Below are 72089 nucleotides of genomic sequence, written 5' to 3' on the forward strand. Positions count from 1 at the left end.
CATCTGAGCACTTCCTTCCCTGAAGTTTCAGCAAACACACCTAGGAGACTGGACAAGAACAACCAAGAAGTAAGAGCTTCACACTCCATGTCTGCATCAAGCTGCCAGCCCTAGTGCTGCCCATGCCCACACCTCTCTCTACTTCAGGCCAACACAAGAAGCTGGAAAAGCTAAAGTTGTCAGATATCTTCTCCATAAGATCTCAGAGGACTTCCATTCCTCTCCCGTTGGCTCCACTTCCAGTCACGTCCCCCTTCAGCAGTCAACACTCCAAGGAATGAGAATCAGAGCCACTGTCTGGAGCTGAGCACCATCTCAAGAGATCTACAAGCCCACTTGCAGGTTTTAATGTCAATGAGATGGCATTATTCTATGGGATTCCCTGCCCCTCACGTGCTTTCATTTGCCCACAAGTAAAACAACAAACAGAAGATCAATGATTATTCTCAAAGCAGAGAGGAAAATGTATTTTTCAAAGGAGTTGATGGTTGACTTGACTTGAAAAAAACTGTTCCTGATTAGTTTATCTTGAAATTCTTAAATTTAAATTGAGCATTAATGGATTGGGGGTAGAGAATAGATTTATTTATTTATATTCTATAACCAAATTACTAAATTAAAAATTAATATCTTTACCCAAAAAAGGTTCAAACTTTTAGAGAAACATTTTCCCCTTGAGATAAATCCTTTTGTGTATTCAAGGGCATCTTGCTAACTCTACATGCATAAAAAAAAAAAGTTTGTATGTGAATATTATCAGTTATTTAAACATCGCCTTCAAATATTTCAAAGCATTGATACCGTGCCTTTAACCAAATACACATTAACAGAGCCATAATAATAAATCATGATTTATTTTAAAAATTTAAAGAGAAAAGCTATAAGGATTACTCAAAAACGAATGAAGTAGAGAAATAGCAATTGCATATTTTCTAATTATGCAATTGCATATAGATAAAATACTGAGATAACAAAATATTTGACTTCCATCGAAATGTTATCATCTTCCAATATTCTTTTCACCTTCCTGTTCTGGGTAGCAAGACAGGAACTCCCTAATTTACTTCTCTTTGGTTTTTCTGTGAGCTCTGCAACAATGCATTATCTCCAAATTTTCTCCCATCTCCCACTCCTCACTGTATTTTTCTCCAAATAAACATGGTACTATCTGAAATCTTCCCCCATGAAAAAGTATATCATAATTTAAATAGGTAGAGGAGGGGGGGTGAAAAGAACTCACAAACAGATGCTGTACCACTAGGTGTCTCCACAAGATGGAAATAAGAATTTTTCCCCTAATTTTCGTGTGATGGAAAAAGTCTTCATTTACACCCTCAGAGAACACATTGAACTATGGCTTGCATATTGTATTTTACAAAACTGTTTCAATATGCTATTAGTTGCATGTTATATCATGTTTTGTTAAGTACAATAAATATTCTATCTGGGAAATCAGGACATTCAATAGGCACATTAGGAAGACCTAACCCCTCCTCATATGTCTATTTGCCTTTTTCCTTGTTGCTACATGTATATGTCTATTCATTCCTCTAGTGCACATTCTGTTTCCCATTTGCAATGAAAATTATTTCTTGAGTATTTCTTGGATTCCTAACCTTATTCTGACACAGAGAAGATGGGGGAAAAATGAGGAAAAAAGAATAGCATCTCAGGAATCTGTTAGATAATGTCAAGTAGTAGAACACGCATGTAATTAGAGTCCCAGAAAGAGGAGAGAGAGAAAATTGGGGAGAAACTGTTTGAAGAAGTGATGACCAAACATTTTCCAAGTTTGATGAAATACATGAACTTACAGATTCAGCCTGCTCTATGAACATCAAGAAGGATAGCCAAACATCAGAGCCAGACTCAAAAGTCAGAAGGCAGAATCAGAAGCCAAGTATAATGAGTAAATCTGGAAAGCAGAAAAAGAAAAAGAAAAATGACACATCTTATACAGGGGAACAGCAATTCAATTGTTGGCTGACTTCTCATTAGAAACTATGGATGCCAGAAGAGAGTAGAACAACATTTTTAAAGTGATGACAGAAAAAAACATCAATCTAGAATTCTATATCTGGCAAAAAAAATCTTTCAATAACAAAAACAAAACAATGATATTTTCAGTTTAAAAAAAAACTAACAGCATTTATCACTAGGAAGCTCATACTGCAAGGAATTCTAAAGAAAGCTCTTCAGGCTGAGTGGAAAAAGTACCAAACAGAAATTAAATGCTCAAAAAGGCATAAAGAGCCAATGGAAATGAGGGGTAAATATTTAAATCAAAAATTATAAGGGACATTGATTTCAGGCCATGATAAGCAAACTTGTATCAAATCAACTTTCCCTATCAAAAATACATAACTAAAACGTACAAACTACCAGAAACAAACAAAAAACCTTAAGAAAGGAAACACAGAAGGTAAGACTGATTTTTGGTGCCATATTTTCCCTCAAGGCATTTGCTCATTCTGAAATGATGGCTGAAAATATGAGAACTTGAGCAGAGCTTTCAGAACTCTCACAGGGCTAGAGGGACAAAACTGGAGTTCAAGGTTGTACTAGGTTGAATAGTGTCCCCTAAAAATTCATGTCCACCTGGAACCTCAGAATGTAAATTTATTTGGAAATAGGGTCTTCCCTGATATAATTAGTTAAGATGAGGTCCTGTTGGAGTAGGGTGGTCACTAAATCCAACATGACTGGTGTCTCTATAGGAAAAGGGAAGAGATATGAAGACACAGACACACATGGGAGCAGGCCAAGTGACAACAGAGACAGAGATTGGAATGATGAAGCTGCAAGTCAAAGAATGCTGAGGACTGCTGAGACAGCCAGAAGCTCAGAAGAGGTAAAGGAGGATTTTTCCCTGGAGCCTTCAGAGGGAGCATGGCCCTGCTGACATCTTTATTTTGAACTTCTGGCCTCCAGAACTGTGAGATAATAAACTTCTGTTGTTTTAAGCCACCTTTGTGATAATTTTTAATGGCAACACCAGGAAACTAACACAAAGACCAGCCAAGGAGCAAGAGTCTAAGAATAAGGGTAAGTCATACATAGACCAGACACCTCAAAGACTAAAACCCAGTGTCAAATCAGCTTAATCTTGAATTGAATTAACATGAGTTACCTGTAACCTAAACACTTGTCAGAAGCAAAAGTAAACCCTCTCTGAAAAAAAGCATGTAACATCTAGAGCTCCAAATTGTCTCTCCAATTACTGTACACATTGATTATGATGCAGTTGAAAGCAGTCAGATATGCCATAGAACAAGGTCTAGGGCCCAGCTGCATTCAGAGGTTTTCTCTCTGACTCCTGGGGGCTCAAGATCTCTTCATTGCTCTTGGTCATCACACCATTCTGGGAGTCATGTTTTGCTCCTGCTTTCAAAGAATTGCTACCTCGGGGCTCCCAGGGCACATTCTGTACTTTCCTCCCTGCCTCCCCCGGAAATCTGCCCTGTCCTCTCTCACCCTCTCGGGGTGGAGCCCTCTTGTTCTGAAAGGAAAGCCTGCTTGACAACTCAGAGGACACCCAGTCGTTCCAGCCTTTTGGACTCTCTGGTCTTATGCGCAGAAATGATGTTAGACTTCCTGTTCACTCCTTGTGAAAACTTGAAACTGCGTTGTTTCCTTTGTTTCTTACCTTTGCTTAAATCTATTTTGAGTTTTTTGTTTGTTTTCTCCTATTGTTTGCATATTTCCAGGAGAAAAGAGAAGGTTAAAACTAACTGCCACCATATTCCCAGTGACACTGGAAATCTCCAATACACATTTTATATTCAGTATGATCTCTGCTAATATAAATATCTTTTATAGAAAAAAAGATACACAACAGAATGCTAAGAAATAAGGATTGGAAGGTGGTGTAATTGCCATTGATTTTATTTCTTATTCTCTGAGTTTTTTATCTTTCTTCTATAATATACATGTATTATTTTGTATTCATAAAAATAAAGTGGTATCCATATTAAACTATTATTTATAAATGAAATAAAAGTTTAAAAAATAAAAACATATTAATAGAAAAGTATTGTGGTCAGCACTGTAAAGTACACAAAGACGTGTAAGAGAGACCCTGTTGTGAAAGATCTTGGATTCCAATAAAGGAAAGGAAGACAAGGAAACAATCATTGTAACATAAAGAAAGTGTGGGCAGGTGCTAAGCCTCAAACCAAGAGAGTTGAGAGCAGGAGTTAGGAGGATGCACATTCATTTAGTAGGATGAGAAAGAGTTTGTACTGAGAAGGTCCTGGTAGATTTTGACCTAAAAAGGTGGTGAGAGGGAGGAAGAAGTAGAGAAAAGGTCTAGGGAGGGATCTAGCTTAGTACAGGTATGGAGATAGGAAACCCCAGATGTGTTTGGTGACTAGTAATGGTCCAGTTTGACTCGCGGGTGGGGCTCATGTAGGGAGATGAGGTTACAGAGAGGGATGCTGTGGCAGCCCTGGGATTCCAGGCTGAGTGGTCTCAGTCATTAGCAATGGGGAGTCCTTCATGCTTCTTTGAGCAGAAATAAACATCAAAAGTGCTACACTTCGGGAAGATTAATCTAGCAGTGGTGAACAGTAAGACTGTAAAGTACCCTATAACAATGATTCAGACAAGAGGTAAGAATGGTGTCAGTGAAAATGAAAGAAGGGGATATTGTTTCATTAAATAAATATTTATTAAACATCTATTTTATTTTAAGTCCTGTGCTAAGTGCTGAGTCTACAGTAGTGAATGAAACAAACATAATCTCTGCTTGCTATGTAGTGGAAAATAGACAAGTAAATAATTACAGAAATGATATTAGAAATAAAAATAACTAACTGCTGCGTTAGAGAATAAAAAGTTAGCAGCGGGAGATGTAATCAGGGAAAGACCTCCTTGAAGGGGTGACATTTAAGCTGAGATGTAAAGATGAAAAGGAGTTAGCTCTACAAAGAAGGGAAGAAGAAACCTCCAGGCAGAGGAGCTGGCACAGAAAAGCCCTAAAGAAGGAGAAAGCTTAGCTTAGTTGAAAAGCTAAAAGGCTAATATATTTACTGGTGGAGGTGTGGGATGAGGATGGACAGGTAAGACGATATCCAGTCATACAGAACCTTGTACTCCAAACTAGGGATTATGGGAATGATGCCCTAAGAAGATATCTAGGCTGAACTGAATGGCAGGAGTACAACAAGCACAAGTGAACAAAGGAATGATTAGAAAACACTGGTGTAATTTTGGATTCACCAGGAGGCAGATGTCATGATGGAATCAGAAGTGCAATAGCTTTGTTGCAGGGAAATTCCTGTGAAAATTAAGGAGGGAGGAAGCAGGAGTCACCAGGAAAATCCTTCAGACATGACACCCGTCTGACACCTGGGAAGGGACAGGAGTAACAAAGGATTGGGAAGGAAGAGCCTGAGATGGCAGTACATCTCTGAGAAAGTCTCGGCCCCACAAGGCAGGCTAGTAAAGCAGCCACCTTCCAGGCAGAATAGGGGCTCTAGGGCTCCTCCTGAGCTGAGCTCTTGGCTGGGGGCATCCCTCAGGGAGCAGGGCTTCAGCGTATACACTGAGGTGGGTCCTGAAGCTGCAGCAAATGGAGGTTGTCAGATAACTTCACCCCTGCCAGTAAATTCTCACTCAAAGGGACAGCTGAGCAGGACATCTCCACAGCTCTCACCTGTGGTAGATCTAAATAATCTATTTGGGGGAGTTATAAAACCAGATTTAACCAAAACGTCAAATAACAATAGCTTTGAAGACAGGAAGAGGGATTTGGGTTAAAGCATTTTATGATCCCACCTTCTTTCACAAGAGGATAGAGACATTGATTAATGTTAGGTAACTGGAAGTATTCACATTAAAATTAAAAAGTATTAAAAAGTATTCACATTAAAATATTAAGTGTAACCACTGAAAAAAATATATAGTGTAGGTATAACTTTTCACATCAGTAAAGGGACCTGAGGAATAGAGAAAATGTGATCACTCTAATAGAAGGCAGGAATATTCATTACCTTGTAATGACCTATAATGAAAAAGAATACATATATAAAGAATATATATGTGTAACTGAATTACTTTGCTGTACACCTGAAATGAACACAACAGTAAAAATTAACTATACTTCAATTTTAAAAAATATAGAAGGCAGGAAAGAGGAAAAGAATCAAAGAGAAAGCAAGGTGACTAGAAAGCAATGCACACCTCAGAAGCAGAAGTGGGGGAGAGAATAGAGTGGGAAAAGCACAGGCAGGATTACTTCCCGTCTGTCACAGTAAAAAGGCAAGCCTTACCTTCTACAGCTGGTGACATCAATGGGGCTGCAATTATTTTATAAAGGTAAGCAATAGAACAATGATCTATAAAATACAACAAAAAAATTGGAGGGAAGTGTAAGTAAGCTAATTCCTTTTCTTTCATAGTGAGGAATTAATAGGTGTTATCCAAAGTTAACAAATCAACTAATAGAGGTGTAAATATACTTCTTAGAGTATCAGGGATAAAGCAAAAGAGTTGAAAAATACAAATGGTTGAAGGTAATTGAGCCTGAGGAACTACTGAGGATGTGGGAGTGAAGGTAAACAGTCACATTTACTTTTCATATGTCTATGTTTTTAAATGTTCAGCCCAGTTTATTTTTTTGTATGGTGTGAGGGAGTGTTCTAACTTCGTCAATTTACACACAGCTGTCCAGTTTTCCCAACACCACTTGCTGAAGAGACTGTCTTTTCTCCATTGTATATTCTTGCCTCTTTTGTCAAAGATTAATTGATCGTAGGTGTGTGGGTTTATTTCTGGGCTCTCTGTTCTGTTCCATTGATCCGTATGTCGGGTTTTGCACCAATACCACAATGTTTTGATTACTGTAACTTTGTAGTATTGTCTGAAGTCTGGGACGGTTATGCCTCCAGCTTTGTTGTTTTTCCTCAGGATTGCTTTGGCAATTCTGGTTCCCTATAAATCTTAGGATTATTTGTTCTAGTTCTGTGAAAAATGTCACGGGTAATTTTGTAGAGATTGCATTAAATCTGTAGATTGCTTTGGGTAGCATGGTCATTTTAACAATATTAATTCTTCCAATCCAAGAGCATGGAATATCTTTACATTTCTGTGAATCATTTTTGATTTCCTTTATCAACGTTTTATAGTTCTCAGGTATAAGTCTTTCACCTCCTTGGTCAGGTTTATTCCTAAGTAATTTTTTGATTTTTAAAAGACTTTTTTTTTTACTTTTCCTTTCTAATATTTCATTGTTAGTGTAAAGAAATGCAACTGATTTCTGTATGTTAATCTCATATCCTACTACCTTGCTGAATTCGTTTATCAGTTCTAGCAGTTTTTGTGTGGAGTCTTTAAGGTTTTCTGTATATAGTATCATGTCATCTGTATATAAAGACAGATTTACCTCTTCCCTTCCAACTTGGATACCTTTCATTTCTCTTTCTTGTCTGATTGCTGTGGCTGTGACTAGGACTTCCAATACTATGTTGAGTAGAAGTGGTGAAAGTGGGCATCCTTGTCTTGTTCCAGATTTCAGCAGGAAGGCTTTCAGGTTTTCACCTTTGAGTATTATGTGGGCTGTGTGTTTGTCATAAATAGCTTTTATTATTTTGGGATATGTTCCCTCTATACACACTTTGATAAGTGTTTTTATCCTGCTTGTAAGCATATATCCAGAGAAAACTCTAATTCGAAAATACACATGCACCCCAATGTTCATTTACAGTAGCCAAGACATGAAAGCAACTTAAATGTCCATCGACAGATGAATAGATAAAAAAGATGTGGCGTATATATATATATATATATATATATATATATATATTACTCAGCCATAAAAAAGAATGAAAAATGCCATTTGCAGCAACATGGATGGACCTAGAGATTATCATACTAAATGGAGTAAGTCAAAAAGAGAAAGACAAATACCATATGATATCACTTGTATGTGGAATCTAAAATATGATACAAATGAACTTATTTACAAAATAGAAACAGACTCACAGACTTCAAAAACAAACATGATTACCAAAGGGGAAATGGGGGAGGGGGAGGGGAGGGATAAATTAATTAGCAGATACAAACTATTATATATAAAACAGATAAACAACAAGGTCCTACTGTACAGTACAGGGAACTATATTCAATATCTTATAATAAACTATAATGGAAAAGAATATGAAAAAGAATCAGTATGTATAACTGAATCACTTTGCTGTACACCTGAAACTAACACAACATTGTAAATCAACTATACTTCAAAAAAAAAATGCTTAGTTAAGTGAATGCATAACCTTACTAATAAACTAATAACTACTTGAGAATGAATTTGATCACCTGGAAACTGTAGAGAAGGGGGCTGAGTTCTGTCCACTACAGGCTGGGCAAGGGTGGAAGCATCAGCAAAGAAGATGCTGGGCAGAGGCACGACCAGAGAGAAAGAGCCAGGAGTCGGTGGTGCCATAGTAGCCGAGGGACGAGGATATTCCAAAGAGAGGGGTGCCCTCCAACAGCACTATTGAATCAGGCTGAGACAAGGGCTCAGGTTGAAACTGAACAGTGACTTCGGGTGTTAGGAGCTTGGGGGTCATTGGTCACCTGACAAAAGCAATAATCTCAGTAGACCGAAGTATTGGGAGAGTGATTGGGACATCAGAAAGTAGAAATAAAGTGAGTAAATAGAGCAGGAAAAAAGATTATTTTGGCAACAGAATCAAAAATTTTTGGAAACCAGTGGATATTAGGAACAAAGAAAGAGGAGATTCCATAGATGACTCCTGGCCATGTGACCAAAGAATGAGAAGTACCTTTAGCAAACCCAGAAAAGCAGAAATGGGTGTGGAGTATGGAAGGTCAGCTTGTGTCCTATCTGTTCAACCACTTTGTCCAGTTTCTGTCTACACATCTACTCCGTGAAGAGTGCTTAAACTCACGGAATGCATAGGCATAGTTCACAGGCAGGCTGAGACAGAAGGAAGCTACAAAGAACTGGTTTGATTTCTGTTGTATTTGCCTTGACAGAGTATTTGTTCAAAGGTGCTGGAGTCCCAGCCTTCGTGCTGGCAGGATCACTCACGCTCACAGCCTGTGGTTTTGCCCTTAGTTCTGAGACTCAAGAAATTTTCAGGAGGAAGATTTAGAAATCTGCTTTGAATTACAGCACAGCCAGGCAACATTTTTCTTAGCCAGTGGGGTTTTTCTCTTTACTGTGTTTTGGAACACATTGGAAGAGCAGGACATTGGAACGTTGGAAAGGCAGGAGGTCTCTCAAGTTCCCATCTCCAAGTTTAATAACTTGAATATACTCTGGTTAAGTCACTTTCAAAAACTTGTATCCATTTTGATTGTTATTTTTATTTCTGTAAAGCCATTTTCCAAATTTTAAACTCCTCATAATGGCATGATCCTCAGAACAACGAATTTGAACTTTGTTACTGTCAGTGAGCCTTCATCATCTCCAGGTTCCAACATCCCTAAATGGGAACCGCAGATTGATTAAAAAGTGTTTTCCATGGAACACAGAGAGCTTGGGAAAACTACTGTGACCTCTTCCTTCAGTGACTGTAGAAGATGTTTGCTTGGGAGTTCTAGGTGAGTTCTAGGCCTTTTGTAAAATGGATGGAAAGGTTAAAAAAAAAGAATGAATGAATGAATGAATGTAGGAAACCACAAATCATGTAGAAGTGGTCAGTGACATGAAAGAGGCCAGGGATCCAATGAAAAATGCATGTGACACAGATCCCAGTTCAAGGGCCTGAATGTCAGCTCCATGACAGCAGAGCCCTCTTCTTTTTTACCTCTGTGTCTCCAGAACCTAAAACAGTGCCTCAAAAGAGTTGGGACTCAATCAACTAAAGAGCAAAATGGAAATGTTACTGTTACTTGACATTTTGGAGGGAAATGTTAAGGAACAAACAAAACGTCCACCCTAGCTCACAAAATGCTAATTTCCCATATATCCAGAAGGCTCAGGATAAGTCTTTAACAAAAATCAGAACTTTAAAAATTGCTTTTAGAAACTGTAAGAGGAAGCTCTGAGAACAGAAAGCAACAATTTATGTCTCTAGCACTTTGCCTACTCTAGGTTTTAGAGTCACTAGTTTATATCCAGTCCGTAACACCCTTCACTGAGAAAGACCCCTTGACTATTACATCACAGACTCCTCCAATCAGAAGAGTTACAAGACCCCAGAACAAATTAACCAGGGCATTTGAAATCTGCTCTTGACAATCTCTATGAAAACTCATTCTGGGAGATGCTGAATTCCAACTTCTTTGCAATTCTGTTTTCACTCTTCACTTTATAACAAAACCAACCAAGGTGACTTCACTCCTCCAAAAGGGAAAAGATACAGTTAAAATCCTTTGCAATTGGGGATGTGTATTATTCTTAAGACTTGGGCTTTGACAATGTTCAAATCAAGGAAATCTGAAAGTGTATTATCTCTCCACTGGATTCCATATGTCAAATACACATTCTCCATACAGCTATGAAGATATTCTGCCATAGTATGCTCAAAATCTAGCACTGTTTTCATTGTCCTAGAAAACCAGGAGCTATTTTCCCTCGAGTGATAATGACTTTGGGACACGGGGAGAGCTGGTTATGACCTGCAAGTCAAACACACAGAAAGTTCCATTTCCACCCTTCCCCATCCCAGCTCTGACGTTTCCCAGGAAGTCCTCTGACTAGTCCAACTGACAACAGCTTCAGACTTTCGTATAGAAAGTTTATCACTGTTGCAATTAGATTTTATCACCCCATTGTTCCCTCCTGTGTAAAATAAAGCATGGGGCCATGCAGAGACAAACGGTACCAGATAGGCCATCAAACCCTACACTTATCAACTCCAAGAAATAAAGATCGGCTGGTATTTCATCAGTCTAACCTCACGAATCCAACCAGAGGCTCTATCTCTGGATTTTTTCACATTGCTTTTTATTGCTGAATTGGGCAGGTTTTTTTCCATTGTTTTAAGTATTTATATATTTTTTAAAGATTTGATGAAATTTCTTTTTTTAAGGCTGATTTGTATTTTATCCTCTGAATCTAAGATACCTTGCTTTTGAACTTGCTCCTTTTTAAGGGATAAAAAAGGAAAAATAACATTTGAGTATTTACTTTTTCCAGGCATTTTATAAATATTATCATATTTATACATTTAAGAAGTCTACATGAATGTTGTCTTAACTCTAAAAACAAAAGAAAACAAACAAAAAAAGAAGTCTACATGATGGATATTATTATCTCTATCATATGAATGAAGAGAATGAAAGTAATAGAAGTTAAATAACTTGCTCAAAATATTACACAACAAATGGTGATACAGGGATAGGAATAGAGATCTATCTGACACCAAAGCCAGTGGTCTTTCCATTCCACCACTGCTTCAGCACAGATCTGGTTATGTGGGGAGTCAAGAAAATGTAACAAGCCTGCAAAGTGATCCATGTACTAATATCATCATTAAAAAGGATTACATATAGTGTTTATAACTTCCTTACTTTTTCACCAAATGTGCACAAATATAGCTGTCTCAATGCCTTAAGGATTAAATGAGAGTCTTTTTAAATTAAACTATCTATGTGATTAGATTATGTAGAAAATAAATACTGGTGTATAAATCCATTGGAATTGGGGTCAAATGATCAGAGTAAAGACCTAGCTTCTCCATTTAGTATCTGTATGAATTAGGAGTTACTTATCATTAAGAGTTTTATTATTTGTGAAATGTGTGTGGCAGAGAAAGGTAGAGCTCTCCAGATACACTTCCCAACCTCCCTGTAGTTAAGTTGAGACCATGTGACTAATTCAAGGCCAATGAAACATGAGAACATATGACTTGGGTCACTCTAGATCAAGACAGGTGTAAGCCAGTGTACCGCCTCCATCTCATTCTTTCTCAGATGAAGCAACCTTGGAGGCCATATATTCTAGACATCCAATTTGGTGTAGCTGCAAGATTGAGAGGGGTGGCCCAGTTGCCATCAGACTTTTCCTGAGTGAGAAGAAACCTTTGTGGGGTTAAATCAACGAGGTTCCAGGGTTTACCTGCTATGGCAACTAAAGTTAATTATCCCCAACAAGCACATGGAGATAACAACTTCTGCCATACCACAATAGACTATTATGATACTCAAATAAAAATATTGAGATAAATATTTATTAGCCCTATTCTTACATAGATGTAAGGCTTATTGTTATTATTCATATGTTTAAGGAAATCTGATTTTATTCTTCAAGGTTTTTGTAAGGTCATGATTATATAAAACATTTTGTAGTTTTAACAATTATTTGTAAAAGAAAGAATGCTTCTGATCTGCTTAAAAGTGGTTTCAAGTAAAATGAATATTTTGTGTACACTATTCTCTTGTTCAACAATCTTCCACAGATAGATTAGCTTTATAGTATTTAACTCAATTCAATTAAATTGAGTTAAATACTAGCTTTAACTCAATTTAATTGAATAAAAAAATACCCAACTACTCTTTTCTTAATTAATGAGGGCTCATTGGAGTTTACTTCCTAGGAAATTTCACTGTTTCCTGATCACATAGAGAGTAGAAGAGAGAACAGTTGGCATTGATGTTGGCTTTCATGAAACTAACTCTACAGGGCAAATGATCCCCATCCACATTAACATGGTAGCCTGGCTGCCTTTCAACCCCACTAACTACTGGTATCATTTGAACAAAGCCAACTCATTCACTAGGTACCAGAAAAACAAGCATCCTAGGCAGGGCAAATGAACCTTGTCATGGCCCCTTTCTCTTCATCCATAGATGCCTATAAACTTGAATTCAGAATCAAGAGTGGAAACCAAAGTCAAGGAGCAAAGCATGACAATGACCTAAATTCACACTCACAAAAATGATGCTAGTTAGAGCTATAAAATAGGCTGGACTGGAAGGTGTGTGTGTGTGTGTGTGTGTGTGTGTGTGTAGAGAGAGAGACAGAAAAGACAAAAACAAAGAGAGTGAAGATAAAATGCACAAAAATATGTGTCAATAGAGTCTATCAATGGATGAATGGGTAAAGAAAATATGGAATATAATGCAAAGAAATATTATTCAGCCATACGAAAGAAGGAAATCCTGCCATTTGTGACAACGTGAATGGACCTTGAGAGTACTATGCTAAGTGAAATAAGTCAGACAGAGAAAGAAAAATACTGTATGATCTCATTTATATGTGGAATCTGAAAAAAAAAGACCTGAACTCATACATACAGAGAACAGATTGTTGCCAGAAGTGGGTGTGTGGAGGTGGTGGGCAGAGAAGCACGTGAAATGGGTGAAGGTGGTAAAAGGTACAATCTTCCAGTTATGAAACAATAAGTCCTGGGTTTGTAAAAGAAGGTGTGTATCAAATAACAAAATATTCTCTTAAAGCCTGCCTCATTTCATTCTGAAGAGGCATGAGGATTCCAGTCTTCAGTAATGGACCCACTTATTGGACATGAAATTTGCCTCTTTCCCATATTTCAATTTTCAGTTCATATAAATGGGCAAGTGAGAGAGGGAACACACTTATGAGACTATGATGTTATTAACACATACACACCATACACACACCACACACATATACACACACATACACATAACCAGAACACAAACTATATCTTTGTTTTCAATGATTAAGCTGTAATATTATCAAGTGCCATGTTATGTCACAATGAAAAACAGCAGAACTTTCAAGAACTTAGGAGAAAAGGCAGTGGGGATGGAGGAGAGCAAAAGTAATGAGAGGAGGAGAAGGGAAAGAAGGGAGAGGAGGGCGGGGAGGGGGCCCACACGGAGCACAGGCCCGACTTCTGCCAGAGGGTCAATGGGAAGGTAGAAGGTAAGAGGTTATCTGGGAAACCATGCTTTCTCTCAAGAAGAATATATGAATTGGGAATGAAAACATTCTCTGCTTCCTGGCATATTTTACAATTAAGAAAACCTTTTGTAAGTCTGCCAGCAATCTAGTTGATGAAGGTCCAAAGTGCCAAGGTTCTGTTTGGGTTTTTTCCTGAACTATTGTGTGCACATAATTTTTTTCTTTTAGAAAAACAAGGCAAACCACTAAAATTAAAAGGATATTTTTAATGCTGGCAGAAGAAACATCTTACTGTCAAAATAAAGAAAGCTGTTGAGAAATGCTTTACAAAGTGAGAGCTAAGGCAGTTAAAAATTGATTTTCAAAGTGGTTTGGTTTTGTTCTAAATCACAAGCAGGCCCTCACATTCCCCACCCCTTCCTGCTTTCAAATGTTGAGGCCTGGCCCGAGAAGCTGTCCCATGGGGTCATGCTCACAGAGAGGGGTACAGAGGTTTAAAGGTCTGGTTCTCCAGGCGATTGATCAGCAGCCAGGAGAGAAGAAAGGACCAGCCAGGAGATCCTCATTCAGGCAGCGCCAATAAGGGCTTATGTCTGAATCGATAACCTTTGCCGCTGGCCCAGCGCTGATCACTCACAACCACAAACAGCTCGCGGCCCCCCCAGCAGCTACTAAATTATACCTCTGGACAAGTTGTAACAGTAAATTCAGACATGGAAAAAGATACAGCAGCTTAACCTGGATTTTAAAAATCACTGCCGTCTTAGAACTGTGTAAGTGTTCTATTAGCTAACAGAGTGGGAAGCTTCCTTAATGGAGCCCTCATCAGCTACCTAATCCTTGAGGAATCTGTGTAGCTTTTCCTCTTCCTCCCACAGACCCTCATGCTATAGCCAAATCTTGAATCTGAAAGGGAGATCATAATCAGTGCTCTGAGATCTTCTCCTTATTAGTAGGCCTGATTTATTGGTATGCACAAAACCACTAATGCTGGCCTCTTGCTCCAGTCCTGTCCTGCCCTCTGTACTGCCAAGTCTACATGGTGGAGAGTGACATGTGATACCACTGACTGTCTGGTCTCTAACCATCTGCTGTCTTATTTCAGCCATAAGGCAGTGATGGCAATTAGGTTTCCTCACGTGGGACACTTGTAATCATTTAACTTCTTATGCCTAAATTCTGTGTCAAGAAGGATTCTGAGGACATACCTGCATTCAGGGAAAAGCATGAAAAATAGAGGAAAAGATATCACTTCATTGGAAAACCTGAGTTTGCAATTTTGTGAAGACGCATCAATTCAAAATGGAGAAGCAGTAAAACAGTCGGAGGTAACATAAAGGAAAGGCCAGGAGCGTGTGACTGGTGGAATGTAACTGGGTACAGTTTTTTCTGGAAGCCAGTATGACAATACATATGAAAAGCCTTAGTCCTGTTCATGTTCTCTTGTTCAATATTTTTACTTCTAGGAACTTATTCTAAAGAAATCAGTATGGATGCACTCAAAGATTTCTCTACGGATGTGTTCATAGGAGCACTGTTTATGACAGCTGAAAATTAGAATTTACACAAATGTTCAAAAAGTAAGTATTCTTTAAATTATGTAAATTACAGACAATAAAATACTCTGCAGTCTTTAAAAATCATTTTGTAGAGGACTATTTAAAGATGGTGGGAAAATGTTCACATTTTTCACAGTCCTATGGAAAAGTGTTCAAAATAGTATACACAGTATGATACAAATTTCTTTGAAAATATAGAATATAAAAAGATATATGTATATATGTTCTAAATGTTAACGCTGAATATCCTAAATCCTCTACAATAATTAGGTGCCACTTTTGTGATAATAATAATAATAAAATCTTATTTGTTTTGAAAGACAATAATATACAGCCTGAAGAATTATGACTGTGACTATCCAACTTCACTGCCCCCCAAAATGTAACTTGGGTAAAAATGTAACTTAGTTCAGAAAGTGAAAAACATTATGCACAATAAATGGGAAAAGAGGTGCATGATTTAACATACAAGGAGAAAAGCACTGACATCTCCCAGAGGCATATCCAGGTTCAGCAGGCTGCATCAGCACATATGGAGCAGTTAAGTGGACCACAACCAGTTTCATCCTGCAGCAGCAGCATTAGTCTTTCTTCCTGGTGCTTAACTGTCTGAAGTAACCACCATAACACACTCAGAATTATGTTTTTTCCAAGACCGCCACTAAGGGGCTTAATAAAAAATAAATTGGCCATCACGCCAAGGGACTCTGAGCCCACATTGCTCAGAAGTGGTCATGCAATCACCCAAATGTAGAAGATTGTGCTCTGCTTTTTTTTTTTTTTATCAAGTAAAAGGACATCTTACAGTGTAACAGATGTGTGGCATCTCACTGTATGAGCCTATTACCAATCCAAACTTGGGTCCACTCCCCATGTGCAGTAAAGCCAATTTACTGACACCAGGTTGTGGTGAAGGAAAGTACAGCATTTATTGCAGGGCACCAAACAAGGAGAATGGGAAGCTCATGATCAAAAGACCCAAACTCCCCGATGACTTTCAGGGAAGGGGTTTTAAAGTCAGTGTGAGGGAGGGGGCCGCAGTGTGCATGATCAGCTCATGCACAATTCTCGGATTGGTTGACATCAAGGTGAATTTTCAAGCATCATCAGCTTTCTGGTTTCAACCAGTCTAGGTTCTATGTGTTTGCAGTCAGCAGTTTTCATCTGGTGGGAGTCTGCTTCCTATAAAAACAACTTAGGAATGTGTGTTAGGCCTTTATCTATATCTTTCAGGGAACTATGAATTCAGTGATTCTGCTATGTGGCAGATTTACAGTCTAAATTATTACCAGTTCCCCAGCCCAACAGCTATTCTTTGTTTCTATCTCTTCACATTTCCTAATCATTAACTCTTGAGTCAGCCTTTTACTTCAGAAGACAAGGACACATAGGCTTGTGTATGGTTTCAAGCCCAGGATGGGGATGCAGTGTCCCATTTTGAGCACTGCTGAGCACTTCTGCTGTCTCTACTTTAGCCCTAGCTTTCCATCCCAGAAGTAGGATGAGTAATCCTCAGTATTCAACTTATTTTGCCCCCAAAGAATGAATATTGTTGAGATCATGTCTGGAAAAATGCTATTTGTAAGTCTATAAAGAGTGGGCGCCTTTTTGTGAATCAGAAAATTCTTTTCCTCCTGTTGTCCTTTGTACTATAAGCCCAATAAAGGAAACTCTTGCTCTAGTTTACTATTATCTCATTTTACAGCAAAATCAAACCCTTAACTGATTGAGGTGAGGATATTTGTATACCCTGATTCAAAGTTGTATGGAGTCTATTTAGGAAGGAAGCATGAGCTAGTTTAATCTCCACTTTCCCATATGGGAGAAAAAAGCAGCCCCCTTGATGATTTGGGTTCAGATTCTCACTAGACTGTCTCCAAATGAATGACTAATACAAGCATTTGACCCTGTGGTTAAAGAAAGCAATCATTAAAAACTTAAATAAAGTATCCAGATATTCAAAAGGAATAAAGGTAAATTAAAGAAGAAGGAGGCTTCCGTTTCTCACAATCCCAATTAGTAGCAGAAAACTGGAATTTCTAGACTTGATGAAATACAAGGACCTTAAATATCTGGAATGCAGAACTTGAAGATCAAATGAATGAAGTTAGCTTTGCTGGCCAGCAATTTATTCTCTGTAAAATGAAATGTCATAAGAGACCAGTCCATAATAGACTTTTTAAACTGACATTTCATCTTAAAAGAATTTTCTAAAGAAGAGGAGAGAATTGTAGACCTGGGACTTGATATTACATATCTTCTCAGGGGAGAACCTTTAACGACCTTTCTGTGACCCTGAACACACTGCTATGTGTCTCTAAGATGAGGCATCCTGCCTGTATACTCACTTCCAAGGTCTTTATTGCAAGGAGGTTCTTCTGGCCACAAGTTTGTTGGATACATTGAATGATGTTGTTTATGCTTGAAATCAGACTCCTTGGAATCAACAATTTAAATGTTGCAGTAGGGAACAGTCCAGAGTATTTGGGAACAGAGGAGCTACTTAGAATCTAAGCTAAACATAAACCCTTTATTTTACTTCTGTGTCTGGTACCAACGTGTAATATTCAGACATTTAAAAGCTTCTTTTCCCTAATACTACATACTGTGGGATTATCATGCTTGTGCCTACTGCACATTTATTGTCATTTTATGCTTTAGCCATATTGGTCACCTTGGAATCATGCTTTTGCTTTGCTTTGTAAAACAGCACTGATCATTTAAAAATACCTGAAATTTGCTTTTTCCAAAACTATTTCCCCTAACCTAAAAGTATGAAATTCAAGTGTAATAGACAAAAATAATAGACCGTATGTGCACCATACAAAAAGCCAGGTTTGTGTGTTTTTGTGTAAGTGGTGGGTGGATATGGAAGGGAGAGAGACCAACAGTATAGGGAAACACACTCCAGACAGGTGTCTAAGCAGAATGCTTGTGCTGAGGAGCCCCACTGGAAAGCCTAGACAATAGTCTGTGATATTGTTCTGCATGTTGAGTGGAATTCTATTCCTGTCATGGAGACAAAGCTAAGTCCATGGTGCTTGGTCTTCATGCAAATAAGGGACATTTCATTCTCCTTTTGAGAGCCAAATCTTATGAAAGCAATATTTTAGCTTGCCAACGCTGCTGCTTGCTCTGATTAAGAAACCGCCATCCCCTCAGAAAAGATCCATCCCTCTCTAAATGTGAATACATCAGAAGGCTTAGGTCTTTTCTCTTTTGGCAGCCTGACCCTTCACCCCCTTTCCTTCTCCCAGGCAGAGGTCTTTTAAAATTTCTTTTCACTTTTGTTCTGGATCAATGCTTCCATTTCTTCTGACTCTGGAGTGGCTGAGCTTGTCACCAAATCCAGTGGCTCCAGGAAAAAACCTGAAGCTTCTCTAGACTCAGAAAAGCTTCTTTCTGTGATGTAACATCTCCAAAATCTTTTCTCATAGAGGTATTCGATAGTTTTATTTGGAAACAACACAAAAATCTTCTAAGAATCCCCAAAAACAGCTCATAGGAGGTGGCAAATATACAGTCCAGCCATAGAAGAAAACTTAAATTTTGTCTAAATTGGAACAAATCGCCCCCACACACACACACACACACCACACACATCACAATAGATTTATGCTTCCATCAAAATGCTACCAAAAGCTTTTTAATCTGATAGAATTTGGGAGACCTATGAATTTGAATGGGGAAAAATTAATCTTTATTTTCACTAATTCCTAATAAAAATTCAGTATTTCCTTTCATTAGTAGAGTTCCATTGCCTTGGTCATCTAAAAAAAAAAAAAAAAGCACAGATATTTTCATATCTCTCAAAATTTACCTTTTGCTTATCACTACTTCAAAATTATGGTGATTGCTAGAACCATTACTGCATATTAATATCTGATGTCTTAAGAAGTAAAAATGTAAACATAGCCCAATATTGTTTTTCTTAATACTTTGATAATTCTGTTTTAATACAATTTGTTTCTTTTTGAATTTATGTATTTTAAAACGTCATTCTGAGAAAGAATCCACAGGCTTCACCAGACTGCCAAAAGGGCCCATGATCCTTTTTACAAAAAGTGGGGAACCCTGGCCGTAAAGGTTATAGACGAGAGTTTACTCGTGGTTTAAATGGATGCTGATATGGTTGGAGGAGTCCATTACTTTCACTTAATCTCTTTTTCTTTAAGTGGTATTCAGTATTGTCCAATGAATGTTGCATTTTCTACTTAAGTTCCACCTTTTACAGGTGAACTACAGAGGCAAAAGTAGGATGGTGTTTCTTGAGTTTGGAGTGAGAAATAGTTTTCTTAAAGCAAACACTTCAAGATTCACCTGAGGAACACTGCCCTAGCCCTCGTGGTCACTTTAAACAATGCCTCTTCCTCCATGCACCTTCCAGTTTGTTAGCAGAGAGAACCCATGACTGGTATGAGCTCACCTGGACTGAGGTCATGTAAGAGACTTTCTTCTGCACAGTGTCACACAAAGATGGCTAGATCCACCCTCTCCAAGGGCACCAGACTTGTTCTCTATGTACCAGGACAGGCTCCACGATGAGCACCTCTCCTGACCCACACCACAACACGTCATGGGACCTGCTGGATCACAGTCACCGTTCCACCTTCCTTTTATAGGCTTGTAAATTCGGGAGGTGTGGATTTTCTTTCACAACACTTGGATACAGGAAACCTCAGATTCATTTATTTCTCTAAATCATTAAATCTGCTGTGACCTCACACTCAGTGAAGTCAGTGGCAAACTCTGGTCAGTATTGAGAACCCCTCCCCACCCTCAAAGAGGTCCTGCTCCAATCTGGGGCTCTCCCATTCCCAGAAAAAAAGTGAGGTGTCAGTTTTGGCACTGTCTTCATTCCTGTTGTCCTTTCTGCTAGTCAATGCCTCTTGGCTCCCAGGAAATGCAGACTCCCTCTCAAGGGGCACTGGTCCTCAGAGAGCTTCACTGCTGTTTTCAAGGCTGAAGAGCACACAGTGGACTCTTTACTGGCCTCCCAATCACCCGTGGAGGGGTCGCTGTACAGTACCAAACACAAACCCCTCAGTTCAACTATCCCCTCTCATCTCAGGCACTCTAACTTCCTTCTGGTTTCCCTGTGATGGCTTCCACATCTCCAAATACTCTCCTTCATCCTCTCCCTCAGTGAGGACCAACATCATTCCTCTCAATGAACTCAGGCTTTCAGAAGCCAAAGGTAGGACAGGCAATTGCCTTGTGGATGTCTGGTGATTGCTCCTTTTTATCTGTAACCCCAAAACCCCCCTAAGCCAAGGGAACATAAATGCCTGGCTACATTATGGGGGCAAAAGCAAAACCCTAGAGTAACAGAAATAAAACACAAATTAATATTTCAATCAAATATCCTGCATATAAAAGTAAGCACATCTGTTAGAGATGCATCTCTAAGGAAAACAGATCAGTTTAGGTATTATTGTATGGTTCTGGAAACAAAGTTGTTTTGTGTGGCAACTGTAAGTGACATTTTTGGAGTGAGTGAGTTTGTCCTCAGTTAAACACACACACACACACACGTACATGCACATGCACACGCGCACACACTACATTTTAGCCTTTAGCCAATCTCAGAGTAAAGACCAAATAAGACACAGTTAGCAGGCAAAGGTTATTATCAGTTTCAGTGAAGCAGCTGGATATTCTATGTAACCAGTGATACATCAGGATGTCACATCAAGTAACACAATGATTGCTTTAAAGATAACAGCGGCGACAGCCTTCATCATGCCCTGTGAGCAGTTCCACAGATCTCTGCTATTCTGGTCAGGCCATGTTGAATTTCTGAACTGCATCCCCCACTCAGAGAAGAAAAATATTCCAACTCTTATGGTCATTACTACTCTTAAAAGATTAATTTAACAAAAATGAATACCCACCACAGTAATGAATGTAATTCAATGGGAGAGTGCCTTGAGAAAGCTAGCCACACTGGAAAGCATTACTTCTTAAATTAATGACAGATCTGAAGATTATTTTCAGATTTTGCCAGCATTTTTGAGAAGTAATGATTAGGCAGGGTGGGAAAAATCCAGATTAGTATTAAGTGCTTGCATGTTATAAGGCAGGATAAGCTAAATCCAAGGATGGGACTTATTATTCAGCCTCTCACCATCAGGTTTACTAGCCAAAATGGACACACAAGGTCAGATTTTGCTGTAAAACTTGGAGAATTAATAGTGTTGGTACGTTAAGGCCTCAGTGATGTTGGATCCATCACACATAAGAGCTAATAATAATAGCTAACATTCATTAAGTGCTCACTATGCCAAGTCAATGGAAAAGCACTTTGTGTGTAGTGTTGCATTTATGCCACAAAACTATACAATAAAGGATGTATTATTACTATCATTATTATTCTTCTCACTTTTAAGATGAGTGAGGATATTTAGGAAAAAAGAGGTTGAGTAATATGCCAATAAACACAGCTGGTACGTGTGGATCCAGAATTTGATTCTGAACAACATAGTTACAGAGCCCACACCTTTATCCACTATTCAATGCTGTGGCAAGGACCAAAAATGCACACACCCACACATACACACTTGAAGCTCCTCCTACACTTATGCAATGTGACAAATCATTTTCACAGGGTTATCATAGCTAATCCTCACCTAATAATAATAATGATAGCATTTACAGAGCCTGATTTTGTTTCAGCCTCTGCTCTAGCACTTCACATTTATTCATTCGCTGAATTTTTAAAACAACTCTATAAGATACCTATTATTATTAGCCCCATGTCACATATGAGGAAACTGAGGCACAGAAACACTAAGTTTCTTGTTCAAGGTCACATAGCTAAAAGTAGCAGAGCCAGAATTTGAACCCATGAAGTTATACTAACCTGATGAAGCAGGTATTATTATGCTTATTTTACAGCTGAGGAAACAAATTCAATAAGACTGGATGTGATTTGTTTCAAAAAGGTGGTATTAATCTACTGTTAGTTTTTAAAAGTTACAAAACATTGAATAAACTAGTATGCTATTTTGTAAATATGTATATGTGTGTATTATTTATCTTTGGGTTAGGACCAAATAGCTGTTAAATGTATATGTGACTACACCCAAAGATTTAATAGGTATCCTCTTGAAACTTTCGCCTTTTTCCCACGTCTATTTCACTGTTCACATTGAGATTCTACCAAATCCTTCAAGACCAGGATCAAAATGCTATTTCTTACAAAAGCTGAGCCTGACTGTGCGAGGTCTCTAGGATCCATCCCTAACCCCACCCAGCAAAAGTATTGTGTTGTGTCATGTGTATTAGAACACTTCTAGCAGCCTAACAAAAAAATTCTTTTTGAGAAGGGTGACAAATATTTTTCAAAACCCCCTCCCAGCCCTTCCTTATACCCACAGGACCTGGCAGGCACATGCAAAGTTTGGGCCACAAAAGAGACCCAGGAGATCTTGTTAATGGGTTACAGATTGCAGGTTGATTTGTAGGTAGCATCAAGCATAAAATTCAGTTAGTCAATCAGTCAGTGATTCAACAAGCAGTAAACTAATAAAGTTCCTGGCCTCATAAAGTTTATAGGTATTGCAATGAAGAACAACATATAAGAAAACAAATAAGTAAATATACCTCATGACTGATAATGATAAGAGCTATGGGTGGAAATACAGTAAAGAGAACAGGGAGATGCAGGAGGCAAATGGGGAGGGGTTGTTTTTTTATAAGGAGTCAGAGAGGACCTTTCTGGCAAGGAGAAGATTGATCAGAGATCTGAAAGAAGGACATGTGGATGAAATGTGTTCCTATCTGCAAAGCATTTTCATATCTGCAAGTCTACTGGAATAGACTTGGACCACTGTGAGTGCAATATAAGGGCTATCTCTCATGGGAAGAGCATTCCAAACAGAGGGGTTAGCAGGTGTAAAGATCTCAAAGTAGGAGAGTTCCTAGCATCTTTAAGAAGCTGTAAGGGAAACAGCATGGCTGGAGCTGAGTGAGGGAGGATGAAGTAAGGAAAGTGATGAGCTCAGGGAGGTAATGGATTCAGGGAGTGAGGGAGCAGATTCTAGAGCCTAAAAGGCTGATTTTTATTCTGAGTAATACAGGAAGCCATTGGAGAGATCTAAGACAAACAGTCATATGATTTAACATATTTTTAAGGAATCAACCTTTTTGCTATATTGAGGTTGAAATGAGGGGGTAGGCCATGGCAAAGACAAGGGCAGAAGCAGGAAAGTTAGGCAGCAATTACCATAAGTCTGGTGAGAGAAGACGGAAGACTGGACCAGAGTGATGGTAGTCAGTTCTGAATATATTTGGAGAGATGAATTGAGCTGGTGCTAACTTATGGATGGTGTTTAAGAACCATGAGACTAGTATTAATTCACATAAGGAATAAGTATGGAGAGAAAATCAAAGAGGTTCAAAGACTAAGCCCTGGGATACTCCGGTGTTTAGAGATCAGAAAATGGGGTAGACAGGAAACTGAGAGGAGTGGAGAGTCAATACAGAAAGATCAAAGTTTTTCTGTAAAGGAACTGAGGAAGCAGCTGAAAGCAGACGGGGAATCAAGAAAGGGTTGGGTCATTTAAGGTGAGAGAAATTATAGCATGTTAGTAAGCTTGTATTCTTTTTCTAAGGCTTCCATAACAAAGTACCACAGACTAAGAGGCTTAAACAACAGAAATTTGGGGGCTTCCCTGGTGGCGCAGTGGTTGAGAGTCCGCCTGCCAATGCAGGGGACACGGGTTTGTGCCTCGGTCCGGGAAGATCCCACATGCCACGGAGCGGCTGGGCCAATGAGCCATGGCTGCTGAGCCTGCGCGTCCAGAGCCTGTGCTCCGCAACGGGAGAGGCCACAACAGTGAGAGGCCAGCGTACCACAAAAAAATAGAAAAAACAAAAACAGAAATTTATTTTCTTACAGTCCTAGAGGCTAGGTTTCTAAGGGGTCAGTAGGGTTTGTTTACTCTGAGACCTTTTTACTTGGTTTGAAGATGGCCATTTTCTCCTGTGTCTTCACATTGTCTTTCCTCTGTGCATGTCTGTGTCTTGATCTCCTCTTCTTAAAAGGACACAAATCACACTGGATTAGGGTACACAATAATGACCTCATTTTAACTTAATTACGTGTTTAGTGACCTTATCTCCAGTCACACTCTGAGATACTGGGGGTTCACATATGTATTTGGGGAGTACACAACTCAGCCCATAACCAGACTGATGAGAAAGATGCCAGGAATAATCACTGAAACAATGTTCTTAAATAGGCAAGGAGGGACAGAATATAGTGCACAAAGGGAGGAGCAGACTGAAGACAGAACAAGGATGATTCATCCATAATAACAAGAGAGAAAGCAGAGTATCTTGATACAGATATAGGTGGGTGGGTGCATGTGGTGGGGAGCATACAGAAATTCTCTTCTAATAGTCAGCAAGATCATCATAAAAGCATGTGGTTGAGAAGGAGGTGTTGGAAGACTTAAAAGAGAACAGGTCTGTAGTGGTCATTCTGGATGGTGGGAGAGTGAATGGACACTAGGGAAATGTAGTGTGGCAGCTGGGCATCACCAAGAGCCCACTTGAGGTTAGCTAACCTGATTGCAAGTGAGACCAGTAGGCATGGATGTATTTGGCTCCCATGGTGTTTTGCTGAATAAGTTCAGGCCCGGAGTATACAAAGAATTAGATTTAACCAGATAAGGAGTGGGGTGAGTTGCTAGAAAACTATGACAAATGTAGACTGGGGTAAGGGGTCCGTGGGGTAATAATAATGACAGACAATAGCACCTCTGCTGGTAGAAAGGTATATTAGTTACCTGAGGCTGCCATAACAAAATGCCACAAACTGGGCGGCTTTAACGACAGAAATACCTTGTTTCACAGAGGCCAAAAGTCTGAAATCAAAGTGGCTTTCTCAGGGATGTGAGGAAAGGATCTGTTCCAGGCCTTTCTCTTTAGCATGTAGATGGTCATCTTAAGGTTTACATAAAATTCTTCCTGTGGGCATCAGTCCCCAAATTTCCCCTTTTTATTAGGACATCTGTCATACTGAATTAGAACCCACAGTAATGACCTCATTTTAACTTGATTACCTCTGCAATGATCCAATTAAGGTCACATCCTGAGGTACTGTGGTGTGGACTTCACCATATGAATTTTAGGGAGACACAGTTCAACCCATAACAGAAAGGAAACCAGGACATTAGGTCAGGCATAGCAGAAGAACAACTTAAAAATGGTAGATTATCTACCTTAGGAAAATAGAAAAAGAAGTATAAATAAACACAAAATAAGCAGAAGAAAAGAAATAATAAGAATTATGAAGAAATCAATGAAATTGAAAATGGGAAATCAATAGAGAAAAATCAATAAAACAAATCTAGTTCTAAAATCAGTAAGCCACTAGCCAGACTAATTAAGATTAAAAAAAGAGAAGACACAAATTACTAATATCAGAAATGAAGAAAAAGATATCACTACAGATTCTATGGGCATTAAAAGAACAATAAAGAAATGCTATGAACAACTTTAGGCCCACAAATTTGATAACATAGACAAAATGGACCAATTCCTTGAAAGACACAATTTACCAAAACTCACACAAGAAGAAATAGACACTCTGAATAGGCCTATGTCTGTTAAGAAATTAAATCAGTAATTAGTCACATTCCAAAGCAAAAAGCATCAGGTTCAGATGAGTTCACTGGTGAATTCTACCAAACATTTAGGGAAGAAATCATACCAATTCTCTACAATCTCTTTCAGAGTACAGAAGCAGAGGGAGTACTTCCTGACTTATTCTACAAAGCCAGTATTACCCTTATACTTTTTGGTAAGACAGACAAAGGCATTTCAAGAAAAGAAAACTACAGACCAATATCTCTCATTGATATTGAGATATTGATATGTTAAGAACATAGATGTAAAAGTCCTTAACAAAATAGTAGCGAAATAAATCCAACAATGTATTAAAAAGAATTATACACCATGACCAAGTGAGATTTATCCAAGGTATACAAGGCTGGTTCAACATTCAAAAATCAATCAGCATAATCCATTACATCAACAGGTTAAAAAAAGAAAAATCACATGATTATATCAATAGATGCATAAAAAGCAGTGGACAAAATTGAGCACCTATTCATGATTTAAAAAGCTCTCAATAAACTAGGAATAGAGGGAAACTTCCTTAGCTTGATAAAAATTATCTTAAAAAGGCCTACAGCTAGCATCATACCTAATAGGGAGAAACTTAAAACTTTCCCACCAAAATTAGGTATAAGGCAAGGATGACCCTTCTCACCACTCCTTTTCAACATCATACTGGAAGTTCTAACTAAAGCAATAAGACAAGAAAAAGAAATAACATGTGTACAAATTGGGAAGGAAGACATAAAACTGTCCTTCACAGGTAACATGATTTGTGTAGAACATCTGAAAAAAAGCAACCAAAACATTCCTGGAACTAGTAAGCAATTATGAAAAGATGCAGGATACAAAGTTAATATGTGAATGGCAATTGCTTTCCTATATATCAGCAATAAACACGTGGAATTTAAAATTTAAAACACATTTACATAAGCACCAAAAAAGTGAAATACTTAGGTATAAGTCTAACAAAATGTGTACACAATCTATATGCAGAAAATTACAAAACTATAATGCACAAAACCAAAGAAGAAATAAATAGAGATAGTCCATGTCTGTAGATGAGAAGACTCAATACTGTCAAGATGTTAATTCTTCCCAATTTAATCTATAGAGACAATGCTATTTCAGTCAAAATCCCAAAAAATTACTTTGTGAATGTCAACAAACTGATTCTAAAGTTTGTATGGAAGGTCAAAAAATACAAAATAGTGAATGCAATATTCAAGGAGAACAAAGTTGGAGAACTAATATTACCAGACTTCAAGAGTTACTATTAAGCTACAGTAATCAAGACAGTATGGTACTGGCAACAGAATAGACAAATAGATCAATGGAAGAGAATAGAGAGCCCAGAAATAGACCCTTATAAATATAGTCAACTGATCTTTGACAAAAGAACAAAGGCAATGCAATGGAGCAAAGATATTATTTTCAACAAATGGTGCTGGAACAATTGGATGTCAACATAAAAAAAATAATAATCTAGACATAGACCTTACACCCTTTGCAAAAATTAACTCAAAGTGGACTATAAAACTCCTAGAAGATAACATAGGAGAAAACCTAGATGGGCTTGGTTATGTAGATAACTTTTTAAACAGAATACTAAAGGCACAATTCATGAACAAAAATGATAAGGTGGACTTCATTAAAATTAAAAATTCCTACTCTGCAAAAGACAATGTTAAGAGAATTGAAGAGAAGACAAAACACAGACTTGGAGAAAATATTCACAAAAACACATCTGGCAAGGGACTGTTATCCAAAATATACAAAGAACTATTAAAACTCAACAATAAAAAAAGCAAACAGCTCTTCCAGGGATAACCCAGTGATGGAGAGCCTTCTTTGCACATCTAATCCTCATGATAGGTCTATTACAAAGACAAGGAAATTAAAGTCAACTGGTTCTGCCCCTTGCCTGAACTACTCAAAAATTAGAAAGGAGAGGTGTGGTCAATATGGGAGGGTAGGAAAACCCTGAGCTCACCTCCTCCCAAAGGCCCACCAGAATTACAACTATCTACAAAGCAAGCATTTTTGAGAACAACATGAAAACTAGCAGAAAAATGTCTTCAGAACTATAGATATAAAGAAGGAACCACTATGAGTGAAGTAGGAGGGATGGAGACGTTGTATAGTCAAGACACATACCCCTGGGTGGGTGACCCACAAACAGGAGAATAATCACATTTGCAGGGGTTCTCCCACAGTAGCAAGGGGTCTGAGCCTCACATTGGGCTCCCCAGTCAGGGGTTCCAGCACTGGGAAAATAAGCCCCCAGAATGTCTGGCTTTGAAGGCCAGAAGTGCTTTGAGTAAGGGAGAGCCAGAGGGCTGTAGGAAACAGAGACTCCACTCTTAAAGATCATGCACAAAACCACACAGGCTCTGAGTCCCAGCACAAAGGTACTCATTTGAAAAGAATCTGGGTCAGACCCCCCTTGTTAATCTTGGAGAATCTCCTGGAGAGGCGAAAAGCAACTGGGATGTCCCCTGGGGACACAGATGCTAGAGACAGCCATTTTTTGGAACTTATTCTACCATAAGGACACTGGTGCTGGCAGGTGTCATTTTGGTGTCCTCTTTCTAGCTTATTAATACCAAGAGCTTACCAGCTCACCAACAGGCTGGCACCAGCCCCAGCCCCACAGCCAGCTACCACAGGACCCACCCCTCCCACCAGCAGGCCAGCACCAGTCCCAGGACTTGGTTCCACCCACCAGTGCCCCCACAGGAATCGTCCCCACAACAGAAGAAACCATAGAAATAAACACAAAGAATTAAGCAAAATGAGGAGACAGAGGAATATGTTCCAAAAAAAGAATCAAAACAACACTCTGAAAACAAACTAAATGAAGTGGACATAAGCAATCTACCTAATAAAGAGTTGAAGGTAATGATCATAAAAGATGCTTACCAAACTTGGGAGAAAAATGGATAAACATAGTGAGAATTTCAACAAGAGTTAGAAACTGTAAAGAAGGATCAAACAGCACTTGAAGAATATGATAATTTAAATTTTAAAATACACTAGAAGGAATCAACTGTAGATTAGATGATACAGTGTAACAAATCAGCAAAATGGAAGACAGAGTCATGGAAATCACCCAAGCTTAATCAGAAAACTAAAAAAGAATTTTTAACAGTGAGGATAACTTAAGAGACCTCTGGGACAACACCAAGCATACTAGCATTTGCATTACAGTGAATAATAATAGAAGAGAGAGAAAGGGGCAGAGAAATTATTTGAAGAAATAATCACTGATTCTCCCAAACATTTCAAGAAGAGTTAACACCTATCCTCTCAAACTATTTCAAAATATTGAACAGGAATGAATATTTCTGAGCTCATTCTACAAAGCCAGCATCACCCTGATACCAAAATCAGAAAAAGACACCAAAAAAAAAGAAAGAAAGAAAATTACAGGACAATATTATTAATGAACATAAATTCAAACACCTCAACAAAATATTAGCAAACCAAATTCAACGATACATTAAAAGAATCATAAACCATGCAGGATCAAGTAGGATTTATCTTAGGGATGAAAGGATAGTTCAATATCCACAAATCAATCAATGTGATACATTAACAAGTAGAAGAATTTTAAAAAATGAGCCAAAAACTTAACAGACATCTCACCAAAGAAGAAATACAGATGTCAAGCATACGAAAAGGTGCTCCATATCATATGTCATCAGGGAAATGCAAATTAAAACAACAATAAGATACCACTATATACCTATTAGAATGGCCAAAACCTGGAGCACCAACAACACCAAATGCTGGTAAGGATGTGGAGCAACCAGAACTCTCATTCATTGATGGTGGGAATGTAAAATGGTACAACCACTTCAAAACATAGTTTGAAAATTTCTTATAAAACTAAACATACTCTTGCCTTACAGATCAGCACTTGTGCTCCTTGTGTATTTACTCAGAGAAGTTGAAAACAAACATGTCTACACAAAAACTTGCCTGTGGATATTTATAGCACCTTTACTCAAAATTGCCAAAACTTGGAGGCAACCAAGATCTCCTTCAGTACGTGAAAGAATTAATAAACTGTGGTACTTCCAGACAGTGGAATATTATTTTACAATTTTTAAAATGTGCTATCAAACCATGAAAAGACATGGAGGAACCTTAAATACATACTACTAAGTGAAAGAGGCCAATCTGAAAAGGTTACGTACTTTATGCTTCCAATATATGAAATTGTGGAAAAGACAAAACTAGGGAGACAGTAAAAAGATCAGTGGTTGCCAGAGGTTGGAGGTGGGGGCAGAGCGTAGAGTAATTTTAGGGCAATGAAATGATACTATAATGATGGACGTATATAATTATACATTTATCCAAACCCCTAGAACGTTATAACATTCTGATTATAATGATTGTAATGTGTCAGTGTAGGTTCATCAATTGAAACAAATGTACCACTCTGGTGTAGGATGTTGATAATGGGGGAGGCTATACATGTGTAGGGGAAGAGGGTATATGGAAAACCTATGTACCTTCTTCTTAATGTTGCTGTGAACCTAAAACTGCTCTAAAAATAGTCTTTCTTAAAGGGAGATCAATGGATTGTTGGTCTTAGTGAGGTTGGGGGATTTTGGGAGTTAAGGACTAAAAGGAAGCACCTGAAAAGATATGAAGGGAGGAAGCAGAGTGCAATGCTTGTAAAATTTTGCACTATGTTGGGAACATTTGTACACAACTCAGTCAATAACTCACACCAGTGGGTATCTCTCATCAACACAGAATTTCTAGTTTTCTGTGTTCTGTTTTTCTCAAGTGGACCTCTGCTTTGTCTGCTTCCCAACCAGACTGATTTTTAATAGATGAAGCCTCAGGAAGATTTCAACAGATATCCTTAGAGATTTCCTTCACTTCTAAGCAGAAAAAAGAAGTTGCTGTATGGTGACATGGAAAGGGTGAGATGTCAGATATGGCTAGCTGGCTAATGATACATTGAAAAAGCCTTTCCAGAAGCACTGGGAACTCAGAGACAACTATCTTTTCCATACACACATTTCCTGCTCTCTGTGCCAGACAGCCCACTAGCCTTGCTGTAGTTGGTTCAGCAAATAGTTGCTGAGTTCCTACTGTTTCATGCACTGTCCTAGGTGCTAGAGAGATGAAGGTACTGAGCTAAGTAAGACATGTTCTCTGCCTAAAAGATTCACAAACTAAGAGGAAGCAAGAAGGGCCAAGGTAAATTAACAAAAGTTATGAAGAACATAGAGTAGGAAATTGGCATAACACTAACACAACATAGCATGAGGATGATGGGAAAACTGTAAGGAACGAAATTTGTATGAATGGGAATTAAGAAGGTCTTTGTGAATGGGTACTATTTGCAGCAAAACTTGGTGAATAGAGAGATTTCATTGGGCTGTGTGTCTGCACAAGTCAGGACAGAGAGACTGAAATCTGTGGGACATGTTTGGAGATTGACAAGCAGTTTAATTTGCTTGGTGTCAGAAGAGCAATGCATATGCACAAAACCCAGGATGAAATTGGGAACATCTGATGGATTTTGAACAAGCAGGTACCATGGTCAGAATGTGATCACATGAAGAATATTCTGATAAAAGCACATAAGATGGACTGGAATAGAGAGCTGAAGGGGCAGGAAGTTGTCCTCAGGATGGAGGCAAGAGTGGTTGAGGGGAATGGATGAGAGAGCACCGACTGCACAATATTGCAGAATTAGACTTGATCTGATATGAGTTGATCATGCATTGACTGTGGGGGACAATAAATGAGGAGGACCTGTAGAGGACACCGAGGTTTTGAACCTGAGGACTTGGAGGACATAGGGATATTCACAGATATAGGAACACTAAAGGGAGAAGCTGGTTTCAATGGAAAGATGATTCCTCTTTGAACATGCTGAATTAAAGATGCTGGAGGATGTCCAAGTGAAGTCATCTAGCAGTCAGCTGGAACAGTGGGAACAGAGATTAGGACAGTAGATAGGGGCAAGGAGGCAGAAATGTGGTTGTCTTTTTCACAGAGGAGTGGTTAATACGGATACAGTGCAATAGTAGAATTTGGGTTAGAAAAAACTTATGGAGAAAGAGACAGACAAATTGGTGATAATAGAGAGAAGCTGTAATGAGGGGAAGCAAATGAGGGAGGGGTACTCAACAATATTAACAATGACATGCTGGAAGACATAGACATAAATAAGAAAGCAGAACAAAGTGTTGGATTTGCCAGGTAGTGAGACAGACAATGAGGAAACCCAGAGACTTCAAGAAAATAGACCATCATGAACCATCAACTGTTGTCTGTCTTGCTGTGTTTCAAGAAGAGGCTATCAGCCTCTGATTAAGAGGCTTGAATTTGTTTTCAGGTTGCATGAGTTCAAATCCCTGCTCTTTTAAAGAGTTAAAAGCTCCTGGCCAAGCAAGTCAAGCTCCTTTCCTCATATAAGGAGGCCTTATATAAGGCAAGCTTTATCTTCGTCAACTGTAAAAATACAGGGTTTGTCCAGTGATCTTAGGTGCAATAACATTGAACATGATAATGTTCATTGTACTGAATGGACTGGACACCTGGATGTTCTACTTAGTTCATTACACTGCACAGATTCAAAAATAATCTTAGGAAAGAACTATATAACACAAAGGGAACCCATATGTATTTCTCATAGGTTAAACACATTTGATGTGTGCCGTCCTCTCATCTCTCTACTTGCTTTTATTCTCAAACCAAGGATTTTTTTCAAAAAGAAAAGAAAAAAAGCAGAGTACAGAGTACAAAGGCAAGAAATTCTAATTCACTGAAAAAAAATAAATCACCTTTTAAAGACGCTATAGGACTGCATATGTACTATGGAAACAAGCACAGACTTATGAAGATGGTACTAACATAACAACTACAAACAAACATTTCAGAATACAACAAGGAGGTAAATGCATATGTTCCTTCTCTATTCAAATATGTGGGAAAGGGCAAATATGCTCCAATCATCAGACAAACCTGGAGAATGTATACCTTAATAAATTAGATAAAGATGTTTGATGTTTCTCTTCTATAGTAAACTAAAGTGGTCATAAAATGCAAAATACTTTATCCAAAATGGACTACAGTTCTATAGCTTATGCCAAGGAGGAGAATGGAGTCTGTTTCCCTCTCGGTCTTATTTAATTGTTTTTAATGACTAAAAGGCTAGTGATAGTGCAGGCTGACTCTGGTACGTTTATGGGGGGTGAGAGAAGGGATAAGAGTTTAGCCATTTGATTTTGTTTCTTAAGCAACTTTTATGTAATGTTTTTGTTGTTGCACACTGTGCACAATATCAATGTTTGTAAAATGCTGGTAGGGAACTGATCTCACAGCAAGATATTCTGAAGTCAGGTGGGGACAGAGGGCTGGCCTCTCACTACCCTCTCTGATCTGTACAACATTGGAAAGATGGGTTTAGCAGGTGCTGGGCTTTAGCCATATTGGGGGGTATAAATTAGGGTTAGTAGGCCATCACAAATCATGCAGACAGTTGAATTTTTAAGAAAGAAGAAAGCATTATAACAAGTTTTTCAACCTCAGAAATATTGATATTTAAGCCAGAGAAATGTTATCTTATGGAAAGGGGAAAAAGGTTATCCTGTGTATAGTAAGATGTTTAGCATCATCCTTGGCTTCTATACACTATTGTTTTCTAACCAAAGTTCTACTATCACACCGTATCCATGTTAACCACTCCTCTGTGAAAAAGACAACCACATTTCTGCCTTCTTGCCCCTATCTACTGTCCTAATCTTTAATCCTACCATTCCAACTGACTGCTAGATGACTTCACTTGGACATCCTCCAGCATCTTTAATTCAGCATGTTCAAAGAGGAATCATCTTTTCATTAAAACCAGCTTCTCCCTTTAGTGTTCCTATATCTGTGAATATCCCTATGTCCTCCAAGTCCTCAGGTTCAAAACCTCGGTACCTTCTCCAGTTCCTCCTCATTTATTGTCCCCCACAGTTAATGCATGATCAACTCATATCAGATCAAGTCTAATTCTGCAATATTCTGCAGTTGATGCTCTCTCATCCATTCCCTTCAACCACTCTTGCCTCCATCCTGAGGACAATTTCCTGCCCCTTCAGCTCTCTATTCCAGTCCATCTTATGTGCTTTTATCAGAATATCCTTCATGTGATCACATTCGGACCATGGTACCTGCTTGTTCAAAATCCATCAGATGTTCCCAGTTTCATCCTGGGTTTTGTACAAATGCATCTCAGCTCTTCTGACACCAAGCAAATTAAACTGCTTGTCAATCTCCAAACATGTCTCACGGATTTCAGCCTCTCTACCCTGACTTGTGCAGACACAAAGACCATTGAAATTTCCCTATTCATCAACCTCTACTGCAAATAGTACCTCATTCACAAACCCCTTCTTAATTCCCCCCAATCATGACAACCAAAATGCTTTAGACATCTAAACATGCTCCTGGCTAAGAATCACTGAAATATACAAATAAACACACAGATGATCACTTGAAATTTTCCTTTTATCAAATCATTTTGCAAAAAAAATATTAATCACTTTTTCTTACAAAGAAAGGTTTTCGTAAACTGTGGAAATCCAAATTTCTCAATATTTGCCATACTGGAGAAAGGCTTTCTGTGTTTAGTCACTAAGTGGAAGCAATAATGCTGGCAGATTTCCCTTTCCCAATATCATCAAGAGATTCATGCAGATTGTTCCATAACAAAACCCAGACATTTTGTTAAGTTTCAAAATACGCTCCCTTAACATTGGATGTCTGTTATCAAAAGAACCCAAATTCTACATATGACTTGAACTGTGGGACAAGAGTTATGAGAGAAGGGTTGTAAAGATAAATCTTATTAATTTTACTTAAGTCTACAGAGTGGTTGCTGAAGAAATAAACTTGCACAATTCTTTCCAAAGAACAGGACAAAATCATTAAGTAGCTAATCATTTTATATTTTTAGTTCTTCAGAAGACAGCCTTACATCTCTGCATGGGATTGGGATTCACAGAAATTATGGATGACTGACACTTATTCCTTTTCTGTCTTATAATAATCATTCTTTGGATTCATTCTCAAAACAAACAAAAAAAACCCAATCAAAAATAGAAACTAGGAGAATTTGAGGGGATTGGTTCAAGATGGCGGAGTAGAAGGATGTGTGCTCACTCCCACTTCTGAGAGAAATGGAATCACAACTAACTGCTAAACAATCATCGACAGGAAGACACTGGAACTCACCAAAAAAGATATCCCACATTCAAAGACAAAGAAGAAGCCACAATGAGATGGTAGGAGGGGCGCAATCACAATAAAATCAAATCCCATAACTGCTGGGTGGGTGACTCACAAACTGGGGAACTTATACCACAGAATTCCACCCACTAGAGTGAAGGTTCTGAGCCCCACGTCAGGCCTCCCAAGCTGGGGGTCCCGCAACAGGAGGAGGAAATCCTAGAGAATCAGACTTTGAAAGCTAGCGGATTGAAAGACTTCGACAGGACTGGGGGAAACAGAGACTCCACTCTTGGTGGGCACACACAAAGTAGCATGCACATCAGGACCCAGGGAAAGGAGCAGTGACCCCATAGGAGACTGAACCAGACTTACCTGTTAGAGTTAGAGAGTCTCCTGCAGAGGCAGGGGGGTGGCTCCTTGAGGACAAGGACACTGGCAGCAGAAGTTCTGGGAAGTACTCCTTGGTGTGAGCCTTCCCAGAGTCTGCCATTGGCCCCACCAAAGAGGCAGGTAGACTCCAGTGTTGGGTTGCCTCAGGCCAAACAACCAAGAGGGAGGAAACCCAGGCCCACCCATCAGCAGACAAGCAGATTAAAGTTTTACTGAGCTCTGCACACACCAATCCCTCCCATCATGAAACTTGCACAAGCCAATTAGATAGCTTCATCCATCGGAGGGCAGAGAGCAGAAGCAAGAAGAACTACAATCCTGCAACCTGTGGAACAAAAACCACATTCACAGAAAAACAGACAAGATGAAAAGGCAGAGGGCTATATACCAGATGAAGGAACAAGATACAACACCAGAAAAACAACTAAATGAAGTGGAGATAGGAAACCTTCCAGAAAAAGAATTCAGAATAATGATAGTGAAGATAATCCAGGACCTTGGAAAAAGAATGGGACAAAGATCGAGAAGATGCAAGAAATGTTTAACAAAGACCTAGAAGAATTAAAGAACAAACGCCTAGAACACTTAAAGAACAAACAGAGGTGAACAATATAATAACTGAAATGAAAAATATACTAGAAGGAATCAATAGCAGAATAACTGAGGCAGAAAAATGGATAAGTGACCTAGAAGACAAAATGGTGGAATTCACTGCAACAGAACAGAATAAAGAAAAAAGAATGAAAAGAAATGAAGACAGCAAAAGAGACCTCTGGGACAACATTAAATGTAACAACATTCACATTATACGGGTCCCAGAAGGAGAAGAAAGAGAGAAAAGACCCGAGAAAATATTTGAAGAGATTATAGTAGAAAACTTCTCTAACATGGGAAAGGAAATAGCCACCCAAGTCCAGGAAACACAGAGAGTCCCAGGCAGGGTAAACCCAAGGAGGAACACACCAAGGCAAACAGTAATCAAATTGGCTAAAAATAAAGACAAAGAAAAATTATTGAAAGCAACAAGGGAAACACAAAAAATAACATAAAAGGGAACTCCCATAAGGTTAACAGCTGATTTCTCAGTGGAAATTCTACAAGCCAGAAGGGAGTGGCATGATATATTTACAGTGATGAAAGGGAAAAACCTACAAACAAGATCACTCTACAAGGATCTCATTCAGATTCAATGGAGAACTCAAAAGCTTTACAGACAAGCAAAAGCTAAGAGAATTCAGCACCACCACGCCAGCTCAACAACAAATGCTAAAGGAACTTCTCTAAGTGGGAAACACAGAGAAGAAAAGGACCTACAAAAACAAACCCATAACAATTAAGAAAATGGTAATAGGAACATACTTACTGATAATCACCTTAAACGTGAATGGATTAAATGATCCAACCAAAAGACACAGGCTCGCTGAATGGATATAAAAACCGAATCCATATATATGTTGTCTACAAGAGACCCACTTCAGACCTAGGGACACATGCAGACTGAAAGTGAGGGGATGGAAAAAGATATTCCATGCAAATGGAAAGCAAAAAAAAAAAAGCTGGAGTAGCAATACTCATATCAGATAAAATAGACTTTAAAACAAAGAATGTTAAAAAGACAAAGAAGGCCACTACATAATGATCAAGGGATCAATCCAAGAAGACGATACAACAATTATAAATATATATGCACCCAACATAGGAGCACCTCAATACATAAGGTAACTGTTAACAGCTATTAAAGAGGAAATCGACAGTAACACAATAATAGTGGGGGACTTTAACACACTTACCCCAATGGACAGATAATCCAAACAGAAAATTAATAAGGAAACACAAACTTTAAATGACACCCTAGACCAGATAGTGTTAATTGATATTTATGGGACATTCCATCCAAAAACAACAGATTACACTTTCTTCTCAAGTGCACATGGAATATTCTCCAGGATAGATCACATCTTGGGTCACAAATCAAGTCTCAGTAAATTTAAGAAAATTGAATTAATATCAAACATCTTTTCTGACCACAATGCTATGAGATTAGAAATCAATTACAGGGGAAAAAACGTAAAAAATACAAACACATGGAGGCTAAAAAATACTTAACTAAATAATCAAGAGATCACTGAAGAAATCAAGAGGAGATCAAAACATACATAGAGACAAATTACAATGATAACACGATGATCCAAAACCTATGGGATGAAGCAAAAGCAGTTCTAAGAGGAAAGTTTATAGCAATACAACCTACTTCAAGAAATGAGAAAAATCCCAAATACACAATATAACCTTACACCTAAAGGAACGAGAGAAAGAACAAACAAAACCCAAAGTTAGTAGAAGGAAAGAATGCATAAAGATCAGAGCAGAAATAAATAAAATAGAAACAAAGAAAATAGCAAAGATCAATAAAACTAAAAGCTGATTCTTTGAGAAGGTAAACAAAATTGATAAACCATTAGCCCGACTCATCAAGAAAAAGAGGGAGAGGGCACAAATTAGAAATGAAAAAGGAGAAGTCACAACAGACACCGCAGAAATACAAAGCACCATGAGAGACTACTACAAGCAACTCTATGCCAATAAAATGGATAACCCGGAAGAAATGGACAAATTCTTAGAAAGGTACAACCTTCCAAGACTGAACAAGGAAGAAATAGAAAACATGAACAGACCAATCACAAGTAATAAAATTGAAAGTGTGATTAAAAGTCTTCCAACAAACAAAAGTCCAGGACCAGATGGCTTCACAGGTGAATTCTATCAAACATTTAGAGAAGAGCTAACACCCATCCTTCTCAAATGCTTCCAAAAACATTGCAGAGGAAGGAACACTCCCAAACTCATTCTACGAGGCCACCATCACCCTGATACTGAAACCAGACAAAGCTACTACAAAAAAGAAAATTACAGACCAATAACACTGATGAATATAGATGCAAAAATCGTCCTCAAAATACTAGTAAACACAATCCAACAACACAAGGATCATACTCTATGATCATGTGGGATTTATCCCAGGGATGCAAGGATTCTTCAATATACGCAAATTAATCAATGTGATATAACATATTAACAAATTGAAGAATAAAAACCATATGATCATCTCAATAGATGCAGAAAAAGCTTTTGACAAAATTCAACACCCATTTATGATAAAAAAAAAAACTCTCCAGAAAGTGGGCATAGAGGGAAGCTGCCTCAACATAATAAAGGCCATAAATGACAAACCGACAGCAAACATCATTCTCAATGGTGAAAAACTGAAAGCACTTCCTCCAATATTAGGAACAAGACAAGGATGTCCACTGTCACCACTATTATTCAACATAGTTTTGGAAGTCCTAGCCACAGCAATCAGAGAAGAAAAAGAAATAAAAGGAATACAAATTGGAAAAGAAGAAGTAGAAGTGTCACTGTTTGCAGATGACATAATACTATACATAGATAATCCTAAAGATGCCACCAGAAAACTACTAGAGCTAATAAATGAATTTGGTAATGTTGCAGGATACAAAATTAATGCACAGAAATCTCTTGCATTCCTATACATTAATGATGAAAAATCTGAAAGAAAAATTAAGGAAACACTCCCCTTTACCACTGCAAAAAAATAATAATATACCTAGGAATAAACCTACCTAGGGAGACAAAAGACCTGTATGCAGAAAACTACAAGACATTGATGAAAGAAATTAAAGATGATACAAACAGATGAAGAGATATACCATGTTCTTGGATTGGAAGAATCAATATTGTGAAAATGACTATACTACCCAAAGCAATCTACAGATTCAATGCAATTCCTATCAAATTACCAATGGCATTTTTTACAGAACTAGAACAACAATCTTAAAATTTGTATTGAGACAAAAAAGACCTCAAATAGCCAAAGCAGTCTTGAGGGAATAAAACGGAGCTGAAGGAATCAAACTTCCTGACTTCAGACTATACTACAGAGCTACAGTAATCAAGACAATATGGTACTGGCACAAAAACAGAAATATAGATCAATGGAACAGGATAGAAAGCCCAGAGATAAACCCATGCACCTATGGTCAACTTATCTATGATGAATGAGGCAAGGATATACAATGGAGAAAAGACAGTCTCTTCAACAAGTGGTGCTGGGAAAACTGGACAGCTACATGTAAAAGGCTGAAATTACAACACTCCCTAACACCATATGCAAAAATAAACTCAAAATGGATTAAAGACCTAAATGTAAGACCGGACAATATAAAACTCTTAGAGGAAAACATGGAAAAAACACTCTTTGACATAAATCAAAGAAAGATCTGTTTTGATCCACCCCCTAGAGTAATGGAAATAAAAACAAAAATAAACAAATGAAACTTAAAAGCTTTTGCACAGCAAACGAAATTACAAATAAGACGAAAAGACAACCCTCAGAATGGGAGAAAAATATTTGCAAACGTATCAACAGACAAAGGATAGTTCTCCAAAATATATAGACAGCTCATGCAGCTCAATATTTAAAAAACAAACATCCCAAACAAAAAAACCATATTTGCACAATAGTTGATGCATAGAAAATTCTGACTCTGAAAAGAGGAAGTCAACCAAACTGGAAAAACTAGAAGATTCAACTCAGACTACTTCTTCTCAAGGTGGTCAGCTTTGACAAGTTGTGCTAGTACCATTATTAATCCTTAGACTATAGCTATATCCAAACCCAGATGCATCATGTCACTTTGGCCATAATTTTGGCCAAAACCATCAGTACCTGTCTTTCTTTACAATGAAATGATTTTGTGCACTTAAAAGAGTTTACTATTCAGATTTCTTCTCCTTAGAAACAGACCAGCTGATTGGAGAAAACTTCTGCTGATAAGAATGAAATGCATCCCAAGCTAAAAAAGCGAAAACTGTGGTCTTCACCATATGACATTGTTCAAACTTGATTTTTATTTCCCTGTACAAAGACTTCGTATATGCTTTTTTTTCACAGAATGTTAGGATTCTATTCAGGTTTTTAAAATTTGGATAAATAATGGTAATATTGAAAACTCTAACATGGTGATATTCATTGGCTATTTTTTTGCTTTATTCTTGATTATCATATAACTAATGAGATTCAAATAGCTAGTGGTATTTCCACTATAATTTTCATCTTTTTTTGCGGGGGGGTGGGAGGGTGCACCACATGGCTTGCAGGATCTTAGTTCCCTGACCAGGGATTGAACCCTCACCCTCGGCAGTGAAAGTGCAGAGTCCTAATGATGCCGAAAGCTCGGCCTCTATGCACCACTGCCGGAACGAATCTCAGAGACAGAGTTTTGGGTGAAGAAAAAAGAATAGCTTTATTGCTTTGCTAGGCAAAGGGGGACACAGAGGGCTCCTGCCCTCGAAAACTATGTGTCCCTTAATGTTTTTTATTGAAGTAGAGTTGATTTACAATGTTGTGTTAGTTTCAGGTGTACAGCACAGTGATTCATTATATAAGTATATTCTTTTTCAGACTCTTTAAGGAGTTTTTTTTAAATCAAGTCTTAATTTGTAGCAGGCTCACTGATGAACCCTGAAAGTAAAGGAACCAAAACTGGCAAAGATGCCTTATGTTGTGGAGTGAATTCACAGTTCATGCCCTTAAGGTTTTTTCCAGAGGTTTTTGGAAATGCCTTATGATTACAACAGAACTTTACTCTTTCTATCTTTTTATACCCTGTCCCCATCTGGCTAGATGTCCCACAGCTTTCAAAGCATCCTGATAATTTTTTTTTATATAATACTACATATTTTTATTGGGATCTTTCAGTGTACTAGGATTTGTTTAGAGCTCTTGGGTTTTCATTGTTTTGGTTAGAATTTTACTTTTATGAGGTGTTAGGGCAGAAGAGGGGGTGTGTTTTATTTTTATTTTGTTTTTATTTTGATTGCCACACACTCTTCTAACCCTTCCCCTTGTGTTGACCCCTCTGAAAAGATAATAATCTCACTTCCTACATCGTAAGAGAAATTCTTAACAGGTCAAGAATCATAATCAGGTTTAGACAGTTATTTTAGCCTTCCTTTTCTATCCCACTGACATTAAACCCAAGATGAGTCGAAATGTGATATGTTCCATGCGTTCTTTTCAAATATCTTTGAAATAGGCACATGGTTTCAGTTTTGTGCTGGAATAGTCTGTTCCAAAGAATTGCAGTTTTCTGATCCTCCTTAATTATTAGCATTGTATTTCTAGAAAGTACACCAAAGAAAGCTTTTCACTGGATACAACCTTAAATAACTAAATTTAACCTTAAAGTAGATGACCTGAATCATATATAAGAAATATTAAAATCTTCCTCCCAAGACCCATGGAAGAAGAAAGGGACAAGGACTAAATACAATAAAAAATATTTTCAAAACCATTTGCTTTTGATCCAAATTGGGATCTACTTTCTTTTCTGACTTTGAATAGAGAAAAGGACTAATTTAATTGTGTAATCTCCTACCATACCCTTGTGGTTGTATCTGAACCAGTATGACATGTAAAAAGTCTCAAAGGAGAGCAAAACAGTCAGGAAATGCTGTTAGTTCATACAAATGACATCAGGAATTATGTCGAACCACATATGGCTTGATAGTCTTTTTCCTTGAGCTATAAAGATTGCACTGACAAGAGTAAAAAGACAATACAATCTTCTTTCACTTTTTGGCAAACTTCAGGCTGGAAGTTTTATTTGCCATGTACCAGCTTTATTCCTCTTCCAAAGGTGAAATGAGGGGTCTTGGGGAGAATTTTGATTCTCTGCTCTTCCTCTCTAGTAAAATTACTCCTTTGTTGTAATTTTTTCCAGAACTGATAAATTCTATAAAATTTTTTTCAAATCATGATGACCAAGTAGTTTCCTCTTTCCCTTGTTTCTCGTAATCTTCAAAGTAGAAAGAAATTCCGTAAGTAGAGCCAGAATTGCTATTCCTAAACAAGTCATCCCATGAAACCAAGTTACAATCTTAGTCTTGTCCCTAAGGAGATGCCTGATCTTAAGCAAGTTATCACGTGTAATATAGGAAAAAATAACCTTTTTCCCAAAAAATGTTGTTGGAAGTTTAAATGATAGGATAATCTCAGTGAATGCTCGTTTCCTACCTGTCTGTCAGCTTTCAATCAATAATCTTGAGTTACATTGGCTTGGTTCATCTATGAATCACAAACTATTTTTCATCTAAAGAATAGTCAAATCCAGCAATTCCACTTCTGGATATATATCCAGAAAAAATTCAAACACTAATTCGAAAAGATACATGGACCTCAATGTTCATTAGCAGTACTATTTACAATAGACAAGATATGGTAACAACCCAAGTGTCCATCAACAGACAAATGGATAAAGAAGATGTGGTAAATATATATGAAGGAATATTACTCAGCCATTAAAAAGAATGAAATTCTACCATTTGCAGCAATGTGGATGGACCTAGAGAATATTATGCTTAGTGAAATAAATTTGACAGAGAAAGACCAATACTGTAGGATATCACTTATACATGGAATCTAAAAAATAGTACAAATGAAGGTATATAGCAAAACAGAAACAGACTCACAGATACAGAAAACATGGATGAAGATGCAAAAAAAATACTACAGAAGTAGAATCACTGTCGTGTGAAAATCTACACTTTTAATCAAACCAGGTACCTGAGGATTAATAAAGAATCTTTACTACCTGTAGCAAAGAATGTTTCATTCTCAGGGGAAAATACAGAAACCTGGTACCCTCCAGGTTATGGAAATATTTATGTCGGTTTCTACAACTCTGGTTTGCTTTATACCTTTATAGGAGAAGGCAAAGGGTATATTTTTGAGTCCAACATAGATAATCTGGATACCACAGTGGATCTTTATATTCTTAATCATCTAACAAACCCACCCAATGGAAAACCTTGTCAATTTGTCATGGAAGTCACAAATAAAACACATGCAGATGTAAAGGGTGGGACACTCACTCAGTATGAAGGCAAATTGAGACTGATGGAAATTGCTCAAGTGCCAAAAGCATATGCTGATGAGTATAAATCTGTATCAAAATTCAAAATATTTAATACAAACAACCTATGGATCTCTCTTACAGCAGTTAAAAGACTGCAGGAGCAGAATGCTATTGACATGGAAATCATTGTAAATCCAAAGACTTTGGATGGAGGCCTGAATGTCATTCAGTTGGAAACTGCAGTAGGGGCTGCCATTAAAAGCTTTGAGAACTCTCTAGGTATTAATGTTCCTAGGAGCCGTTTTCTGCCTGTCAAAACCACATCAGATCTCTTGCTTTTGATGTCAAACCTTTATAGTCTTAATGCAGGATCTCTGACAATGAGTGAAAAGCGGGAATTTCCTACAGTGCCCTTGGTTAAATTAGGCGGTCCTTTTACGAAGGTTCAGGATTATCTAAGGAGATTTGAAAGCATACCAGATATGCTTGAATTGGATCACCTCACAGTTTCAGGAGATATAACATTTGACAAGAATGTTTTATTACAGGGAACGGTTATCATCATCGCAAATCATGGTGACTGAATTGACATCCCACCTGGAGCAGTATTAGAGAACAAGATTGTATCTGGGAACCTTCATACCTTGGACCACTGAATGAAAAATATTGTGCACATTTTATACTAATTATGGGCTAAACAATTTCTTACAATGAAGTGTTCTCTAGGATTATAAAATGGGCAGGTACTTTATTATGTTACTGTACCATGCAGTGCTAATTTTTAAGTTGAGTTTTCTGCAGTATGCTTTTAGTCTATGAAAAGCACAGGTGGAAGCAGTACTTTTCTTTTTGAAGAAGATCCTGAAAGTTAAATTCATCTTAAAGTGCAATATTGTTTAAGCTTAAAACTGGTGTAGCTCTGCTGGAAAATCTTTTAACAGAGGCCTCAATAATGGTCACTTTGAACTGCTTGTGATTTTAAAAATAAAGCTGTGAAGCAATACACGTGTAAAAAAAAAATCAAAAGTATTCACAAAAATATCTCCATCAATAGTTCTTTTTCCCTTGAATTTTATTTTATTTACTTTTTATACAGCAGCTTATTAGTTACCTATTTTATACATATTAGTGTATATATGTCAATCTCCCAATTCATCCCACCACCACCACTCCCCAACCAGCCCCTGCTTTCCCCCTTGCTGTCCATACGTTTGTCCTTTACATCTGTGTCTCTATTTCTGCCTTGCAAACCGTTTCATCTGTAACATTTTTCTAGATTCCACATATATGCGTTAACATACGATGTTTGTTTTTCTCTTTCTGACTCACTTTACTCTGTATGACAGTCTCCAGATCCATCCACGTCCCTACAGATGACTCAATTTCATTCCCATTTATGGCTGAGTAATATTCCATTGTACATATGTACCACAATTTCTCGATCCATTCGTCTGTTGATGGGAATTTAGGTTGCTTCCATGACCTGGCTATTGTAAATAGTGCTGCAATGAACATTGGGGTGCATGTGTCATTTTGAATAATGGTTTTCTCTGGGTATATGCTTAGCAGTGGGATTGCTGGGTCATATGGTAATTCTATTTTTAGTTTTTTAAGGCTGTATAGTGGCTGTATCAATTTACACTCCCACGAATACTGCAAGAGGGCTCCCTTTTCTCCACACCCTCTCCAGCATTTGTTGTTTGTAGATTTTCTAATGATGCCCATTCTAACTGGTGTGAGGTGATACCTCATTGTAGTTTTGATTTGCATTTCTCTAATAATTAGTGATGTTGAGCAGCTTTTCTTGGCCATCTGTATGTCTTCTTTGGAGCAATGTCAATCTAGGCCTTCTGCCCCTTTTTTAATTGGGATGTTCGTTTTTTTAGTATTGAGCTGCATGAGCTGTCTATATATTTTGGAGATTTATCCTTTGTCTGTTGTTACGTTTGCAAATATTTTCTCCCATCTGATGGTTGTCTTTTCATCTTATTTGTAATTTCGTTTGCTGTGCAAAAGCTTTTAAGCTTCATTTGTTTATTTTTGTTTTTATTTCCATTACTCTAGGGGGTGGATCAAAAAAAGATATTGCTGTGATTTATGTCAAAGAGTGTTTTTCTGATGTTTTCCTCTAAGAGTTTTATATTGTCCGGTCTTACATTTAGGTCTTTAAGCCATTTTAAGTTCATTTTTGTGTATGGTGTTAGGGAGTGTTGTAATTTCAGTCTTTTACATGTAGCTGTCCAGTTTTCCCAGCACCACTTGTTGAAGAGACTGTCTTTTCTCCATTGTATATCCTTGCCTCCTTTGTCATAGATTAGTTGACCATAGGTGCATGGGTTTATCTCTAGGCTTTCTATCCTGTTCCATTGATCTATATTTCTGTTTTTGTGCCAGTACCATATTGTCTTGATTACTGTAGCTTTGTAGTATAGTGTGAAGTCAGGGAGTCTGATTCCTCCAGCTCTGTTTTTCTACCTCAAGACAGTTTTTGCTATTCGGGGTCTTTTTTGTCCCCATACAAATTTTAAGATTATTTGTTCTAGTTCTGTAAAAAATGCTATTGGTAATTTGATAGGGATTGCACTGAACCTGTAGATTGCTTTGGGTAGTATAGTCATTTTCACAATATTGATTCTTCCAATCCAAGAACATGGTATATCTCTCCATCTGTTTGTGTCACCTTTGATTTCCTTCATCAGTGTCTTACAGTTTTCTGAGTACAGGTCTTTTACTTCCTTAGGTAGGTTTATTCCTAGGTATTTTATTCTTTTTTTTTGTTGTTGCAGTGGTGAATGGGATTGTTTCCTTAATTTCTCTTTCTGATCTTTCATTGTTAGTATATAGGAATGCAAGAGACTTCTCTGCATTAATTTTGTATCCTGCAACTTTACCAAATTCATATGATTAGCTTTAGCAGTTTTCTGGTGGCATCTTTAGGATTCTCTATGTATAGTATCATGTCATCTGCAAACAGTGACAGTTTTACTTCTTCCTTTCTAATTTGTATTTCTTTTATTTTTTTCTTCTCTGCTTGCCATGGCTAGGATTTCTGAAAGTATATTGAATAAAAGTGGCAAAAGTAGGCATTCTTGTCTTGTTCCTGATCTTAGAGGAAATTCTATCAGCTTTTCACAATCGAGAATGATGTTTGCTGTGGGTTTGTCATATATGGCCTTTATTATGTTGAGGTAGGTTCCCACTATGCCCCCTTTCTGGAGGGTTTTTATCATAAATGGTATTGAATTTTGTCAAAAGCTTTTTCTGCATCTATTGAGATGATCATATGGTTTTTATTCTTCAGTTTGTTAATATGGTATATCACATTGATTGATTTGCATGTATTGAAGAATCCTTGCATCCCTGGGATAAATCGCACATGATCGTAGAGTATGATCCTTGTGTTGTTGGATTGTGTTTGGTAATATTTTGATGATGATTTTTGCATCTATATTCATCAGTGATATTGGTCTGTAATTTTCTTTTTTTTTTTTTTTTTTTTTCTAATTTGGAGTATCTTTGTCTGGTTTTGGTGTCAGGGTGATGGTGGCTTCATAGAATGAGTTCCTTCCTCTGCAAATTTTTGGAAGCGTTTGAGAAGGATGGGTGTTCATTCTTCTCTAAATGTTTGATAGAATTCACCTGTGAAGCCATCTGGTCCTGAACTTTTGTTTGTTGGAAGATTTTTAATCACACTTTCAATTTTATTACTTGTGATTGGTCTGTTCATATTTTCTATTTCTTCCTGGTTCAGTCTTGGAAGGTTATACCTTTCTAAGAATTTGTCCATTTCTTCCAGGTTGTTCATTTTATTGGCAGAGAGTTGCTTGTAGCAGTCTCTTATGATGCTTTGTATTTCTGTGGTGTCTGTTTTAACTTCTCCTTTTTCATTTCTAATTTTATTGATTTGAGTCCTCTCCCTCTTTTTCTTGATGAGTCGGGCTAATGTTTTATCAATTTTGTTTACCTTCTCAAAGAACCAGCTTTTAGTTTTATTGATCTTTGTTATTGTTTTCTTTGTTTCTATTTCATTTATTTCTGCTCTGATCTTTATGAATTCTTTCCCTCTACTAACTTTGGGCTTTGTTTGTTCTTCTTTCTCTCGTTCCTTTAGGTGTAAGCTTAGATCGTTTATTTGAGATTTTTCTTGTTTCTGAGGTAGAATTGTATTGCTATAAACTTCCTTCTTAGAACTGCATTCACTGCATCTTATAGGTTTTGGATTATCGTGTTTTCATTCTCATTTGTCTATGGGTATTTTTTAAATTTTCTTTTTGATTTCTTCAGTCATGTCTTGGTTATTTAGTAACATATTGTTTAGCCTCCATGTGTTTGTGTTTTTTATGTTTTTTCCCCTGTAATTGATTTCTAATCTTATAGTGTTGTGGTCAGAAAAGATGCTTGATACAATTTCAATTTTCTTAAATTTACCAAGGCTTGATTTGTGACCCAAGATGTGATCTATCCTGGAGAATGTTCCATGTGCACTTGAGAAGAAAGTGTAGTTTGCTGTTTCTGGATGGAATGTCCTATAAATATCAACTAAATCTATCTGGTCTGTTGTGTCATTTAAAGCTTCTGTTTCCTTATTAATTTTCTGTTTGGATTATCTGTCCATTGGTGTAAGTGATGTGTTAAAGTCCCCCACTATTACTGTGTTACTGTCAATTTCCTCTTTTATAGCTGTGAGCAGTTCCCTTATGTATTGAGGTGTTCCTATGTTGGGTGCATATATATTTATAATTGTTGTATCGTCTTCTTGGATTGATCCCTTGATCATATGTAGTTTCCTTCCTTGCCTCTTGTAACGTTCTTTATTATTAAGTCTATTTTATCTGATATGAGTTTTGCTACTCCAGGTTTCTTTTGCTTTCCATTTGCATGGAATATCTTTTTCCATCCCCTCACTTTCAGTCTGTATGTGTCCCTAGGTCTGAAGTGGGTCTCTTGTAGACAGCATATACATGGATTTTGCTTTTGTATCCATTCAGCAAGCCTGTGTCTTTTGGTTGGAGAATCTAATCCATTCAAGTTTAAGATAATTATCGATATGGATGTTCCTATTATCATTTTCTTAATTGTTATGCGTTTCTTTTTGTAGGTCCTCTTCTTCTCTTGTGTTTCCCACTTAGAGAAGTTCCTTTAGCATTTGTTGTCGAGCTGGTTTGGTGGGGCTGAATTCTCTTAGCTTTTGCTTGTCTGTAAAGCTTTTGACTTCTCTGTTGAATCTAAATGAGATCCTTGCCAGTAGAGTAATCTTGGTTTTAGGTTCTTTCCTTTCATCACTTCAAATATATCATGCCTCTCCTTTCTGGCTTGTAGATTTCCTCCTGAGAAATCAACTGTTAACCTTATGGGAGTTCCCTTTTATGTTATTTGTCGTTTTCTCTTATTGCTTTCAATAATTTTTCTTTGTCTTTAACTTTTGCCAATTTGATTACTACATGTCTTGGTGTGTTCATCCTTGGGCTTATGCTGCCTGGGACTCTCTTTGCTTCCTGGACTTGGGTGGGTACTTCCTTTCTCATGTTAGGGAATTTTTCTACTATAATCTCTTCAAATATTTTCTCAGGTCCTTTGTCTCTCTGTTCTCCTTCTGGGATGCCAATAATGCACATGTTGGCTTAATGTTGTCCCAGAGGTCTCTTTGGCTGTCTTCATTTCTTTTCATTCTTTTTTCTTTATTCTGTTCCACAGCAGTGAATTCCACCATTCTGTCTTCCAGGTAACTTATATGTTCTTCTGCCTCAGTTATTCTGCTATTAATTCTTTCTAGTGTACTTTTCATTTCAGTTATTGTATTGTTTATCTTTGTTTGTTTGTTCTTTAAGTCTTCTAGGTGTTTATTCTTTAATGCTTCTAGGTCTTTGTTAAACATTTCTTGCTTCTTCTCAATATTTGCCTCCATTCTTTTTTCGAGGTCCTGGATCATCTTCACTATCATTATTCTGAATTCTTTTTCTGGAAGGTTTCCTATCTCCACTTCATTTAGTTGTTTTTCTGGGGTTATCTTGTTCCTTCAACTGGAACATAGTCCTCTGCCTTTTCATTTTGTCTACCTTTCTGTGCTTGTGGTTTTTGTTCCACAGGCTGCAGAATTGTAGCTCTTCTTGCTTCTGCTGTCTTCCCTCTGGTGGATGAGGCTATCTAAGAGGCTTGTGCAAGCTTCCTGATGGGAGGGACTTGTGGTGGGTAAAGCTAGGTGTTGCTCTGGTGTGCAGAGCTCAGTAAAACTTTAACCTGCTTGTCTGCTGATGTGTGGGGTTCAGTTCCCTCCCTGTTGGTTGTTTGGCCTGAGGTGACCCAGCACTGATCCTTACCTGGCTCTTTGGTGGAGCTAGTGGTGGACTCTAGGAGAGCTCACACCAAGGAGTACTTCCCAGAACTTCTGCTGCCAGTGTCCTTATTCCCACAGTGAGCCACAGCCACAACTTGCCTCTGCAGGATACCCTCCAACACTAGCATGTAGGTCTGGCTCTGTTTCCTATGGGGTCACTGCTCCTTCCCCTGGGTCCCGATGCACACACTACTTTGTGTATGTCCTAGAGTGGAGTCTCTGTTTCCCCCAATCCTGTCAAAGTCCTGCAATCCAATCCGCTAGCTTTCAAAGTCTGATTTTCTAGGAATTCCTCCTCCCATTGCCGGACCCCCAGGTTGGGAAGCCTGATGTGGGGCTCAGAACCTTCACTCCACTGGGTGGACTTTTGTGGTATAAGAAGTGTTCTCCAGTTTCTGAGTCACCCACCCAGCAGTTGTGGGATTTGACTGTATTGTGATTGTGCCCCTCCTACCAGCTCATTGCGGCTTCTTATTTGTCTTTGGATGTGGGGTATGTTTTTTGGTGAGTTCCAGTGTCTTCCTGTCGATGATTGTTCAGCAGTTGGTTGTGATTCCAGTCCTCTTGCAAGAGGGAGTGAGCGCACGTCCTTCTACTCCACCATCTTGAACCAATCTCAATAGTTCTTAAATGATCAGATTTTACCATCTGGAATCAATTGCCCTGTGATGAAAAAACAGATGTTCTATCAAGGTTGCTTTGTGATCAAATAGGCAAAGAGGAAGGGTAGGGCCAGCTCCTGAAACACAGAGCCCTGTACAGAAACGAGACATGGAAAAAATGATAAAGTAGATTGTGTTTGGCCAGAAGTGAAATGAACAAGGGTAGGAGTTATGTTTTGGTTCACTTATGAGCCGTCAGTCCTGTAGCTGACCAAGAACCACCATCACAATTAGTCCTTAGGTTTCTGATACATAAGAGGAAAGATAAGTTTATTATTCCACTTAAATATACATCCCATGAGGGCAGTGTCTTTCATCGATTTTGTGCCTTGCATGAAGTAGGTCCTCATTTTACCACGTGGATAGATGGATGCATAAAGTTGCTTCCCATCGAACTGCGTCCTTGATTTGGATGTCTCTCCCATCCCCTTTTAGGTTGACACCAGCCACATCCAAAGCTCCTGAGATTCCAGTATCTTTGTTTGGAAGATGTTGTGGAAGGCCACCTCCTGCAGGCTGAGGATGAAAAACCAACTGTGCAGGTTGCTCCGTAGGGTTGTAGGATTTATTTCTGATCTAAGTTGAGGTCCAATTTACCCCTAAAATGTGAGTTATGAGGACTTTTATAAATTTTACTCTAACTGCTTTTAAAAAATTAAGTCTAATCTTTATAGGCAAATAATCTTAGAGTTTTAAACTGAAGTGTAGAGCTGGTCTTTATTTTCTATTTTTCTTCCTTTTTTAAAATAAAAGAACATAAGTTCAAAAGTATGTGAAGAAAAGCAAAAGATCAATTTTGCATCTATTTAAGTCATCATTTTTCTTTTTTATATTTGGTAATATGGTGAATTATAGACATTGGCTCTCAAGAATTAAAGCAACCTTGTATTTCTGGGATAACTCCTACACTGTTACTATGTAATATGTTTTTACATGTTATCATATTTAATATGCTGATATTTTATGAAGGATTTGTTGTCTGTGGGGATATTGGTTTGCAATTTTCTTTGCTTTTATTGTGATATTTTTGACAGGTTTTAGCATCAGGGTTATGTTGACCTCATAAAGCAGGTTGGGACATATTCCCATCTCCTTTATTTTCTGAAAAAGTTTGTGTAAGGTTGGTCTTTTTTCCACAAATATTTACTGAAATTCAGCACTGAAACCATCTGGACCTGGAGTTTTCTTAGAGCCGAAGACCAGTTTGAAAACACATTTTGTTCTTACCCAATTCACCTGAGAGAACGCACAATAATCACTTTCTCTTGGTATCACATTTAAAACTTTTGAGCCACTGTTATTCAATCATCAGTGACGGTGACCATGAATAATAACTGATGAATTACCAAGGTCAAAAATAGACATGATGTTCATAGAAAAAGAATGTTCCATTTCCTATTTTGGTTGAAAGATGAGTTGATTAGACCGGAGAATTAGAAGCCCAGGTAGGTAATCCAAATCCAGCAAGTCAAGGATTGGGGACCAACACTTCCAGTGCTTTTCAAAGCACACTCAGTATAATTTGTCTTTTCTGTCCTTGGCACTCTGATTACTGTCCATGTTCCTAATTTCCAGCATAAAATAAAACATCATTGAGCCTGCCAATGCATTGAAATCAGTTCAATGAAGTAAAAACTGCCAAGAGCAGGCAGATTTGTATTATTACAGATATATATAATTTCTGGTTTTAATCCTCCCATTCCCAAATCCAAGTTAGATTTTCAGGACTCTATTTCACTCACGCACATAGACAATGAATGCAGAGGACTCCATAAAAAAGAGACATGTATACTTTTGCTGTGTCATTTTATATTTTTCCATTCTCCATTGTAAGTCTCAACAAAGAATACATTTGTTCTACCTAAAGGACTATGAAAATGTTTTAGATTGAATATATCAAAAGCCATTCAAATGTGTTCCTATCAAAGGATAGAGCATGGCCATAAAGGAATAAGGCTGAATTGTAATAAATAAACTAAAACATATTCATTTCTTCTGTTGGCTGCATACTTATTCCAGTGAGTTTACATACTCAGTTTACATAAGGAACACTTCTCTTAGAATTGCCTTCAGAAGCTACACCCCATCCTCCTGACAGTCCTCAATGGAGTGATTTGGGTTACTGTTAACAGATGAAAGTCATTAATGGCTGTGCTGGATATTCTCCATTTGCCCCTCCAGAACCACTCTCCATGCCGCTCCACTCAGCCCCGTGTCTTGGGAGGCTGTATTAAGGCTCCCCAGTTCTCTGGCTTCCTCTCAAGTTTGGCCAAAGGGAAACACCATCAGAAATTGGAAGGCAAAGAAGAGTATGAGCTCAGAGATGTGGCTGTCTTCCTCCTCCAAAGTCCCCTGCTCCAGGGAGCATAAGGGCTCTGCTATCCCTTGTTGATTTCCTATTACCCTTCTCACATCTTTTGCAAATAGACACTTTATTAAAGACTCCTCAGTCACACACACACACATACACAATGTGAGTCAGCAATATGTTTCCTGCCTAAACCCTAACTAATAAAGGAGTCAAGTCTGCTGAACAAGCTGGGTGATCAAGCTAGGTAACATGACTTTTAGTGCAAAAGATAGACTATATAATCATGAGAGTAATTTTTTGACACTGCTCATTCATTGGCTCTGAAGCACTTTCCAAAATAGAAGTTCAAAAATTGTTTAGAGCATATTCCAAACATCTAGTCTCTGAAGGTGAGTACTTTGATGGAAACTATTCATTTAGCTGTTAAATTTCTGTTTGTTTGTTGTTTTTAAACATCTCAAGACATTACCATCATATTTTGTGATATCTGTTCATTACTTCCCATTAAAAAAATAGGTACTTTGGAATTTCTGAATGCATAATCAAATTTGGGGACAATACCGGTCCAGATAGTAAAAACAGGAAATAGCTTATTACTAAAAAGAGAGAGGGAGAGAGAAAGATTGAGAAAGAGATATTTGAGAATAGATTGGACATCACAGGATACTGAGAAAGAAAGAAAATTGTTTCCAACAAACATTTCATTAAGTAGACAACAGTAAAATTATCGTGTTGTGATGGGCAGTTTGTCTATGTAAAATCTGCATATGTTTGAGGAATCCTTGATCTCCTTAGGCTCTTCAAGAATCAGTTTCCTTTTTTAAAAGACTATTAATACTTAAGACAAAAACTTGTAAGCTGACCTAGTGGCTATTTCTCTCTTTGGAGCCAGTTAATTTCATAAAGCTGGTATTAAGCTATTCTCTTTCTTTTCTCTGTACATAATGTACTATATTGTGCTGTTATTGTGCCTTAAAAATACATGATGAAAATTCTGAATGTTCCCAATGTTTTTAATTTAGATTTGCACAATCATAGATATTAGAGATGGAAAAACTAGGATTCTTCCTCTTCATATGAACCATAGACCTTGGTCTGGGACTTGGTTCCCTTTTTTTGATTAATAAAGCTGGTTGGGGGTGGTGGTGGTGAAGAAAGCCCTCTGGGCAATTGCTCCCATTAGTTCAGGATTTCTGGACTAGCATTCTCTCTTTAATGGAGCACCATTACTCCAGTGATTTATCCTGGAGACCTAACAAATAATGTCTCTGTCTTGGTATTATCCTTTAAACTTATTGGCTGACAGATGTTATGTTTCTATTAACTGCAGTATATTTGAGCAAAGGATGTTGTCACTGCAATTAACTATAATATCAAGATTGGTCTAAAAAAGTCAGCAACATGGAACTCTCCAATCCCTTGTGTTTGGGACCATGAAGACAACCAAATTCGACCTTTTCGTTATATTTAATTCATATGATGGAATATTGGCACACATAGAATCTATGTAGTCTATTTTGTTAACAATGATCTATATCTTTAGTTCCTTTAATCTGCTCATAGCTTAATGTTTCTATTTTTTTTTCCACTCGAGGCAAAATCGTCTTTTAAATCCTATATTATTTTGGAGAGTCTCCTAATTTTTCTTTCTTTTCTCAAGTACAGCTCCATCTTAGATTCATATAGCTGAAAGGAACTTTATAAATCATCTAGTTGCTAACCTCATTTCCAATATGAGGAAACTAAACCCAAAAAGTGATTCACCATTATCCTGTTCAAGCTTTTTCCCGATATTCACTAACAAGGTATAATATACTGCATTTTTAACGATAACAACATTTGAAAAGGAATATGATCTACTTTCTAGGAGTTAAGGCCAAGTTTTTTCTTAACAGTGTGAAATTCTACTAAAATGTTCTGTTTATTTCAAATCAGTTATTTCAAAACCAAACTCATAGTTAAGACTGTCTCATTCCAATGTAAACAAACCGAGAGCAGATCAAGACTAATCTGGTCCTTATCAGATGCTATGTTAGCTAGCTATATTCTCATATGTCTCTTATCCTCCTTTACAGATCCTCTTATGCCCTTATGCGTCTTATCCTCTTATGCCCTTTGTTTTTTCCTTCTCCCAAAATGCCATGGCCCATGCTTTCCATGTAACCAAGTGGACCCATTGATAAAAGATATTGGCAACCCAGAATCCACAGCTCTTAATTCCAATTGACGTGATATGCCAACATAAATTTTGGGAAAAATAAATTAGTATTTATTTTGCTTTAAAAATACACAGAGGGGGCTTCCCTGGTGGCGCAGTGGTTGAGAGTCCGCCTGCCAATGCAGGGGACACGGGTTCGTGCCCCGGTCCGGGAAGATCCCACATGCCGCGTAGCGGCTGGGCCCGTGAGCCATGGCCGCTGAGCCTGCGCGTCCGGAGCCTGTGCTCCCCAACGGGAGAGGCCACAACAGTGAGAGGCTCGCGTACCGCAAAAAAAAAAAAAAAAAAATACCCAGAGGAATGAGTTAATTGTTTTTAGCAGAAAGAACCCAACACAAATTGATAAAAATGTAACAGTGCCTAAAAGTAAGCACATGATTGAACATGAGCATGGGAAGAACTCCAGTGACTCCCAACCATCCTCTTTGATTGGTCAGAACTGCCCTCTTGAGTGTCCAGCCTAAGACTAGCACTTATGACCAGTCAGTACAATAAAGCAGGTAAAACTCTTCCACTTCAACTTCACCTGTAAATTCACAAGGATAATCTATTTGCTCTCTCTGGCTAGAAAAATTGCAAAAGGGTGATTCTAATGGAATAGACATTTTAAATTATAAATGTTTCATATTTTATGTAGTTCATTTTATACATATTTTTCTGCTTCTTTGTTTAAATAAACAGTGGTCTCCAAAAGAATCTCGATTTGTCTAAAATATTAATTAGTTAAAACTAAAATATTTCTCTCTGTATTATTTGTCCGACATCCCTTGGAAAGAATTTTTAACCAATAGGAAAAAATTAAAATTTATACTGAAGAACATTTTTCTAAAGTCCATTTGGCCAGGTCAGTAGGTTTGGAATTTGGCAGTGCCTGTAAATTTTATTTAATTTCACTTCACTTTGAAATTTTGCTGAGTGAATAGAACTAAGGGAATCAGAGAATGATTGATTATAGGCTTTTAAAAAATATTGCCTAAAATAGTGAGGAAAAGACAAGGAGTTGAAGACAAGAGAACCATTCAGTGGATTAAACAGAATTTTAGAAACATAGGTACTGACTAAATGTACAAAATGAAAAAGTCTTGAAAAGAATTATTTTATTCTTTATGGGTATAAGTGATATTTCTTTCCTATAGAACAAAGTAAATATTTAATGAGCATTACTAAAGGGAGATCTTAGTAATAAAAGGATAAATTGGAATTAAAAGAGTGAGACGAAGAGTTTGAAGGATTTAAAAAATGTATTCCATGCTCTGACCACAAATGGGTGCAGCTGTCTTGTGTCATCTGAGGAATGAAACTATTTCCTCTCTCAATGGACATCTTCATTCCCAAGGTTGGCTTCTTAGAAGAGTCATGTACCCCACAATTTTTCATAAACTGAGAACCTCTAAGAACACTGTGGCACATTGGAAAAAGGAGATCAACCACTTGGGAATGTCAAGGGTCACAGAAACATAGACTAAAGTACAGTTCCAACATATAAAATATTATGGTAAGGAAAGCCTGGCTTCAGGCAAATGATCAACTTTAATATGAATTTCCCTCTAGACATTTTGGAGCAAGTGCCTGCTACAAACCAAGGCTGGTGGGAAGGGTGGACCTGTTTCCTCCAAATAAGTGTGAGAAACCTACACTCGCAGACATCACAGTGGCGGTACAGGAACTTAAATGTTCTCTTTATTTCCCCTCAATCACAGGCAAATCAAGTGTAAATCAGACACGAAAGTGAAGGATAAATACCCTTTCCGAAGAAAATTTCCACACGGATATTTGTGTAAGATGGGAGTCCCAAAGTAAGAATTTGCCATTGTTAAGACAACCAGGCTTAGCATAGTTTAAAAATTCATCCCAATTTAGCTTCACAGATTAGTAAATATTGGGGGTGGGGGGGCGGTTTTCTCACACTAACCAATACTCCAACTCTCTGAACACCAACTGGGTGCCTTAGAGTTCAGTTCTATCACAAACTACCCAGAGTTAGCACAGACCCCACAGATTAAGGGCTCAGTCCCACAAAACTGCCCCCACTTCATGTCAGTTGCAAGTCCTGGACCTCCTGTTCTTCTACTAAACAACAGGCTGTAAATCAGGGCTTCCCACAGCCTCATCCTTGGGTTTGATCATTTGCTAGAATGGCTCCCAGAACTCAAAAACAACAAAAAAAAAAGCCAGTTTACTTACTATTACCAGTTTATTATAAAGGATATTATAAAAGATACAAATGAACAGCCAGATGAAGAGCTACATGGGGTGAGGTCTGGAAGGGTCCTGAGCATAGAAGCTTCTGTCCACGTGAAGCTGGGGTGCACCACCCTCCCCTCCCAGCTTGTGGATGTGTTCACCAAACTAGAAGCTCTCTGCTATTTAGGGGTTTTATGGAGGTTCTATTATGTAGGCATAATTGGTTAAATCACTGGGCACTGATGATTAACTCTCTGGAGGGAGAGTGGTGGGGCTGAAATTTCCAACCCTCTAACCACAGGGTTGGTTCCTCTGGCAACCAGCTCCCATCCTGAAGCTGTCTAGGGGCCCACTAAGGGTCATCTAATTAGCTTAAACTAGGTATGGTTGAAAGGGGCTTATTGTGAAAACAAAAGACACTCCTCTTACCCCTGTCACTCAGGAAATTCCAAGGGTTGTAGATGGTCTTGCCTCAGGAACCAGGGACAAAGATCAAATATATATTTCTTATTATACGACAAGATCACATTGGTTTAAAGGGGCAATAGGAGATGAAACAGTGGAGGAAACAGGGATCCAATTATGAAAGGATCTTTTAGTATAAGTTAAATGTATCCAGTAGTCAATAGGGAGTTACTGAAATATTCAAAGGGAGTGATATGGTCATACTTGCATTTTCCAGAGATCCCTCTAGGAACAATGTGGACAGTGGATTGGAGACATGCAAGACTGACAGCCAAACCCAATGAGGACTTGAATAGAGCTATGACAATGCCATTGAAGAGGCATGGTCAGATTCGGGAGATAGTATAAAGGTAGATGTCGCAGGATTTCATAGGATACCCGATGAGAAGAGTAAAGGAGAGGAAGAAATTAAGGCTAACTCTTAGATTTCAAGCTTAGGTGACCAGTTGGGCAGTGACCCAAGTAGCCAAGGACCCAAGCAGAGAAGAAGAAGGACTAGGCTTTCAGGCAGGAGTCAATGAGAACACTTTTGGACATGCTGAGGTCCCAGTGGGTCATTCTGGTGGAAATGACAAGGAGGAAATTAGAGAAACAGATCTGGAGCTCAGAAGAAAAGTCTCACAAGAGATAAGGATTTGCAAGTTATGCGCCTGTGGTTAGCCATGGAAATAATGAGTACTTCTAAGAGAGGCTGAGGTGAAAAGATGTCAGGCAGCATCCTTGGGGCAAGCATGCATAGAGACCCAACTCTTCACCCATAATAAGGGAGCCTAATTGGAGGGAGAAAAGGGTACATACCTGGGGTCAGTCCCCACTCTTGATAAAGCTCTGAGGTTAGGAGAGCAGGAGCCTGGATCTGCCTTAAGGAGCTTTTCAGCAACACAGCTCTTAGGAAGTCGGTACACTTAAAGGAGTGGCTTCTAAGGGAGCCTGTGTAAGGGCCACCACCAATATAGAGTTGAAAGTGCTCCATGTGGAACCAGAATTGAAGGCTAAAAAATAATGGGTGAGATTATAGTGTGTGGTGATATGTGCAAGCTTTTGAATATAGTCAATCCTCATTATTCCAAATCCTTTATTTGCAGATTCACCTACTAAAATTTATAACCCCAAAGTCAATACTCACAACATGTTTGTGGTCATTTGTGGACATGCATGGAGTGTCAAAAACTTGAGTCCTCGATGTACACAATCCCAGGTGAGCTCGAACAAGCCGAGGTTCTGCCTTCTTGTCTCCGCTCTCATGCTATAAACAAATGTCCTTTTCAAGGTAGTTGGTGTCATATTTTTTACATTTTTGTGCTTCTAGTTGGTAATTTAGCTGTTTAAAATGGTCCCCAGCACAGTGTTGAAGTGCTGTCTAGTGTTCTAAACACAAGACTGCGATGTGCCTTACAGAGAAAATATAGGTGTTAGATAAGCTTCGCTCAGGCATGAGCTATATAGTGCTGTTGGCCATGAGTTCAATGTTAATGAATCAACAATATATATTAGATAAGGTGTCTTTAAACAGAAACACACACAAAACAACGTAATGTATTGACTGATTGATGAAAATGTGACCAGAGGCTCACAGGAACCCAACCCTATATTTCCCCTAGGAATAGGCGTTTGCTATTCATTAATTCAGTGTTCACAGTGACTTTACAGGACATAATTACTGCAAATTACAAGGACTGACTATATCTGCAGAAGATTAGAATGAGCCAAGAGCCACATCGGTCTTAAATGAAGCTCCTGATTTATTCAAAATTGTTCATTATACATTCACCTAAGGTTCAGGGAAAGGTATTGTTTTTGAGTGTTTACTTGGGTTCCTGAAGCTGGGGCAGGGTCGGTGGGGGAGATATTCTCTTTGAACCACCCAATCATTGACTGCAGTCACGTGAACTGAAGAAGTAAATCATATCATGGAGTCCAGGGTCCCATTCTGCCATGTGCTTGCTCTGTGACCTTGGACAAGCATTTGCCATCTCTGAGTCCTCATGCCTCGCCCATGAAACCAGGCAATGACACCACATGACCCCTCAGATTCCTGTCAGCTCTGGCCGTCCATGATTCTGCAGCCAGTCCCAAAGCAAGAGACACTGCCATCAATTGTGATATTAGGATGACATAAGGATTTACTGGAGTGCACTTCCTGTATTTTCCAGTGCAACCTGAGGAGAGATTCATTAGATTATTGATTTAAAGATTCTGCAGTTCTTGTCTAATTTTAACTTTTATGACAGGAGTAAACCCAAAGGAAAACTGTAAAACTGTAAGAGTAAAATACCCTCTATTATTTCAAACTTAATGGTATTAAAAAATAGAAAGAAACAGCATAAAGAGAAGAGTGTCTAATTTTAATTATTTAAAGCAAATGGCTTGAATGTTCAAGGCTGGACCCAAATGTTGTGCATGCCAGGCCTCCCTGAGCACCCCGCTCTGTATTTTAGGTCTCTCCAGAGGACCCCAGCATATCTTACCAGCAATTGCATGCTCCATTAAGCACTTGGCAAAGGACTGGATGGACATGTGTGACCCAGACGTTTCCATGGAAGCTTAGGCCTTCCAGATGGAGTCCTCATCTTAAGAATGTATGCAGGGTCAAGATGTAATCCATTGTTCCAAAGAATACAATGATGCACAAAATAAATGCTCTAGTTTATTTTTCCTCTTCTTTAACTGTAGAGGATACGTCAATAAACAGAATCCTTTATTCAACAAAAGGTATCTCTCTTCCAAATTGTCGGAGGGTAACCCTAGGGAGTAGTGGAAAAAGTTGAAAAGATTAAACACACACACACACACACACACACACACACACGAAAATCACCTTGCCTTATCATTTTCTTTAGCCATATAAAAAAATCACCATGCTATCTTCAGGCTCAGATCTAACATCTGAGGGGATCCAGCCACCTTCTCTTCCTCCATCTCCGTCCCACACTTGGAGGGGCTCTTGTATGCATGGGTGCACTCACCAGCATGCAGTGACAGCCTGGTCATCTTTCTAAAAGATGGAAGAAGCCCTTGTAGGCACTGGCAGTGGCTCAGGGCCACTGGGCTGCAGAATTCTGAGGTGCTGGGTACTCGGGTTGTCCAGAAGGTGAGCATCTCCCTTTAGTTCCTGGTTGTCCAGAAGGTAAGCATCGCCCTTTAGCTCCTCAGGTTCCTCACCCTGTGGCGGAGGGACATAACCGAACTGGCATGTGTACACCTCTCTCAAGATGCAATTTTATTCTTTCTCCACCTACAATAATGCATGGTCTTTTCATGGTTTTCCTAAGCGCCCCTCCAACTCTAAACATCTCAGCACGTTGAAAGCTGTTCCTCTTGCAGGATTTAAAGCATAATAGTATATTGCAGTGTGTGTAATACACCTGTAAGTGCATGAGAATACTGGCCTTCTGGGGATGAGAGTAAACAGTCGCTTCTACATAGAAGCAGCTCAAGACATAAAATGAATAAAATCAGTGTTTCAGTGAGAAACCACTGTACATTCCTATGCACTTTTATGAAATACAGAAATGCAGCATCACTGCTCTCCCTCCACTTGATCAACCCCCTCGAAGAGCCATGAAAGCTCCATGGCTGTAGGACCCTGTCCGTCTTTGGCACCTGGCCCAGTGCCTGACATCTACTGAGTGGTCAATAAATGTTTGTTGAATAAATAAATTTAATTCACTCTTTAATCTGCAGAACGTCAGCGTCTCTGCTCTAAACAATTGGTTTAATTTCAAAACCCACATAATAAAGTCGACCTGGGTTCCCCATCCCAAGTCTCATTCTGGAGATGTTTTTAATGTTGGGAAATGCATGGGGCCACGTGGTGTGCTCGGCTAGTGTCAATTATGAGGACACAATTTCCTTCTCTTGTGCTCTACAAACAGTTATGTGAGTGTTCAGCTTTTGACTTTAGGCAACAGACTGGGTCCTGGCGGCAGCAGCTGTGAAGAGACAGTCATTGGACAAAAGGACCGCTGAGGGCGAGGAGACCCAGTCATCACTCCTCCTTCAGAGCATCTTCATGATGCACCCAAACGTCCCACAGCTTCGGTTGGAAAACAATCAGGATCCACAGTCTCTCAAGTTAGTTTATTTTGCTCTCGTCGTCTTTTCCTCCCTAAATGTCATCGCACTTTGAAGTCTACACATAGAGCCAGCAGCTGCCCAAATGGAGACAAGAACACCATGGAAACTGTTAGGAGCTCAGGAAAGGCAGTACCACTTACCCTGTTCAACTGTTTCTTTACAAAAAAAAAAAAAGTGTGAGGAGCACTTCCCTGGTGGTCCAGTGGTGAAGACTCTGTGTTTCCACTGCATGGGGTGCAGGTTCCATCGCTGGTGGGGGAACTAAGATCCCGCAAGCCGCATGGCACGGCCAAAAAATAAAATCAATTGCAATAAACTCAAAAAAGTCGGAGTGGGGGAGCAAAACTATCCACTACAGGCAGCTAGGCCAGCAGACCACCCTCCACCTCAGGAGGGTCCCCAGAGATGCATACCCTACGACAGACGCCAGAGAGAGAAATCAGTAAGGGGCTGGGGGTGGGGGGGGGAGCAAATCAGCTTTAAAAAAAAAAAAAAGCCCCCGCACGGCTTGCGGGATCTTAATTCCCCTACCAGGGATCAAACCCAGGCCCTTGGCAGGGAAAGCGTGGAGCCTGACCACTGGAGCACCAGGGGATTCCACCAGCTGAGAAAAGGCAGGATCCTTTTGGTTGCTTTTCCCAAGAAAAGGGGTATTTAAAGCATTTAGACATCTTAAAATTGATGTTTGTAGCCCCGTAACTAAAGTAAATATCCAAAATAAAAATACTTTTAGAATTACACACTTAGTCAAAAGACCTGCAATAATGTTGTCATCATGTGATGCAGGTGGAAAGAAGTAAAGTAGAAAACCACATGCCGTGCACTCGGGGCTGTGGTGAGCCAGATGCACTACTGCAGCCTGGACCAGTGTCAGGAAACAGCAGCTGGCCAGGCGGCCCCTGCTGCACTGCCCCACCACGCTGGGGCCCCTCACGCTCCCCACAAGCCAACCTCTAAAGGGTTACAGCAGGTCAGTGCCCCCGATATATAGGTCGTTCAAGTGCTGTAATGTCATTGCTAAATATGATCCTCATTTTTTAACTTACATATTCGTGTGTGTGAGAAGATACACCAAAATGCTTAGCAGTGATTAGATTGAGACGTGGAATTGTGAGTGACTTTTATTTTCTTCATGTTTTTTGAGTTTTCACAGCTTTCTACACCAAGCATATATTACATTTATGGCCAGAGAAAAGAAGAGTAAGAATACTATTTATAGAGAGAGAAACTCTTAAAGGAAAATTAAATCATCCCACTATTGACTCATCCCTAATTCAGTGCTGGTAGCAATTTGCTAAATCTGATATGGTCTATATCCAAGAAATGTGTCTTGGATGCCTACTGTGAGCCTAGCACATGGGATACCAAATAATATGAAGCATGACCTCTGTCAAGGAGTGGAGTTAGGTGTACACACCACACACACACACACACACACACACACACACACACTCCACATACCCTCCCAGTCTTTGCTCAAATACCCTTGCCCCAAGAAGGCCCACCTGACCATCCTGTGTAATACTGCAGCCCACCTCCACCCTGTACACTGGATTCTCTTTACCACCTCCAACCTTTCTTTTTCCAACTCTTAGCACCTCCTTCAAGAAGAGCGGGACAGGCAGCTCCTCACAGGGCCACTGAAGCTGAGGCTGTCAGAGGGGACCCAGGAACAGGGGCCCAGACAGTTCCAAGTACTGTGGAGATGTAAGGCAAAGGGATGCAGAAGAAAGGGAGGACCAGGCTGGAAAGAATAAATTGACCTAATCCTCAAGCACCTGTCCTTGAGAGGAAAGGAAGGACTGCAAAGAGCAAGCTGACAGCTTTTAATTGCAGGGCACTTCAGTCATCAGAGTAAACAGTTCACTTGTCATCACAATTTCAGGTACAGGGAAATTTAATTCCTTTATTCCAATGGCTACAAGCTAAGGTTCTCTGATCAGAAATAGACTTGAATCCAGGCTCCCCATGTGTTACCTCAGTGACCCTGGGCAATTTACTCAACACCTCTGAGCCTCAGTTTCCCCATCTATAGAGTGGGGAGAAGAGTAGAGCCCAGGATAAGGCATGGAATGAGAGCAGGAATGCAGAGCGCTTTGCTCAGCGCCTGGAAGGGAGTGAGAGCTGGGCTGGGTGATGGTGGAGAAGGGGGCACAGATATGGCCTCTTTCAAGGGCAGCCGTGCTCACCAAGGCATCTCCCTCCCTCCCACGTCTCCAAACACACCTGCCTTTTATCAGGTCCTCTGTGTGCAGAGCCGTAACCACACAGCGGGCAGAGACATCCCCAAAAGCTGCTGCTGTGTAAGACATGCATCTTTCCCAACCACCCCCCACAGCCCTCCTGGGAGCACCTGCCTTTGTCGGGCTGGGCCCTCTACTATCACTGTGTGTGCTGGCCAAATGCGAGCAAGACAAGCGATGACACTTGAGTGGCCGCGTGTGTCCAGTGAGTGGAGATGTCCTCAGTGTCTGGGAACATGGAGAAATCCAACTGCAAACAGCCCTGCTTTCCTCCCAACGTCATATTTGCAGAATACTCCCGGAACAGCTCAACTCGTAGAAAGAAGACCCAAAGTGACAAAGCTCCCCGAAAACCATCAGGAGACCCTCAGAACAGTCACTTTTCTCAGAAAGGGGAAAAGAAGCCTGCTTAATCATGCCAAGGGGTGAGGGGTGCTTCTGGGGTCGAGGGAGTGTCAAGAACTCTCATGAAACAGTTTTGAGAATGTCACATGGAAGAATGGTAGCCTTTTCAAGACATCCATCTGACCCTAGCATCCAAGCCTTGGTGTTTTCCTAAACAAGGCCCCTCTCTTCTTGGTCGTCCTCAGAGAAATGAGAAAAACATATGCTCCACAGATTTCTTGAGTTCCCTGTGTGGGACAACAAAGGTTAACTATCTTCTTTGTCCCAAAGGAGAACAGTTGTTTGTGGTGTCAGACCACACGCATTAGGGTCTTCCCTGCCCTCCTGTGCTTGGCTCTAGCACTGTCAGCTTGTAAAACATTTCTGTCCCACAGTGTCACAGTCAATCACTAGAAATTCAATTTTACTTTTACACTTGTCCAGCCCCTCAGATGACACATTACTTAGTCATAACAGCAAACACATCCATCGTGTCTATTTTCTCTCCAATCCAAGCAGAAACTCAGATAATATTACGAGTCTAAAACTAGAAGAAACCATTCTAATTTTCTGGCCCTAGAACTGAAGACATTTTTAACCCAATTTTGAACCAAGTCTCTATTTTATGTTTTAGGTTTCTTGAAACTATCTAAAGCAGAACTAAATCTGGGCTTCTAATAATTCATCTGGAACTAAACTAGAATGAAAAACTATTCCTTGAACCAAATGTGCCCAAAACCAACTCTTGGTGCCATTTGAGTAAAACAGGTGTTGCATTCTTCTGTTGGAGTGAGGTGGGGCACGGAGACCTGAATACAACGTGATGTTAGCAAAGTGAAAAGTGCGAACAGTGGTGGAAGATGCAACCTGAAGCCACTGGCCAAGGTCAAATCAGTGGCCTGAAATAAATGAGACCACAGGTCCACAACAGGAATCTGCCCCAGTTAGGTAACGTCAGAAGGAGGTCTTAAGTCAGCACTAGGGAAGCCTATCAGAGCCCAGACATAGGTAAGAATAAGGACCAATACAAGTGATGGGCTGGGTAGGCCAGATCATGCAGAAGGCCAGCTGGGGCAGAGTTCAAGTATCTAGGTCAGAAACCTGAGATTAGCAGGAAGTGGAGGATGGAAGCATCTAAGAAACGTAAGAAGGCAGATAAAAAGGATCAATGCCCCAAAAGACACTGATAATAGTGGAAAGTTCCCTGGTTTACTGAAAAGATGAAAGCTGACCAGCCTAGCCAGGCTGGCTTAAGCTGAGATGGTCAGGAGGTGACCATGGTTTCCTGACAGCTATCTAGCCTGACCTGCACACTGGGTTTCAAGAGCCCACATGCTACACATAACACATGTGCTTGAAGCATGCTTTTTGAATGAATGAATGAATGAATGAATGTGTTCCTGCAGATCTGAGGTATGAGTTTGCTATCTTTTCTTATATGTACAATGTGTAGCCCACTCAGACAAGAATAAGTCTTGTGAAGATAATAGTTTTTCTCATTCTAGACAGTGGAGTCTTAAATCTGATAATCAGGTAAACACCACCTGGTATGTATCTTTAACACTATCTAGAGACTTTTTTTTTAATTCTAAACTTTAAAGTGACCAAAGGATGGTTAAGGACAATATGCAAGCTACTATTTTTTTTAATTTTTATTGGAGTCAATGTTATGTTAGTTTCAGGTGTACAGCAGAGTGAATCAGTTATACATATATCAATACATATATCCATTTTTTTCAGATCATTTTCCACATAGGTCACCACAGAATATTGAGTAGAGTTCCCTGTGATACACAGTAGGTCCTTATTAGTTATCTATCTTATATATAGTAGTATGTATATGTCAATCCCAATCTCCCAATTTATCACTTCCTCCCCACATTTCCCCTTTGGTATTCATAAGGTTGATTTTGAGATCTGTGAGTCTGTTTCTGTTTTATAAATAAGCTCATTGTATCATTTTTAATTAGATTCCACATATAAGGGATATCATATGATATTCGGATACCAACATCCAGCTTATCCTTGCTACAGAGCATCGAAAGGAGCAGCTGTGGTATCATCGGGATCCTTTTCTGGATGTCCCAAGTATTCTTGTCCCTGAAGCCTGGTTTGTCCTGCACAATGATTCTTCTGGAAGCACATTTCAGATGTGTACCAGCTCAGAAACGAGTCAATGTTCTCCCACCATCAGTTAATAAAAATCCTTCTTCTGGCATCTCTGTGGGTCTCACTCTCCACTCCCCCACTCCATGTAGCTTTCACGCCAGCTGTGTGGACGGTCATGGCTTTCCCCAGTGTCTTGAATTTTTCCACCTTCATCCTTTGCTCATGCACTTCCTCAGTCTGGGGTGTCCTTTTCCCACTTCGATTCCCTGGGTTGAAATCCATCTTTGCCAGATCTCAGGTTCCTCCCTGGGCTACCGCTACTTCCAACCGGCTAGATCCCGTGATCAGAAATGCTACTCCAGCAAATTTTCTGCACACCTGACCTTTGGGTCAGATGGTCATACTCAATCCAATGCCATTTAGTTTGGGAGACATTTGGCACTTGTATAACACACTCAGGAAGAGGCACTGATCATACGAGCAAACTGCCAAGATGAGAGAAAAAGAGAGAACACACTTCTCCAATGATCCAGAAGTGATGACGTAGGGACAGGTTCCATGAAACACAACTCTGCACCAAAACTTTAAAAGTCTTCTGCTGGATGGAGGAAAGATGTGACCACAGAGGGAAAGCACAGGGAGTTTCTAGCAGTGAGGAAACTGTTCTGTAACCTGACAGTGGGGGGTGTTAACACAAAAACCTCTAAACGTGGCAAATTCGTGGAACAGAACACCAGGAGAAAGAAAAGTCAACTTTCCTATATGACCTTTTTTAAAATTTTAAGTGTTCCACCAGAGAAATGAACTATGCATGAATAATCAGTCATTACTTCTGAAAACAGCTGTCAAGCAGGGTGGAATTAATGACTTTTGACATGAGTCCAGCTCCAAGGTGATAAACAGCATTTGCTTTGTGTTTGGGAATGAGGGGAGGCAGTTGAGGGAAGAGAATGTTTTGCACCAAACAATACTGTACAGTTTGAAAACTTTGGCCTTGGTCTATGTAGCACCAGACTTTATTTGCATTTTCCTTTCCCACATACCTTAAAAGACTTTAACACAAACATCACATACCGATTGTATATATAGCTTTTCTTCACCTGACCTAGACTTTTATTTTCATTCATTATTTCTTATCTAATTAGTTTAGTTATTTCAACTAACCCTTGCTTCAGGGGATGCAGGCAATTTGTTTCGGAGCCACAAAACTATGCGTGTTTTTATTGTTACTAGAGTTTCCCAAAGTCTGCCCTAATTTCATCATCTGTGACATACTTTATCAGGTTAATGATTCATTTCTTTGTTAGTAGCAATTTGATGACTACACTAAAATCTAGACATGTGAGTTGTAAATGATCTAATTTGCTATCTCTTCCATTGTTTCTTCACATTAATCTAATTTCCATCCTCATCTCATTCTGTAAAAATCCTAATTAAAATCCACCAGGGCTTAGTTAAAAGTCAGGCTCAAGTGAAAAAGGATTTAAATGAGCTCTTAACGGAACCCAGAGACCTGCCAGATTTAAAAGCTGCCTAATGCCTAGCCAGGTTATAAAAGACTTTCACAGTGAAAAAGGTTCAGCCCAGATCCTCAGCAGATCTTACTGAGGGCGATGTTTTGGGGTTTCAGGTTTGGGTGTTATTTCCACAGAGAATGCAAAGACAAACAAAATGTAAAAATTCTCTGCTTATTAAAATTTTAAAAGTTTAAAACTTATTAAAGTTTTAAAAAGCACTTGTACTCAGCCAGGTTATCTACACTACATATGTTTCATGGTGTGTCTCTAAACTAAAAAATCAATACAGCAAAACAGGGAAATGCAGTTGTTTCTAATCACATACCTCTAAATTTTCACAGCTTTAAAAATACTTAACCTTATTCTCCAATTTGGGCGTGTTACTTTTCTCTCTCTGGGAAAGATTTTAATGGTAGGGTAACAGAACGCTTTTCCCCATGACAGATTCTTCTACTAATTTCTCACCGAAAATTTCTAGACCAAGAGTCCGAGGAAACTCCTGCCCAGAAAGGAATAAAGCTCTGGAAACTTGAAAACTCATAGTTTCACGGTGTAACATACAAATAATCATCACGTACAAATAAGGGAGAACTTTATTCAGTCAAGAAATTGCAGTAGTACAAAGTGTAATAATAAATCATAACTGCAAAATAGAGGTCCCATTTTGAGGCTTTTTTGCCCCTCCCTTTTTTTGGTATATTGATTTTTTTATATTTATTTTTTTAGTTTTAGCCCAGCCACTAAGTTAAGTTTTCCCTAGGTCAAACTGCAATTTTAACTGAGGCAGAGAACTGAGGTAATAGTTTTGTCGTCAACACTGGATAGCTAGCCTATCGCTCTGTAAGAGTATCTGGGGCTCTGAAGTCGTCAGTTCGGTAAAACCAGCCATGAAACATTGTTCTATGTCCAGTTCCTAGAAAGCCATCAGGATGGGTCTGAAGGTCAGCAGGCAGTGGAACTAAGAGATACTGCCTCTCTCTGCGTCCCCTTGCCAGCCCCTGAACGTGACTCTGCCACTGGGGGCTGCCAAATGATTTTTGTTGGCAAACGCTATCTTCTTAGCCTGACAACAATGAGCTCATTATTACCGACCTTCACAAGAAGGGGAAAGCCCACTGCAAACTGTTGTTTCCGACAGTGGCCATGGATTTGTGTAGAGCCCCCCCACATTCTCCTGGGCTCACTTGTGACCACTGGTGGAGAAAGGGCGTAAGTTCTGGCCAAAGAATAGCCCTGTACAGGGATCAGACCCAGAGTGCCATTAGCACACGCTGTCACTAGCCCCTCTGAGAGCTGAATATAAGACCACAGTAATGAGAATAGGTGTTCAAGAGAAACAAAGAATTGGGTAGATGAACACCAATGAATAGGCATTTAATATGAAGAATAATAAAGTATGCCTCTGGAGAAAAACATGAAAATGAAATAAATATATTGTAAAATATTATAAAAACATATACTAGGTCTGTGAATGGTATGGTGTTTATTTTCAAAAATAAGTCAAGAATTAAAGTACTATCTAGCAATTTCAAGTAAAACACACACAGACACACATACATACACACTCCCAAAGTGCCTTTGCCTCAGCTAACAGCAGATAGGAGACCTTTCCAATTACTTAACTAATGAGCAGTCTAAACCTTAACTTTTTAAACTAAACTATTAGAGGTGTGTGTGTGTGTGTGTGTGTGTGTGTGTGCTCTAATGTTTGTATTTTTCTTTTTCTTTTTTTTAGTAATTTAGTTACACCATTTGTTATTCACACCTGGCGTCTTTTTTCTTTCTTTTACTATTTATTTATTTGTTTATTTATTTATTTTCTTTATTTTTTTGGCTGCGTAGGGTCTTAGTTGCAGCATGCGGGATCTTCGTTGAGGCATGCGGGATCTTCCATTGCGGCATGTGGACTCTTTGTTGCAGCGCGTGGGTTTCTCTCTAGTTTGGGCGTGCGGGTTTTTCTTTCTCTAGTTGAGGTGTGCAAGCTCAGTAGTTGCGGCATGCGGGCTTAGTTGCCCTGCAGCATGTGGGATCTTAGTTCCCCGACCAGGGATTGAACCCATGTCCCGTGCATTGGGAGGTGGATGCTTTACCACTGGACCACCAGGGAAGCCCCTAATGTTTATATTTCAAACAAAAGTCTTTGGTCACTGATCTTCTATGAGAATTGCCTCAGTTCTCCACCTGGTTATCTCAGCACAGTGTTGGTGGGAGGGAACTTGGAGGTTACCCACTTAATCCCCTTCAGTTTGGAAAGAAAAGACCTGGATGGCCATGCGCTTTGATCAGAGAGAACTAGGAGGTGAGCACAGCATCTGAAATCCAGGCTAACACTCACTGCACTACTCCAGGACAACTGTGCCCATTCACAGCTTAATTATCTAACAAAAGAGAGTGAACAGGAGAGAGAGAAAGTGCCCATCTTGTGACTTGACTACCTGGGAACATCACCTTATCCTCTCACAGTTTGGGGGTCTAAGATCCCAGATAGTTCCATCTTGTCCCTACAGCCTCAAGTAAAGGATGTGAGGCAGTTTATTGGAGCAATATGAGCAGCCTCAAAAGAGACACTGGAAGCATTTACTTTATAAATCATGTCTTGTTAAGTTAACATTTGAATAATGGCTAGGGATCCATGATCCTTCCACCCAGCCACCTCAATCAATGTTTCTGAGAACAATGCATGTTCAGAGAGGAAGACCAGGCCAAGGCACTCATTACCCAGAGGGCTTTGCCCCAAACCTCATGATAGTTTTTCTATTCATGTCAAGGCTGATCCCTAGCCCACAATGAAGGCTCATCTTCATCTTACAACTCAGATAACAAGCAAATCTTAGTTGAAGGAAATGTGCAAGGGAAATGAAGGGAAAGCAAAAGTTTCCTTACTGGGCCTAGAGCTGGTCTGACTTCCCACCACAAGCCTCTTTAGGGCAGGCCAGGCTTCCTAGGAAGGGAAAGTCCAAAATGAGGCCACTGGAAGTCCAAACCTTGAACTCATTGTCTAATTACACAAAAGCTCCATAGTCTTGTCCTGTGGACCAAGAAATAGCCTTGACCTAGATCTGTTTTGATCAGAACTCCTTTCCTCGGTTGGGTGCAGGAGAAGGAAAGTAAACACAAAACCTAGTACTCCCACCAAAATCAAATCCCTCGTTTAACTGTGTGCATTGTAGACACATCCCAACTGAGACCAGACCTAAATAGAAGCCTGCATACCAGACATCCAGCATCACCTCTTCCCTGATTTGGGTCAATAGAAATAATCTATCACCATCAAATAGCCGCTTGCCTGTGCTCAGGCAGAGAGGATGAAGAGCATCCATCATCTCTCCAAACATGTAATAAAATCCTATACCTGGCCTGGGGCTTTTAAACTTTGCTCTAGTTCCCTGAGTCCCGGCATATCCATTTGGAAGTGGGAAAGAAAAATAGTCTAAACCACTGAGGACAAAAACAAGCCCCCAAGCTCTTATTCATTCTCTTGGACTGTGATCCTTTACTGACTTTCAAGCATCTTTTGTTAACTTTAGTGCATCTTGGCCTGCCTCTCTCCCAGTGGGGTTCAAGTTGTCCTGATACCATGATGGACTAAACACTGAGCAATAACCCACAGGGTCAAAGCACATCACCGTCCAGAAAAGGACCTGTGGCAAGATTCTGTCCTCCCATCTCCCATAAGCCCATTCTTACTTTCTGAAAGCTTTTTCCATTCTTGCTCAGATCCATTTGGTGGCAATTTTTTGAGTAAAACCTGGACAGCACCTCGTTAGGTCAGGTGTCTCTTTGCTTGTCAGGAAGGAAAACCAACATGTAAACAGCCTCTTGTTGCCCATTTTCTGTATGGAAAGTGATTTCTCCCTTGAAAAGTTGCAACAGTCTAGAGTAAAAGCCCGTACGGTCTAGGCTCTGAGTGTATGGGGGTCTTGTTGGGCCTGTGGCCCACCAACAGTTGTTTCCATCTGAGAGAACGGAGGACTTCAATGAAATGTGTTGTTACATGTTGACCAGATTTTGCCTCTTGCAGAC

At 39.0% G+C, this 72089-nt stretch overlaps 1 pseudogene; it reads left to right on the plus strand.

The window, feature by feature from the left end:
* The first annotated feature begins 2698 nt into the window (after positions 1-2698).
* LOC137223043 (UTP--glucose-1-phosphate uridylyltransferase pseudogene) lies at positions 2699-44564 on the plus strand (annotated as a pseudogene).
* The last annotated feature ends 27525 nt before the right edge of the window (positions 44565-72089 follow it).

Source organism: Pseudorca crassidens, chromosome 4, assembly GCF_039906515.1.
Source record: "Pseudorca crassidens isolate mPseCra1 chromosome 4, mPseCra1.hap1, whole genome shotgun sequence".
Lineage (NCBI taxonomy): Eukaryota > Metazoa > Chordata > Mammalia > Artiodactyla > Delphinidae > Pseudorca > Pseudorca crassidens.